The 72,089-nt window shown below is 38.2% G+C and overlaps 1 long non-coding RNA gene across 1 annotated transcript; it reads right to left on the bottom strand.

Annotated features, from left to right (window-relative positions):
• Positions 1–18,043: 18,043 nt before the first annotated feature.
• LOC131908053 (uncharacterized) lies at positions 18,044–59,606 on the bottom strand. The gene is made up of 3 exons (XR_009378529.1): positions 59,545–59,606; positions 49,397–49,484; positions 18,044–18,133 (listed from the first exon to the last, which is right to left on the bottom strand). It is a non-coding gene; the product is annotated as an uncharacterized LOC131908053 (long non-coding RNA).
• Between the last annotated feature and the right edge of the window lie 12,483 nt (positions 59,607–72,089).

Here is a 72,089-nt window from a genome sequence, read left to right as displayed (position 1 = left end):
ATTTACATTGAAAACTGTCTTTCCTTTTTTAAAGTCCATCTAATATTATTTAATAAATATATATTCATATAAATGCATAGATATATTTCATAAAACATGATAGAAAAATAATCATTTCTTATATTTGAACTCTAGAAGATAATTATTCCAACAAAGCCCCTTCCAATTGATTCATTCTGCTAAATGTTTCTTGTGAGTCCAACCAAATAAGTCATCATATTTACATACTTTCTATTTTAAATACAGTTTGTAAATGTTTACAAATCAAACATAAATATATTAGAGGATGTACGACATATACTCAGTTATCATTAGAAAAATGAATGAACCAGTAATATCATTCAAACACTAAATGAAAATACTTTAAGAATCTTTCTTCATTTGTGATTCTTTCTGAAAGTACTTATTTCACCCTGAATTCTCTGACCTTTAATGATCATTTATGCATCTGCCTTGGACTTTAATTATTAATGCAAAATTTTCACTTCCTAAACACTTCTGAACTAATTTTAAAATAGATATGGATCGGTATGCAGGTTGACATACGATGTTGAATAACTTGAACTCTAGTTCCATTTGCAACAGCGCTTAGCAAAGAAGCTGAGTGGTTCCTTTAAATGAGTCATTACATCATCACCAATGACAAGTAAACAAAAAATTGTGGAAAATGTGCTTTTACTTTTGTAAAGGTGTGGTGCAATTCACTCCATCTTAACAATAGCGACATCTAGTAAAAAGTCCTTTAATTCAGATAATGCAGATGATTTGAACGTCTACTTGGGCAAAGACTGTTGTAGGCTCTTTGACTATTCTCAGTACAAAGCAGAGGATCTTCCTGCAGTGGCTCTGTATATTTGGTGGGCAGCTGGGGCAGGAGTTAGGGCATCTCCACTTTAGAAGTTGTTGGCTTATTTAGTACTGTGAAATATAGACAGATATGACACATGTCCCTTCTGGGTGGAGGCTTTAAAGACCCGTTTGGTTTTAGCACAGCTGTGCTAAACAGTCTTTTTCATCAGCCTGGGCCCAGAGTGAAGAACGTATAGTTAAACACCAGAAGACACCCCATACACTCTAGAGTACACTAAAGTCTATTTTGGTTAATTCAAGGGCCAGACATTGAAATGTGGCAAAGGAAAATCTTAATGATACTTGGTCTGTTGTATTTCTCAGTTAATATTTTCTTCATTAATTTATTGCCTTGCTTTCACTATTCAGAAACACGAGCACCCCCTGAGTAGCTTCTGAGTGTCAAAGAGCTGTAATACGATGGAAGCCCAATTCACAGTGACTTCAGAAGTTGCCTCTACAACATCTCTTGGCCTCTAGGATTGGACTTATTAAAGTAGAAAAAAACTTATTCTCTCAGAAATATTTCACTTACAATAGTCAAATTTAAGTAATTCATATGCAAAAATGAATAAAATATAAAACATATCGACAACCATGGTTTTCCATTGTTTAAAAAGTATGCCTTTAGTTAAAGAGATACGTCTTTTTCAACAGCCACCTTCATCTGTCCTATTTGGGTTCCAGAAAAGCTAGGATTCACGCTATTCAGCACTATTCTACACAAAGCAAATGCCAACCACTTTCTCAGGAGATGCATTTGAAATGTACTCTAGCAGCTTTCTCCAATAACTGAGATTTTCTTTATAGTTCAATTTATGTTACACTGGAAAACACGAAGTTATCCCACTGTAGTAGATGAGGTAGTATCTCTTACCCCAAAAAATGTTTTATATGAGGTGAGAAATGTATTTAAAAGAATAAGAAATACAATGGAGAATAATTGAATATTATTGTACTTCTTAACCAGAAACTGGGCATTTTGAAAACTTACACTCCAAAATCTGGAGCTGTACCCAGTGCTGTGGAAGACTGCCAGCTAAACACATTGAACTTGAAATAGCTGTGAAGGGGTTACTAGATACCTAGAGCAGTGGCTCTCAACCTATGGCCATGACCCCTTTGGAGGTTGAATGGTGTTTTCACAGGGTCGCATATCAGATATTTACATTATGATTCACAACAGTAGCAAAATTATAGTTATGAAATAGCAATGGAAATAATTATATGGTTGTGGGTTACCACAATATGAGGAATTGTGATAAAGGGTATAGCATTAGGAAGGTAGAGAACCACTGAGCTAGAGTTTGATTAACTCAATTGTTTCATTCCTTTTCTTTCTCATCAATTCTTTCTATTGAATCTAACCTGATATAAATTCAAAAATATAAACTCAATGTAATTTTAAAGTTTAATTTAGCTGAAAAAAATGGGAAAAAAGTTAAATCCCAGAGTTAACAAGCCTAAAATTTAAACATGAATATTTTTGGTTTAAGTGGAAATAAAAAGATCTCTAAAGGGGAACAAATAAATTAAACCTCCATATTCACATATTTTTGGGGAAAGAAAATGTTAACAATACATTAAGATAGTCCTATTTATGAATTGCATGTTCACTTTACACAAGTATCCAGCCTGGAAAAAAATCTCCGAAAACCTTTAAAAATAATAAAAATGGCAATTTCCAGATATACATTCTCAAAATCAAGAATTGTTACAATATTAAATCCCAAAAGTAACATTGCCTTCATAACTATTCTTAACTAATGACTTTTAACATGTAAGATCATTTTCAACTTTTGAAAAACAAACAGGAAAATACCATTTGAAATGAAAATATGAGAAATTTAATTTTCTCAGGCCATTTGCAAGCTTTCCCATCAACTGCACAGAAATCAAATTTCTTTTCTTTCCCCTGGAAAGTCCTGAAATGCCAAAACTTTTGGGCTATGTTTAGATTTTTCCAACTGTACTTCTATCTTCTCTTAGTCTTACAGCCCAGCTTGCGGGTTAGAACCTCTAAAGTTGTTGGCTTAACAATGATCTGTGACAACCCTGGATTCTGTTGGTCCGCGTTGTTTTTTAAAAATAGCAAGATATACAGTTTTCTCTTATTTTTCGAGAGGCCAAGAAAGATACTATCTTGAAGCCTCTGAACACAGTGTTCCCTGAGCGTTCTCTGTCGTTTTTTCCCTTAGAACTTTCCAAGCCTGATTATGTTGCTTCCACCTAATGCTGCAAACATTTTGGGTGAAAGCCCAATGTGATTCTGAGACTTGGGTATGATTCCTTGTAACCTGGCATCCTTCCTGGAAGTTAACTTTGTTAGGCAGTTATTTCTATAAACATACTGAGTAATAGGAAAGCTACATGGCCAGATGAAGTCTACTACCTGCCTTTTCTCTACAGCCTTGTAGCATGGAACTTGGCTATTAATTATTAAAGCTGGCACAATGAATTGAGGTCCCATGAACTCTTTAAAAGGTTAAATCGTATTTTCATATCTGTTATTATTTCTCATAAAAATTAAACCTTTGGATTATGTTTGTAGATGCATAATTTGGATCAGCTAGCTATTTATTCTGTTATGAATGAGCCCAAGGTTCAGAGGCTTACAACAATTACTTATTTGATTAAAGTCACAAATCTCAGTTTTACTCAGATATTCTCATACAGTTACGTGACTGTAACTAGCCTCTAATGCTATATGCACATTGTATATTGAGCAATAACAGCATTTCTGGAAGCCATTGATACAGCAGAGTGGCTATTCCACAATCAACCAATGTCTTTAGCATGTCCAAGCTATGATATTTGAGCTTTGACTCTCAGAACATAAGATTGAAAAAGTTCAAAGAAAAACTGGAGTATAATATCACTGTAAGTTTTGTGGTAGGTTATGCTAAAAGTTTCATGCACATACACACACACACATACATACACACACATACACACTCATATTTTTAAAGCTTATGAGATGATGGAGGAAGACTTTGTTTTCTGAAGCAACAAAAACCTCAGCATTTCCTAGAGATCACACCATTGAACCAGATGACTTAGACCTTTGATGGTCTCCATCTCCTCTCCTTAGCCATTTAGATCTTGTAAAAATGAATCCGTGATTATAGTCATGGTGTCAGGCATAGTGACTCTACATTGACCTAACACCATTACTTCCTCCCAACAAAGTCAATATAGCTTTGTTTACTGAAGACCTTTTATTCTAGAGAGACAAACATTCATAACTTGAAACATCAGTCAGGTGCTGCCTAGCAAATTGGACCCCTTCTGTTCTTGAGATCTTGATTCAGCCTCCCTTGGACTTGAGATCAACTCTAAATATGGGTTTGTATTTTCTGATTGGCGCCACTGTCTCTGATCTTTAAGTATGCAGAACCAGTAACACTAGTTATTCAAAGCACTGCCTCAATGCCTCAATGCCTCAATGCAAAGAAGTAAAGGAAACAGAAGCCTGGACACCTAGCTCCAGGGCAAACTGTTCTTCTAAGTGCCACATCACTTGGGAACAATTGACCTTGCAATGGTATGGTATCTTAAAATAAATCCTAAATAAAGTGGTACTTTAGAGGAAAAAGGTCTGCCATACTACAGTCCAAGTGCATACACTCACCAAACTGGTCCATAGCACAGGATTCATGGTGACATATGACACAACATTCCCCAAAGCTAGACCATAGCTGTCTAAGAACCAAAGTAGAAAAGAATAGCCACCATAGAACACACCCGTAATATTTATACTTCTATGTTTTCAAGTCTGGCCTTTGCTGCATTGGAAACCATTGTTATTAGGATAGGGTGAGGTTTGCTTCTAAAAGTGTCAGTAATGTAGTAATTAAAACTATGTCCAATGGCTGGTAGCTGTGCATCCTAAAGATATAGACTAATAATCCAATAAAATAGCTGATATGTTTATGAGGAAACCTGACCTTTCTAACAATAGGGTACCGCTGTTTCTGTATATTGACACCAAGAATGGTTTTGGCATGTAAGTAATTGAGGGAGTTGCCTCTTGTTGCCTCCATACCTGGTAAATGCAGTGGGTTATTAACTACATCAAACAGAGCTTGGAAATGTCAAGAACACCAGGTCCCACAGCCCTTGGACATGACAATATCACAGCAGGAAAACAGACCATAACAATGGGTAAAGAAAATCCAGAATCCCTGGGAATGAAATATAGAATGAATATCAAATACAGCCTCATACACAGTTACAGGAAAATTGTAAAAAATTTCCCTGAAACTTTTTATTAGCTCTTCTATAGTCATGAGATCAGCCACAGGCTCTGGGTAGTGAGATATATGGACATTTGGATGTTACTAGGACATACTGCATCATACATTGCTGCTCTCCTTTCTCACATCTCTCTACATCTGTGTCTGCACTTGCTGGTGCACATAGCTGCCTATTGGTTTCAACCTTCTTCAGACAGCATACATCTTGCCTCAAGTTGCATCATATATATTTTGCTTTCTGCTGTGGATATTTACAGATCCTCTAAGGGAATGCCTGGAAGAGCCTTCTTGTACCCACAGTCACCAAGTATGACCAGAAAGTTGGAAAGAGCTAAAGATGCCATTCCAGAGGGGGCATCTAGAAGCTAAAAAAATATTTTGTTTAATCGTTTATGGAACTTTGGTTGGAAAGTTCTAGTTAACATCATGCTGCCCTGTGACCAGCTTTATAAGTCCTTTGTATCTGCTGTTTTTTTCCTGCTATTTCACTCTTGCTGATTCTTAAAATCTGTTTTCTGAGATCTGCCCACCAATAAGCTAAGAGCAGACCACCTTCTAGTTTCTTGGACTTTGTGACAGAGACAGAGAACCCAACTTAAGCCAGAGCCTCCTATGACAAAACCATAGGCTTGAAGGGATTTTAAAAAACTTTCTTAATAAAGAAAACAAGCCTTTTTTCACTGAGAAAAGACTGTCTTGTTACCATTTGGCAGAAACCAACACACCAGCAAATACCTCACTATGCAGTAACATCGAGCAATTGTATATTAAAATGCTTAAGGTAACATCATTTATTACAGTATATGAATAATCCTCTTGACTAAAAAGGAATGCACTGTTAAAAAGCTGTAGAAGGTGCCGAAAAACAAATATTACTGAGACAATCATTAGCAACTTATGACTAATACCTGGGTACCCTGACCATGCAACTGTACTCAAGCATACTGGGAAACAGTTCTCCTTTAAAATGTACACTTACAGATGAAAGAGACAGATAGATAAGTGACATGGCGTTTAGTTTCCTAACAGAGCCTTGTTGTATTGTTGTTTCCATCATCTTCCTGAGGAGAATATGGGAAGAAGAGAGAATGGAGGACATAAGGAAATTTAGCCTTCTTCCTGGGAAGATGGGACATGAATTTTTGATGTGCCAAATTAAATGTATTGAAGAAGGAAATATTTTCAGTATCAATAGTAGCTAGTAACAGAGGTAATAGCAAATGTATATACATAGATCCAAAGCCTTCCCAAGAATTTTAAAATAAAATCCAAATGTCTTTTTTTTAAAAATAGTCACTTGCAACTTCTATGGTAAAGAATAACATTCATTCAATATTATAATTCTTCCAGCATAGTGCAATGCCTCTTTGTTGGTGATTTTTACTAAGTCGCAAGGCAGTTTAATGGCAGGGAAACATACACTGGAATGTGAACATTAACTATTAAATACCATCTCTGAGAATTCAAGGAACTCCAACCTCCCTCCTGGGGCAATTTTAACTCATTATATCTTATGTACTTCAAAGACATCTGATCTACATAAATATCCATTCTCAGGATCAGATTTTACCACATACAATGAGCCATTCTATGATTTTAGAAAGTTTTAGAATGTCCAGGGCACAAAGATGTCCTCATCTGAGTGAGAATGAATTATGAGTCCTCAGCTGCTTAAAGTGCAATGTGACCTGAGTATTTGTCATTAAATTTCCAAATCCTCCAAGATATATTATTACTCTATAGGTTTCTGAGTCGTGTACAATTGATCAGATTTCTTTATACAACCCTTCAGTGACTGAGATAGAATCTCAGGTTTTATGAATTGCTGTTCATTTTTCTTTTTTGATATTATAAATTGTATTAATTCCAAAAGCAGACTCAGTGAATGATAACTTAAGAAAATTCATGCTTAGATCCAAATGAGGGATTACAGCATCTCACATATATTCTTATTTACACAAAATAACATATCTTTAGATTCAATACATCTTCCTAATATTTGAGTACATATTTATTTGCCAATAGAACTGAATGTCAATAAAATTTGTCAGTCAACAACAGCCAAGAGGAACTTCCTTAGATAAGCCTTGTAAAATATAAATTCACATTAAGGCCAAAAATATGTAAGTATCTCACTACCTCCTTGAGTCTTTCATTCTACCACAGTGTGGAGAGCAAGGACAGTAACCAAGTGAGTGACGTCTAAGCCTGATTGTTCCCACTTCCTTTTTTCATCACCCAGGGCCTTGTCATGCATCCCTCACACGAGACCCAGTCAAATGGAATTAGCAGTCTGTGCTGAACTTCCAGGCGGCCACCAGATGGCAGCAATGCTTTTATGAATAATGCAGCAGTCTGTGCTGCCCATCTAAGATTTCCCGTGTTAATAATAGAACAATCCTTACTTTAGTAAAAGGACAAATTTGTCTGCAATGAAGCCAGTCACTTTTTCATGCATTACTTGTACTTTGTGGGACACATTTGCTTTCTAGTACTTGGTCTTCCAAATATTTATTATGCTGATTAAACATGACGTGCTGCTGAATTTCATTTGATACTGTGCTGAAGACAGCCAGGGGCTTGTGCCTTCCTTTCAGGTGGACAGTTACATCTGTGATGGTGTGTGTTCCAGTGTATCTATCAAAGAAGAAATGTCCCACATATTTCCCATCATATTTATCGCCACACCCTGTATATACAAAGATTGCATTCATAATCCCTCTGTCATGATTTGAGTTCAAATCCATCGTAGAACCAGGCATTAGAAGTCTGTCTTTGACTTGATCATGGGAGTGGGACTCTTAAAAATTAAGCATCGTTTAAGTAGCAGATAAAACACAAGAGAACTACCAAGGTCTGTCTAAGGTACTAAAGGAAGTTCAGTGTTAGCAGCTCACGCTCCTTGGAGTCACTTCTGCAGTGTGTTAACGCTGTCACTGTAAACAGCTAAGGTTGAACATACACCCTACAATGAGTTAGAAAACCTCCATCCATGCTGGAGATGAAATGTTCTATAAAATGGTGAGGCTGTCCCCCCCCCCCGGGGGGGGGCGGTGTTTCTACCAAGAAGAAATGCATTTACATACTCTGTGAGAACGCCAACACCAGACACAAACAGCAGCCCCATCTGTTGCTGGCTTCAGTTTCCTCCCCCAACATCATCACTTCATCCCATTGTTAAATTTTCAATAGCCTGTCCTCTACAAATACCAAGAAATCTTAACTGTCCGACAGTGTTTTATATCCGTGTGTGTATATGCATGCATGCGTGTGCCTCTGTGTGTGTGTGTGTGTGCGTGTGTGTTTACATGGTGTATGTACGTCTTAGTCATGTTTCTATTGCTGTTATAAAGACCATGAAACCATTGCCAACAGCCACTGGGGAGAAAAGGGTTAATTGATTAACAGATCAAAGTCCATCATGAGTGGAAGCAGAGGAGGAACCTGGAGGCAGGAACTAAAGCAGAGGCCATAGAAAAACTCTGCTGACTGGCTTACTCCTTCATGGCTTGTTCACTGCCTGTCTTACACCACCCAGACACACCTGCCCAAGAGTGGCGCCACCTACAGGGACCTGGGACCTCCTGCTTCAATAATTAATCAAGAAAATACCCCACAGACTTGCCTACAGACTATCAGACTGTGACGGATTTTCTCAATTAAGGCTCTTCTTCCAAGATAACTCTTAGCTTGTGTCAAATTGAAGACAATAAATAAGCAAACAAACAAACAAACAAACAAACCTGTGCCTTATGAGTATTTACAGGGAAGACAGAGGGGGGTGTTGAAGTTCTGCTCTTTCTGTCTCTCTCCACCTTATTCCCTTGAAACACCATCCCCCACTGAAGCTAGAGCTAGTCCGAATCTGAAAGCCGTGGAAACCCTCTTGTTTCTACCTCCTGCAAAGCTGCAGTCGGAGGCACACAGGGCCCCCACCAACAGTGCCTTGCGAGGGTGGAGGGGATCTGAACTCAGGTCCTCATTCTTGCACAGCAAGTGCTCTTTCCCACTGAGCCATCTTCCTAGATTCTATTTCCTTGCCTTATGAAAAAATTGAGATTATGATTTCATTACAAAAGTTCTCCCTTCCCTTTCCTCCCCTCCAGACTCTCCCGTATACCCCTTCTCACTCTCCTGCAAATTCATGGCCTCTTTTTCAACTATTGATTATATGCATATCTGTATTTGCTTATACATATATATTTCTAAATTATATCCTTGCTTTGAAATCTGTACTTTGCGCTAACTTTTTAGTGTCATGGTCCACTCATATATTGAAAGATTCGGCACAGATCCCAGGCCTCGCTAGTGAGTGAATGCTGGCATTAGTCTGCATCATAAACTGACTGTTTGTTTCTTTGAGTTCATTTCAAGCCTTTGTTTATGATGCTTGCTTGTTATTTTCTCATCCTGCTTTAAACATTGCTCTGAGGTTTCATAGTTCTGCTTACCACTGCCCAGATTTTTCTCCTTGTGGCTAGTGGCATATAAACATTGAGTGTGTCTGTGTCTGTGTGTATGTTTGTGTGTGTGTGTGTGTGTGTGTGTGTGTGTGTGTGTTTCTTGACTTCAGATACAGCCTCATCACCTTGGGCTTCTAAAAACTGAATGGCACTGGCTATTTATTTGAAGGTGATTTTATGCTTTGCTAAGGTACTTGACTTTATTTTACTCTGTCTTCCTCATGGACAGGCTGTAAACTGTGTTACCATTTATTGGCTCCATATATTATATACCAGCTTTAGGGATTAAACTACTCCTTTTTCTGGAATACATCTGTTTGTTATTAAAAAGGAAAGAAAACCAGACTCAGCATGAAGTAAACATGGCTACTTTGTTTTACAAATATAAAATAAGAATTCTGAAACAGATATGCAAAAGAGATCCCTTGGTTGGAAAGTTGTCATGCCAGAATCAAAGTCATGCTTTCTGCACTTTATAGAAGATGAAAATTCACAAGTAGAAAAATTCTAGTACTTGGTAATTTCACTTCAATCCCACGAAACCTTTCTTAAGGCCCAGGATTTGTTTGCTTGGGTTGTTTTATATAGTCTGAAGACCTAGGTTTTGTTACCCAGTACCTGGAAGCCTCATCCCGTGGACACAACCAGGAAACTGCAGTTAGCCACAGACAGCCATGAATAGCCAGGAGACCAGCACACTTGCTCTACCAAAGCATGACGAGATGAAGAAGTTTCATGAGAGGTGGGAGTCCCAGCATGAGGCCGAGGAGTGAAGGGCAGCTTACTTCTGACAGCCTGAGATCAGACTGAAACCCAGACTGTCTAAATAAAAGGCTCTTATCTCCACCCGGTACCCCAGCTGTGTCAGAAGTCAAAGGGAGCAAAGCAGTGGCTGTACCCCATTAGGATACATCCATCTATTCTTCTAAGAAAAATGCACATAACAAGTTCATTCCTTTCAGTTCAAAAGTTTGATCTAATTTAGGTCATTTTGGAAAGCTTACATCTTAGTTCTTTGGACCGATTTGGTTCTAGAAATCTATCAACATGGTCAGTGTAATGTCTACTGCCATCCGGTTTCATTCTGTTCTGACTCCAGCCGGAACAGGGAAAATCATAGTGCATCAGCGTGGTCCTCCAGCAGCTTCAGATAGTGAGTGAAATGTGCAAAGGAAAATATACGTAGTCTAGGATGTACACTCCAGAGCTTCATAGGATCAGCCAGGTAAGACAAATTTGATATTGTTTTCTCTAACAACATAGTTGATTTCTGTATCTTAATTCCAAGAATTTAAGAGGCCTTTATTATTTTCCTCAAAATTAAATCAGTAAAAGTGCCAGTGTTTCCCCGTAATTTGGTCTGAAGGGATGGGTGTGGTCCTCATCTTATTGGTGTGCTTGGACCTGTCTCCCTGTGTCTACTCTTCCTTTATTAGTCAGAGCTAATGTGCTTTGGCTTCATCAAAATTTGAATACATTCATTTTTCTATTGTGTTCAGGATCTCTTTTTCACAGCCAGTAATATAGATGTATGTCTCTCTCTCTCTCTCTCTCTCTCTCTCTCTCTCTCTCTCTCTCTCTCTCTCTCTCTCTCTCTGTGTGTGTGTGTGTGTGTGTGTGCAAAGCCCTAATTCCAAAATTCAGTCTTTCAAAGCGTAATCTCACTGACACACTGAAGCCAACATTCATAAAATAATCGTATTGTTTCCTTCTAAACAAGAGAAAAGTGTTTCTTTGACACCTTGAAGGGGAGCAGAAAGTGTCCTTTCTCTTTTACTTGGGGACATTGTTACTGAAGGCGTCTCTACAAGTTGCAGTTCAGGGACTGTTAGAGAATCCCAGGGTAATATGCTTCTGTTAACATATTAACTTGCATATTCCATTCATTAACTAGTTTACACCAACTAGACATTGCAGCAGTGACACTTTCAAAAAGGACTAGATATTAAAATCTAAACAAGGCAGAAAGACACATACCCTGTGAACAGTAAATGGATATTTTTTTTCTTTTGGCATATTAAATCTTTAGCAACGAGGGCAGTGCATAAAAGTTGAAGTATCCCAAAGTTAGTTGCATTTTACAATATGTATCACCCTCATCCAGATTCTCCTGAAATTCACAACTGGAATTTCAAGCTTAAAGTTATGAGACGACTTGGTTAATGAGCAAATAAGTAACAATGACCGTCTGTATTTGTATTAACATTACTCCTTTGTAGTTGCTTTCAAACATACCCAAGGACATCTTCATTTTAACACAGACAGGAGGCTGGTAGGGGAGGGCCCATCATCTCCTTTCTCAGTGTGATACACTGGCAGTTGGAGAAGGAATCCTGCCCTCAGTCTCTGTAAAGATCAACTGAAAACATGCAGGTTCCCAGATGCAAATGTCTCTCCACTCTGCCTCTGCAGGATGGATAAGTCTTTAGTGGGCAGATGAAATGGTGGAGGGCGAGCCATCGAGGAAACCAAAGCTGTGTTAGATGTTGATGCTTCTCTTTACCCTGGTTTATTTTTTACGCTATGCCTTTTAGGACACTGTGAGCAATTCTGCCAACCGAAACCAGTCTTACTTCAAATTAATGCATGTATAAATGTGAAGAATTTCCCCTTTGCATTTAGTCTAACTATATGCATTGCAAAATAGGAGAGAAAAATCGGTAAAAGCTCAGATTTATTCTAAACTACCCCCTCTTGATACAAGAAATGTATAAAAGTGAAATATCAGTAGTTTTCCTTTTGGCTTAAAGTAGCATTTTCCAGGATGTTATTAAATTATCTCCACATTAATAAACTTAAGTAGTACTAAAATACATTAAGCTAAGACATGTCAGATCAGAACGAGCAATCAAATTATGTTTAGTTGTAATGCATATCCATGAAAGATATTACATGAATATATTTAATATACGGTATAGCCAGAGGAGTTTACCCACAGTCAGAAAAGTAACATGAGTAATTAAATGGTAAACCTACTTTAACTTTACTTTGCTTGTAGGGAACAGGGTCCGTCTCTGCAGATGTGCTTTTATATTAAAGAGACAATGTCAAATCCTAGACATTTGAACACAGTATTTATGTTCTGAACTGCTGATGGAGGTAAAGTGAACATTTATCTCCTTAAGTCATCTCCATGATTTCTGCCTTACAGATAGGCAATTGACATAGATCCACTCATTATTTATTAACTGGTAGAATTTTACAGCTTAACACATGTAATCTATAGAAAGCCAACAAATTCAACAGCAAATTTTTATAAAATTTATTTATAAAACACCAAGACCTATTCAGCCACACTAGGTCTGAGGAAAATAGGTCTTCAGAGGACAGATGATTCAGTATCTTAAATAATTAGTTGCTATCTTACCCCCTACTGAGAACGAAGGAAACAAACTGTATCTCCTAGGTCTTTATTTCAGTTACTCTTTGGGAATCTTGTAACACAAGGCTAATGTTGTAGATAGAATTTCCTAATTGTTTTCTTTGTTGTTTGTTATACTAAATGTATTCGGGTCTAGCCTCAGCAGTAATAATCTGATCAGCAAGAGCATGCCCAGTCTCCTGGCTCAATACATACAGTAGCTGAAATAATTTCTAGTCTTACATCTAAAATTGTTTTACATGACAGAAAAGAGTATCATGTGATAACTTAATGGAATAGAATTAATTACCTTGTTTTGTTTTTAGTCTTGTTTCTGTTTTTATTTATTTATTTATTTATTTATTTATTTATTTATTTATTTGGGACAGGGTTTCTATGTTGCTCCAGCTGTCCTTGAACTCACTATGCAGACCACGTTGGCCTCAGACTCACAGAGATCACATGCATCTGCCTCAGAAAGACTGGAATTAAAGGCTTGCACCACCATGCTGAGCTCCTTCTCCTTTTTAACAAGTGGCATCCCTAGGAACCTGGAAGTTTGTCTGACAGCATGTCATGAATTCCCCACCCTAGACTTCCAAAAACATCATTCAGAAAGCCTCAAACTCAAAGAAAGGAAAGGAACCTTACTGAAAACTTCCCTTCAACTTCAAAACAGTAAGATTTTTTAAAGCTTCGCCCAAATTTTGTGTTTCTGTAGCTAACTTCACAACTATATTATCAGTTAAACTTCCAGATGCAAGGCTGTGTAAGCACCTAATGTAGCCAGTGAGAAAAGAGAAGATAGTCGCTCCCCTGATGTCTTGGACGCTGTCCTACAGTCCTGCCACCCTTTAGTGGAGTTTTGTTTAGTTATTACAACTATCTCTCTGTAAATGACATTTGGGATTATTTAAGATTATGTTGTAATCCTTTTAATCCTTGGTGCTTTAAATTTCAGGCTAAACACAAAAGAGCAAACCAGCACTTAGCAGAAATGTTTAAAACATGTGATTTGTGCATAAATCTTTTTGCCCAGGCTCTCGCCGATGAAGACCTGGCATTGCTTTTAGTTAACTAAGAAAACTTGTCCAAAGTTCATCCCAAATTACTCACTGGCTAAATGCTTTCTCAAGCTCCATCAAAATTGTGATGGTCCATGATTTCACCCTTTCTGCAGAATTAAACAAAAGTTAGAGGGATGGACATTGACTAATTTAGTTTAGAATTTGTATGGCTCTTTCATAAGTGCAAAGTTTTGTGTGTGTGTGTGTGTGTGTGTGTGTGTATGTGTGCAAATGTTCACTGCATTTTCCAAGATCAAGTAATTCAATATAAATATACACCTAATTATATTCTTTAAAGATGTGTTTATACATTCTTTGACACCTGTGATTACAAGTCATATATAATATACTATAGAAGAGAACAGCACTTTATAAAATGTTACTTGTTATTGAACAATGCCTATCAGACAGAAGTAGCACAAATATTCTGGTTCCAAAATAGGCAGAGGTTCAGAAAGTGAATATCATTTTGATTTACCAAGAGTTACTACATACTAAAGCTATAATTTTGTCACTATGCTATTAGCACGTACTATTAGAAGAAGCCTGGATCCACACTGAGTTTGATGGAAATTTGACTGTAAATAAAACTTGGATTTTGTTAAATACAGAAAATGAGCAAGTCAGATGTCTAAAAAGTACAAACAGTGAATGAAATATATTCCATTTTTCTGTATCAAAAAATGTGTGCTCCCAGCATATCTCAGGCACTCACAATTTTGTGTTTGTTTTCCCATTCATTTCAAGTTTGACTTCTCTACAGACATGGTAATTATGTGGTATATAATTGCCAATCCATCAACTTTTTAAAGACAGATTTCAAATTTTAAATTATTTCTAATTTTGCTCTTCTTTGATTCTTCTGGAACTAAAAATCTCAATAGTCATTTGCTGTCTGTAATCTATAATTCATAGGCTGAGATTGAATATCAAGCCTAATTCAAACTTGGAATCCTAAAACTATTTTTGATGTGATACCTCAGCTAAAGTTAGAAGGGTCTCTTTCAGTCAGGAAGAAACGTTTCATTATTCAGTAGGTAAGGAGACCCTTACATGCACTCAAACACCCACTCATGCCTCAATACCATGTTTTTGAGATAGAGTCCTGTTTATTCTGATCAGCTGAGAGTTAGCCCAGCTAATGTAGCTAATCAAATATTGATGCACATCATCTGGACTTAGTTGTCTGGCAAATTCTTCCCAATGCTTTTTTGTTAACAGAACTAGAAAAATAATTTGTTATTCTGCTCAAACAGCTGACTGTTCTGATCTACTCTATGGATGTATATTAGTAAATTTTACCTAAGCTCATGGCAAGTCAGATGCTTTACCCAAAATGAATGAACAGAAAATGATACCAGAATTTTTCTTTAACTTTGTTATTCATAATAGCTTTATAATAACTGTGGTGATGTATTGTTTACCCTAATAAACTAGCATGAGGATCAGAGGACAGAGCCAGCCATTAGATTAGACATAGAGGTCAGGTGGTGGAGGCACACACCCTTAATCCTATCACTTGGCGAGCAGAGATCCATCTGGTTCTCTGTGAGTTCAAGGTCACAATGGAAACAGAGCCAGGCATGGTGGCACACACCTTTAATCTCAGTACTGGGAAGCACACATGCCTTTGATCCCGGGAAGTGATGTTTGGGTAGAGAAAGGTATGTAATTCATGAGGAAACAGGAGCTCACTTTCTTTAGACAGGATTTCACAGAGGTAAGAACTAGTGGCTGGTTGCATCTGATCTTTCAGCTTTCACCCCAATATCTGACTCCAGGTTTTTTATTAAAAGACCATCTAAGATTCAAACAACAAATAACCTTTTATTTCTATATACAAAACTATCAAGAATTTATTCACGGGCAATCTATATATCATCTATCTATCTATCTATCTATCTATCTATCTATCTATCTATCTATCTTTTTATGTACCCACCTACCAATCATCTGTCTAAATATTGACAGCCCAAGGCCCCATGAATTATTAAGTTATATTACAAACAAAAACAGATAACAAGAATTTTCAAGCCACTAAATTTGTAAAAGGTGAAATAGACTACAATGTCATTGGAAGAACCTGCGTTCAGAAGTACATATAAAAATAAAGTAGAAATTATAAAAGAATGAACGTTAACAGTATTTCAAAATGCTAAGGACGGCATACATCATCTTTTGTATATCAGAGTTGACAGCAGCCTCATTTTTGGTCTAGTGAAACTTTATAGAGATAGATGCAGAAAGACTGGCCTCAAAGATCTAAGAATTGTTCCATTGTACAAACATTATGTTCTTAAAATAGAACTTAATCTTTTTATTTTACAACTTTATTAATTGGGGGACCCACAAAGATGTAAGCCTACAACATTTAGCTTATCTGATCATGTCCTAGAGCAATGTTTCCCAACCATAAAATTATTTTTGTTGTTACTTCATAACTGTAGTTTGCTACTGTTATGAACCATAGTGTAAATATTATTTGGAGATAGAGGTTTCCCAAGGGGTCGTGACTCACAGGTTGAGAATCACTGTCTTGGATGGTCAGAGACTAGAATCGTGACCTTTACATTTTATTATTAGTGTCAGAATAACACCAAGAGAAAGAGATCAGAGGAGAGGATTATTTTTACTGATCCTTACCTTCAATCTCAAACAAAGTTCATTTTATTATGTATACCTTGATTCTCTAAATTCTCTGCCATTTGGTTTGAGATCACCACCCTCTCCATGTGCCTGCCTGCCTGCCTGCCTCCTTCCTTCCTTCCTCTTTCTTTTTTAAAATTTTATTTTTAGTTGACAGATGATAATTATATCTATCCTTTCACTTAATTTTTGGTTAAAAACATCTCTATTTTTAAGTAGAGTAAAACTAGAAACAGAAAGATAATTTCTTCTAGGACATGTGTAGTTTTTTTTTCTTTTTAAATCTGAATAGACCTGAATTATTTTAATACATCTGAATAAGTTCCTGTAGGAAATAACCCATACTGGACGTACTGGAAGTGAACTATTTCCCCTCATAATAGTAGAAGCGGAAAAGGCCACCCACCTACGCCACTGTAAGATCCTTATACTGAGTACATCAATATTTTTTGTTACATAATAACTGACTTTTTTCTTAAAAAGTAGAATTACTGCAGAAAATGTTTAATATTAATAAATATTATTCCACTTCCTTCACTCCTAAATGGAATAATTCTAAAATAAAACAAAATTGAAAATGTAAACATTGTATATCACCTAAAATGGAAAAACTTATAATCTTAAATAACTGCTAAAGAATTGTTAAAAATCATGTCAAATAATGATTGCCAAGTGGTAACATCCCATATGAAATACCAAAGTTTCTGATTTCCAGTCATTCCATTTTGTGGTTTATTTTACACTCAGTGGAATATGATTATGACTGTTAATCAATCATAGCAATTTTTCTTCCCAAAGTGAAAATATTCAATATTAAAGAATCTGATTTGAATTTTATTATTAATTAAATTGTGCCTTGACAACTTCTTACTTGTATGTAATGCACTCTGATTTCTCTCCCACTTCCCTTTCATATCTCTTTGCCATCCCTACCAGGCTGCTCTGCTTTCCCTTGTTCCTTACTTCCACTGGTAAATGTTTTCAATGACTGGAAGGCAGGAAGGGCAATGAATGAGAATAGCTTATAATTAGTGAATCTTAATTTGTGTGTGTTTGAAAGTGCCATGTCACATTTATTTAAGCAAAGCATTCTAGGTTGGTACCCCAAACAGCTATCAAATACATCGCAAAATTCAATGACATTGTTGTAAAATAATCGACACAGAGCATCTATTTTTTGTTTGTTTGTTTGTTTAGATAGTAACCAATCATCAGGGGAAAACACAAAATAAACCCATGGTTCCAAAGGAAGAGGAGTCAGAGTCAGTCTTTCATAATGACCTTCAGATAAGTAGTTCATGCACATGAAAACATCCCAGGAAGGTATTCTTATTCTGATTACCCAAGAGAGCTCCGGTTCAGAGGAAACAGGAATAAATTGAGTACATGTGGCATTCCTACCTGAAAGACACTCTTTCTGCTTGATTTTTCCTTGGCCCATTCTATCTGTGCACCACACAAATCCACACTTTCTGCTTTGTGCCTGGCTTTCTGTAAACAAAAATAAAACAAGAATAAAGATCACAGAGCATCAGAGAAGCATGTCAGAGAAAATGGGTTCATTGAGTTAGAGGTTATACACATGTAAGACATAAAGCCTCTCTTTTGTGCTTCCCGGGGGAAACCTAATCCGCGGGACTTTTACTTGGGGTTTTATAATTTTAGTACTCTAAAATTAGAAGCATAGTTTCTATGTGAAAAACACATTTCATTACAGACAATAAAAGGATCAATACTTATATCAATGATTTGGCATAATGTTAAAGAAACTTGAAGATCTCCTTTTCCATCCTGTATAATATTGTTAGTCAGTGATGGACAAGAAAAAAAATTAAGTCATATACTTTTTAGACCTACAGTTAAAAGAAAAATCATAATGTAATGGAAGACGTTCTAGTTTTACTTTTGTGGCATCAGTGAAGTTACTTAGAACCTAGCTACATCATCTTGAAATCAGAGCAAATGGATTTGGTTTAATCTCAAACTCTCCTCAAATGTTTGTATTTTGCATGTTAACAAATTTAAAAAGCACATCCAAAACATGTCAGCAATGTTCTTTTTAGAAAGTCACATTTTTAGTTGGACATGGTAGCACATATCTTTAATGCCAGCACTCACAAGGCAGAAGCAGGCTGATCTCTGTGAATCAAAGGCCAGTCTGGTCTACATAGTGAGACATTGTCTTATAATAATAATAAGAAGAAAAAGATCCATGTTTTAGACTTTAGGAGTACATATGTAAATTTTATGTAATAAAGTTAATTTACTTAATAAACAGATCATAGTATTTGCTTTCTTTTATACAAATACATGATAAATGAAAGTCATTTCATTTCAGAAATTTCTAATAATCAGCTAATAATGAACATTAACCACAGTTGCCTAATAGTTTCACTTGACTCGTAGTAAATAACATCTACATAAGTTTAAATTCACACTACTTCAAGTGTTACATAAAGCCTTTTTTTGGACATTTCTTTACTATTTTCCAAGGAGGTACTGTATAGAAATACTTTTCAACAATTTTCATGTGCTTTAGGCTACTCTCAGTTTCTTTAATAAGAAATTCAATAATTTCCTCATTTTTTTCCTACAGAACGTCCTGTACATTTAGTATAGAGATATTCTAGGCAACTTTCAATGTCAAGAACTTTAAGTCAAAGCTTGAAATTAGAAATGTAAAAATGTTAAAAGATATTTTCTGTTCATACTTGTTGCCTCATAACCACTATTTCCAATTTTATTGGATTTAAAAAAATCTAACTTAGGAGTAAGCAGAAGATTTTGTATGTTTTTTTACTCCTATGGTAAAATAGGAGATGTTTGCATCTCAGCAACTAAAGTAAGTGTGTGAACTTGTGTGTGTGTGTCTGTGTGTCTGTATGTCTGTGTGTCTGTGTGTGTGCACCCACATGAGCATAATTTTTCTGCGGGGGGGAAAAATTCATCTGATTGGGTAGCAGTCCACTGTGTGTCTTTCACTTATATTCAGCAGGAGCTCTGCAGGAAACCCTTTAAAATCAGCCATGCCCCTTAAAACTACTGCAGGTTCACATCACATCAACACCCAGGCTGTCACTACTCTAGATCTCGTGAAGAAAAACCAACAAGTTGCTTTCTGTAGAATTGGTTACATTATATCATACTCAGAACCAACAACAATAATTAAGGGAATAAAACTAAAGGGTTTTATTTCCCCCAAATAATGCAATGGGGTGGGAGAGGTGGTAATAGAATTACATTTTATAAGAAGCACTTTGCATATATTAAGCATTTCTTTAACTAGCATCTCCCTATGACTAAGCTATCTTTTAATCCTTATAATAGTATGAGGCAGTTATCATTAATACTACTGTGTTATAGGTTATAAGGTATGTCAGAATGATTCTGGTGCGTGGAAGTTTACCAAGGCAAACAACTTAAAGGGGTCTGAATTAACTTATTTATTTTAAACTATTTCATTTTATTTTATGTGTTTGAGTTTTTTGCCTGCATGTATGCTTCTGCCCCACTTGCACTCCTGTGGCAAAAGAGAGTATCAGATCCCCTAGAACTAGAGTTATAGACGGTTCTGAGCCACCTTAGGAGGGACTTGAACTCTGGTCCTTTGGAATATCAGCAAATGCACTTAACTGCTAAGCCATCTCTCTGGCACCAAAGGTCAGAATTGAAATGCAACTAGACTCACTATCTTCTTTGTGCAGTGCCAGAGATCAAACATGGAGCTTTGCTCATGCATAGGCAAGTACTCTACCACAGAGATGTACGCTGTGGGATGGTCTTTCTGTATGCTGTGAATATGTGTTGCTACCATTGGTTAATAAAGAAGCTGTTTTGGCCTATGACAAGACAGGTTATAGCCAGGCAGGAAATCCAAACAAATACAAGGGAGAAGAAAGGCAGAGTCAGGGAAGACACTAGGAACCGCAGGGGGAGCAAGATTTAATAGAACACAGGTAAAGCCATGAGACATGTGGCGATACATAGATTAATAGAAATAGATTAATTTAAGATGTAACAGCTAGATAACAATAAGCCTGAGCCGTTGTCCAAATAGTCTGTAGTTAATATTAAGCCTCTGAATTATTATTTTATAAGCCGCTGCGGGGCCAGGTAGGACACAGAAAAGCTTCCAGTTACAGATGTACGTGTAACTCCCAAAGTCTGTTGTTAACCACCATGTAGTCCTTGAAAGTGGAATTATCACTGGGGTGATACTCATGATAAAATACATTAGAATTTGGGGAGTGAGCTGTGCCTCACTCATGCAGGATAGGCATTGATTTTGTTTTCAGCCCCTCTACTAAATTGGTCTTGCTGGAGATTATTCATCCCTTCATCATCTTTATTTATACTACCTACACTGCCTCCAGATCTTCAGAGAGCTGGCTCTTTTACATCAGCTCCCTGCTAAAGGCATCTTGTCCCCAGTGGTTTTTGAACCCAATGGAAAGCGGCTGTCTCCCAGCACCCCTGGAGACTTCTATCCTAATTCTCACTTCACTTCACTTCCACCTGGAAGTAACATGCATTATTTTTATCTGTGTTTCTCCCTTAGAACTGAGCTCCCTCAACGTGGGGCTTGTTTTCCTTCTCCTTCACTGTTTTTCCCAGTGTATGGAACAATGCCTGGCATGCACTTGCTGTTCAGTGAATATTTACTGAATTCTGAATGAAGAAAAATATCAACACGCAACTAACTTTTCTGCTTTGGAAGGAAGTCTTGAGTATCTTAAAATTTTGTTTTACATAAATTCAGATTTCTAAAGTTTTTAAGAGTTAAGCAGTCATTTGTGATCTGGGAACATGATTATAATAGTTTAATGGATTCATGAAAACTGAGAATGAATTTCATGGCATCATTCTAAACCGTTCCTTGTACAGCCTCAGTATCAGTTCGTGAGTTACGTAACTCCAGGGTTATGGAAAGTATTGACTGTTCCTTTTTAAGAATTTTATAGCTGGGGCTGAACATATGGATCACTGGGTCACTAGCATATACAAGGCACTGAGTTCAATCCCCAGTAACACACACACATACACACACACACACACACACACACACACACACACACACACACACACACACACACACGGAGTGAGAGCAGAGGCAGAGACAGAGACAGAAATGTCCACATTAGGAGCCTTTGAAGACTGATGTTGAAATAGAGGACCACAATGGGTAAAGATCAATGCAGGCTTTTATATTCTTTACATCATTTAGCAATGCTAGTCTCTAAATGCCATCAGCATCACGCGCTAAACCCCATGACTGTGTCATCTGGTTCATGATTATCCCAATCCAAATTTCTGTCACTCCCAATCACCTCCCTTTGCTCCTCATGCCAACATACCTTTCTTGATCACGCCCTCTTTGTGTCCAGACTCCTCATGTTCTCACTTTTCCATCTCTTCTCCAGTCCATGACTTCACTGTGCTTCTCATCTATAGACTCGACTCTGAGTTCTGCACAATTCCTTCCTGCTCCTGACATTCTTTTTTTTTTTTTTTTTTTTTTTTTTTTTTGGTTTTTACGAGACAGGGTTTCTCTGTGTAGCTTTGCGCCTTTCCTGGATCTCGCTCAGTAGACCAGGCTGGCCTCGAACTCACAGAGATCCGCCTGGCTCTGCCTCCGGAGTGCTGGGATTAAAGGCGTGCGCCACCACCGCCCGGCTGCTCCTGACATACTTTCTGGTATTCTTGAAATAGTCTTAGCATAGTCTTCCAGTCTTCTAAGACCTTTTTGGTTTCATGTCTTTCCATGTGTAAGCCCTCATTCCTGATTCAATAGTCACTTTAACTACCCCATCAAACACCCTGTTTCCCACCAGTCCTCTGTTCATTATCTATCAGTCCAGAAATCTGGAAAAATAATCTTGTGGACTCCTCAGGAGAGCAGTATCACAGATAGTGCTTGCCCTTCTCCATGTGCTGCTGACTCTGCTTAGCAATATTTTTCTGTGCCTACTTATCATTTTCTTTTTTTTCTTGAGACAGGTAACCTACAAAGTGTTTATCCTTTCCAACTCTGCTCCACAACATGGCTTGTTCCTACTGCCCAAAGGTTGTGGAGCTAACACACAGGTCCCCTAATTCCCATCCTTCCCAAGAACAAATTAAAGTTTTGCACTAAATTTTTCTGCATTCTTTACAATATTTTTGTGAAGCTAGTATCAGTTACTTCAACACACACGTGAAGAAACTCAAGCAGCAAGTGGCCAAGTACCTCACCCAAGGCCACACACTTAGCAAGTGCCTACGCTGAGATATGAATTCACTTTTATCCAGTTGCATGCAGCATGCTCTTGACAACACAGTACACAGCCTCCCGTGTGTAGCCATTCTTTCTTCCTCCCAGCCCACTGCTTCAAAGCAGTGTACCCAATTCCTGTTTTCTATTGGTTCCTTGTAAGAGCTGACATTTTCTTATTCCTTGTCTATCCACAGAATTCTAGCTCCGGCTCTGTGATCTGTTTCTACCTACCTATAGCCCTATTCCTTGTCATGAGACTGGCCTGTATGTAAGTCAGAAGTTCCCGGGAATACAGGTGTCCTGCAGGACACCGATGACTCAGCCTGTGGCCTGCTTGACCTTTAGAGCAAGAGACACATCTACCATGGTGTATTCCCCACAACTCCTGGTTCCATCCAGAGAATTCAAACCCTGCTTTATCCCTTCACTCTTCCGTTTCCTCACTCTCTGATAGAATCTATCCTTCTACAGCTTCAGTCATGAAAGACAATGGAAGAATGTTTTTTAAAGTTATCAACTCAAAAACTTCACTCTCAGCCGCCTTTATTATTATTCTATTACTTCCAGAACCACCAGGTTCCTGAATTCATGGTTTCCTGTGGCTCATGTCCCATGCTCCTTTAACCCCCTATAGCTTTGCTTTTACACGCTTTTTTTGGTTAGTGTAAAATGTTTTAACTATTAAGGTTGACATAAAGCACCTGACACCTAGTGTCTGCTCCTTGGACCGTTAGAACTTACACTACTCAGTTCTGCTGCCATTTTCCAAGAAACGCTCTTGTTCCTCAGTGGTAGAAGTATGCTTGCTCCTACTATTTTGTCTTTTTTTATGTGACTCCTTGTTTCTTTCACCTACTTCTCTTTCTCTCCAGTTTCTAAATAGTCCATGGTTAATATCTAACTAATCTCTGGCTTACTCTCTTCATCTCTCACTTTTTCTCACTCAACAGCATACTTGGATTTTAATCTCTCCTCTAATCTGGTCCCATCATTTGTAATATGTTGACTCCTCAATCAATTCCTCTGCCTTGCCCCCTCCAGCTTCCAACAATGGTCCAGAAATGTATTTTTAAGACTACTAATATTAGAATATACTGTAGGAATCTCAGGCTCTTTTCTCTCTATTGCTAATTGTGTTTAATTACCTATTTACCAGTCTACATGAAATTGTCTTGACTTCTTCTACCATCTCCCTCATCACTGATAATCAAAAGATTCAAAAATTCCCAAACTAGCTTTGCTCTTTCCATCTTGGGATGATAACCCTTTGAACTCTTTTGTTTTCTTTTACCTGAATTCTTCTAGCTCTTTCTTTTGTGGCCAATCAATCAATCAATCAAACAAACAAACAAAAAACCCTCTTCTACTCATTTCCTACATTTTGGCTTTTCTGCCCCTTCAGACTTCACATTATTTCATCTATGGAATCTTATGTCTTTAAGATAATGGCCAAATCCCTCAATAAGTTCTATCTATAGGCTCAACTTCCTAACTGACAGCCCTTTTCAGATCTGTTTGCTTTCCTTTTCTCTGCACATCAGCCATGCTACCTACACCCATGGGAGTTTTCAAAATGCAACATGTTTTCACAACATTTGAACTACTTAAATCATTTATGAACTAGATGGAGAGTTATAATAGAAAATATCCAGATTCTGTCCCATGCCTTAATGATTATAAATAAAGAGCTCATCTAGAAAAATCGTTTATGAAAGCATAAACAGGCAGGACCTCAGTAAAGGCTATCATACACCAAGTCAGAGCAAAAAATAAAACATGCAGAACATTCTAGTTCACTTTCTGTTGCTGTGATAAAACACAGACCAAAGTTACAATCCATCATCTAGGGAAGTCAAGGCAGGAACCTGGAGGCAAGATCTGAGGCAGAGGTCACAGTGCGACACTGGCTTGCTTCCCTCAGTTTGTTCTAGTATCTTTCTTATATAGCCGAGGTCCATCTGCCCAGTGAGCTACCACTCCCCATGGACTGCGCCTCCCACAGACATGCTCACAGCCCAGTCTGTTGGAGACAATTTCTCAAGTTAGGTTCCTTCTTCCTAGGTATGTCTAGTTTTGCATCATGTTATAAAACAAAACAAACAAACAAAAAAGCTATTAGATTAGTAATGTGGTAAATTTAGAAATAAAACAGAAAACTGGTTATTTGAGTAATATTATAGGATCAAAGATACATGCTTCATGACAAGAACACTAAAGTAAAGAGATGGAGGATCGTGTGAACAATTGTTCTAACCTGTACTTTATTTTCCCCCAATTAAGAAAAGACCCAGGCTGGAAGAACAATGTTGGGCACTAGAGAGCATCAGAAAAGAAAGCCTTAGTATTCAGGTCTTAAACATCAGAATACACAGTTCAGAAAAAGTCGTAAAATGTATTTGGAAGAGAACAAGATTTTACTCAAGAAGCCTGAAATTAAAGAATCCTTTAATACAAAATGTATTTCTGATCCTACAGCATTGAAACACAAGCAAAACACAGCTAATGAACTACATGAAGTCCATGGATGAGAGAATATTCTGTTATAAAAACAAAGGGTTTTTTTAAAAATTTATACCAATTTATAATGTTTATAAATTGATCAAATATGGATTTAAATCTGGGGATGTGGATGTCATACCTTCTGTGGGGATAAATTTAAAATAGAAATGACTGATTTTAAAAACTATTTTGATAGCTCTATTGAAGAGTTACTGCCTCTGGACAGGAAAGCATGCAAGCCCCTCAGTTGGAAAAATGTGAAGTCATTAAAAATTGATCCTGTGCCTTAGCCACTTTATGTTTTTATTATTCTTGTAGTCCATCTTCATGGTTTCTCAATAATCACTGACAGTATTCTCTACATAGTATGTTTTTCTTTGTGTTAGATTAAGCCTTTGGGTTTAGTTTTCTATTTTACGAGCTATTTGGGGCACATAGTTTTCAACATGTATTAGAAAGAGTCTCAGTGTGGACAGTCTTTTGCTTTATGGTGTTTTCCATGATGGACATTAGGCACATATGTAACAAATCACTGGGCTTCTCCTCCGCTCTGCCTAAGTCCTAGATGTGTTTTTAAACAAGATAAAGCTCAGACTTTCTGAAGTAGGTTATTAGCTACCATTTTTTATTTTGGATTAATTGCTGTTTTTGGAATATCAGCTGAGATTCTCCTCACAATTTTGAAACACAGAACACAAAATAGGTTTAGAGGAATTAAGTTTAACCACATAACTTGTTTTGATTCTGGGAAATCATTCATGGAGGAGGACAAAACTCACTTATCAATTCTCATCTGAGTAAAACGATTTAGAAAATAGTGCAGAACTGATACCTGATCTTCTTAATATCTAAAGTATGGCCTCTGTCAACCCAGAAGGGGAGACTGATTATAACATGTGGGTTTTCTGTATATGAATATAAATGATGTTAATAATAACTGAAATTGCTATTACAGTGAAATTTCTCAGTATGTTATAGGACAAATCAAACTGGCTTTTCAGAGAAGTAAACCTTCATTAGTAATTATAGTGCTAAAATTTGTGTTTTATTACTTTTTAGTAGAAAGAATGTTTTCTCCTTTTAAATAAATAATAGACCTCTCTTGGACTTATTTCTTAACCAAAATCTCTCTAGAGTTTAATTCTTTTTCTAGCTCATCCAGATCTTTCCCAGTGAACAGATTTTCATCAACAGAAGCAGCATCTACAGATCCATTTTCTTGTCCCCCAGCCCACTCCATTGTCCTCGTCCAAATCACTTCTTTCACCATTTTCAGCCTGACCTCCAGAAGCTTCTCTTAATTTGTTCTCATCTTTATCTGAAGCACATGTGTTGAATCTTTCAAGACTGGTTACAGTGTTACCTGTCCTTTTCACATCTCTTGGGATGTACAGGCTTACATCTATGTCATTTACACCTGTAGAATCATCAATCTCATCACCACCCTGAATGTAATGGTTATGATCAGCTTCCTTATCATCATCATTGACCAACTTAGGATGAAATTCAAACACACACTTGATCTAGAAGAATGACACCAAACAAGTCAATGAAGAAAATCAGGTCAGCTCAACATGACCAACATGAATTGAAATTGACTATGTTAATTGTTTTCTGCCACGTAGAATCAACAGGATGTTTTTTTCCCCATGATGATTCTGGAGGGATATTGTCCTCCAAAAAAGGAATACTCTCCATATGTCTTCTCTTTGGACTTTGACTACATCCCCTAGTAAGTTTAGAGTAGTTGATAACAAATTGAAAATGGTCATTACAGAAGATGATTGTTGTTGTAACTGTCCACTCCCATAGGAAGTGTAACTGCTTCTCCAGCTTTTGGTTTTCAATGGGCATATGTTATTTCCAGGAACAACAAATTCATACTTAAAATACTTTCCATTTGATGCAGTTTTTAATGAGTGGTTTCCTTTCCTTTGTATTCATGTGTTTTAAAAACTGCATGAAAGGTGAGCACTGTACTTGATAAAGGAAACTGCATATGCAGGTTCAGTATTGTACATCTGGACAATTAGGTAGACACTGAGAATGAACTTGTTCAACCTAACAGAATCAGCTACAATGCCCTATATTAAAGGGCTGTTTAAACTTCTCCCCTTTTTTCCAATAAAGTTGTAAATAAAAACCATCATATGTTAGAAAAAGATCTTTCTAGAATAATTCTAACAGCTTCTCCATAGATTACTTGTACTGTATGCTGATTCTCACATTTATATTACATATATTATATTATATTATATTATATTATATTATATTATATTATATTAAGCTAACGGAATTCTCCCAAAGTTGTTTTTTAGACTTCCATTCACTCCATTGGCTATCATAGGTGATCAATCCTAACTGAGCTATATGGCCTTTCATCTCAGAATACCTTCCTAGGATTTCAGTTCTTCCCTCCACATGGCCAGAGTGTCGGTGGGTTCTAAATTCCTTCTTTTACTTCCAGTGCAGATAAATTGCCGTTTCTACAAGGACTGGAACCAGGTTTTCTGAGGAGCCATTAAGGATGGGGACAGAATCTTACTGGGACAAGCATGTAAAGGCTCTGGCTGATAAATTTAAACCAAGGAGAAGCAGGAAACACAGAAGAAATAGGACAGAAAACTATTGGTCCTTCCCCTATGTCCTCTGTCCCTTGAGTTTCTTCCTGTGTTCTTCAGGATGTCTCTCTGCCCAGCATACCTGTCCAGTGAGCTTCCTGCCTTCTTGGACTGTGCAATGTCAGTCAGCATGCAGTGAGTCCACTGTAACACTTCCTATATTTTCATGTCACTTTTGTTTGTCACTTCTGTATGTCTCAGATGTATACCTTCCAAATAAAGCATGACGCTTAACTACTCATTATTAAAACAAACAAACCATATACACACAGAGCTGCAATAACTGACATTGCTTTTCTTGTGGCAAAGATAGATAGTTCTAAACCAATACAGCTGCTATTTAGTTGAGGGTCTATAGTTACTCCATTTTAATTCAGTCCCTATGGATCAAAACGTAGTCAGTTCCTTCTTCTTATCAATGGAATGGAAAAAATGATGGAAGACCTTTCAAGGCTTTTAAGAGGCTGAACATCTTGCACACTGCTGTCAGTATGTGCCTTCATCTGCTACTACTCTTAACAACTATGCTCTGTTGTCTCCTAGTAGTAGACACCAATAATGAATGCAATTAAGAGTTACTGTGCTAGTTATGTGTCAGGCACATTGCATCAGTTTTGCCACATACAGTTCTATGAGGTGAGATTCACCTATTAAAATCATGTTGCAGTTATTGAAATAACCAAAAGCCATACAGCAAATAAAATGTGAGCCTAATAGTTGTAGCCTAGGTAGTATAACTTGAAAACTTTACATCTACCCTGAATGATATACCACTTCTCTGAAACTTCTGGTTCAAAATGGCTTTTTAAAAGTCTAAATACATTTATTGCACAGTGTTTTTTTAAATGTACTGTAGAGGAAAATGTTCACTTTATTCGAGAGAAACACAAGCTCTGAAATATGCATTATGCTGACCAAAGTGATAAAACACAAAGTCAAGCTTCATAATTAAAATAGTTTTCTGAGAGAGCCTAAGGTGAGGTTTATTGAGGGAGAGAAAACTATTATCCATTTATAAGGCTTCTTATCAATTTAATTGATTTTTATAGCTATTAAAAATTATGTAAGATACAGAATTTATTGTGGTTAATGGCCAAATCTTAAGAAAATGATAACCAGAGAACACAGCTTCATTTAAAGTAATATTGATCATTGGATTTTTTTTCTTACAAAATTTATGTTAATAATACAATGAAAACTACTTTCCTCTTTTTTCTTCCTTTATCCCTATTTTTACCTGTCATCTCCAGATTTTCTAGTTATTAAATCTATAATAAGTCCACATGATGGTATACTTTGCAGTTGTCATAGTGAAGCCCAGCAGGGATGACTGTCCTGACCTCAAGAACAGGATCATAAGATTAAAATACTAAGCAGAGACTTAAGATGCCTTTGCCAGGCTAAGATTGTTAGATCTACTATTGCCTTTCCATTCTTCCAGGTCTGATTGAGCAGGAGTCTGTGTGAGGGCTCAATACTCCCTCCATAGTGATAAAATTATTCTGTATTCATTTTGCATAGATACTCAATAATTCATGAATAGTGTTTTAATTGAAACTATTTTCATCTTTTTGCTCACTCCCATACTTTATATCCATAAGTTCATGTTGTTGTTGAGTTCACACTACAGTGAATCAGCCTTAGATCTGGTGCTTATCTAATTAATGCTTAACACATATTTCACATTGAAAGTAAACAATATTAAAGAAAGCAAACAATTTAAATGGGGCCTTTTACACTTCTCTTCTATTGTTGTTGTTTTCAAGAATACAGCTGAATGGGTGGTTTGAAAAAAGTTAATAGTTTATTAAGTGTCCTCAAATGCTTCTGTAATTAGACATAAACTTTTTAAAAGACATGTATCTCACAGAAGTGGAGAGTAGAATGGTGGTTACCAGGTGTCTAAGGGAGCTGGTCAAATTTTAGTTAGATAAATTAATGCCTCCAATTGAGACACAAATCCCCACTGGTGAACAGATTGAAAATTAGATCTCTAGATCATTGTGGTAAAAACATGTCCTATGTTTTCCTCAGTTTCAGATTATCTCCTGAAAAAATTCACTTACTGGTTTAGACCAGGGAATGTTACAGTAAAGATCTGAATCCACCTCCAGGTGTAGACATAATATTATCTCTTCCTTTAAAAGTCAATTCAGTTGGACATGTCCACCATGAGAGCAAGGTCAACCATAAACTATGTTAAAGAGGTAGGAGAAACACTTAACCTTGTGATAATGTGCATTTCTTTCCCTAGATTCTTCTTTAAGATGATAGCAATATCTAAGAATGCTTTCTGGGGTACTCTGGGTTTCCTTAGTCTTTCTCTGACACTCCCCCACCTCTGTCCATTACAGGCAGCCCTTCATGCCTAATAAATAGCATGGCTTTCTATCTTTCTCTCTTCCTCTTATCTCTTTCCCTTTTCCAGCAGGTGTGGAAATTTACAACTTGCCTGCCTTGTAGATTTTCTTTAAAAAGATAATAAAATTATCTTCAGGCTTCCTTTTGAATCTGTTCTTAGATTTTATTATCAGTGAGACTAAGAACCCCAGAGGGAAGCCCAGTTTTCCCAGTAACATGTGGCAACTCTGCCAACACTCACTATCATTTCCCTTGACACACATGCAAGGAGGCACTAGTACAGATCTCATGTACAAGATGGGAGTTTACCTTTCCCTTGTTGGCTCTGGAGTTCTTCCCTGAAGATTCATTCAGTATTGTAGAACTGAAGGTTACAATGTTAGTTTCATTTAAAGGAAAAAAAAACATTTTGCACTGCTGGGGTTCAAACTCAGGGCCTGGTGCATGCTAAACAAATGTTTTATTGCTAATCCACACCACTAGCCCTAATTTTGAGTGTTGAGAGCTGGGGCCACATTGTTCCATGCACTTCCCTCCCTTTGAAACTGCAGAAATTTGCGTTTTAAAGAAGTAAATGATTCCCCACCTAAATTCTAGCCATCCCCAGCCCAGAGAGTGCTAGTCAAGGCTCTACCCTGTTGATCTCCAGTACAGAAGTACAACAAACAAACTTAGAGATTACCAAACATTCTTTTACTCACCACTCCCTGGTCACTCCTAGCAATAGCCTTCAGCTAGCCCAAAGAGGAAGTCTTTAGACCTTCCTTTCCTTCCTCCTCCAGATACAGTCTTTGAGCAGAACGTAAGCTCTCAGCTTTCTGGAAGAAGTGATATCTTTTCTTCAGCTATTTTTAGTTGTTGTCTGTTTGCTTTATTTTTATTGGATTGAGCCTGTTCTTCTGTGCAAAAACAAACAAACAAAAGCTAAAAGGAGAAATGTAAGTTCTTTGGGCTTCTTGTGCAGCATGGGAACTGTACTCAATAATCTACTGTGTACATGAATATTGCAGAGAATAAGTTTTTAATTTTTTGTTTGTTTGTATGTTTTTCAAGACAGAGTTTCTCTGGCTTTGAGCTTTTCCTGGAACTTGCTTTGTAGACCAGGCTGGCCTTGAACTCACAGAGATCTGCCTGCCTCTGCCTCCTGAGTGCTGGGATTAAAGGTATGTGTCACCACCATCCAGCAAGTTTTTAATTTATGAATTAAATTAATTTTATTAATTTAAGTTACTTACTATGAATAAAGTATGGGAGGTGATATGTTCATTATGTGATATAATATTCCCTAGTATACATATATCAAACATCGCTCTCTACAACCGTAAACACTTAATTAAAGGTTAAGTTTGAGAGCTAGGAGGTCAGTGGTAGAGTACTTACCTACCATGTGTGAGAACCTGAAGTGAATTCCCAACAAAGTAACAAACAAAGAACCCAGAGCATAAATTTATAGTTGTTAGTTCTGATTGACACACTAGAATAATATGAAATGTAAACTCTTAAAGTTGTATAGCTGAGCCAGAAACACCTTCAATATTGAAGTCTTGTATTGACTTCAGAAATTTTGAGGCAGAAATATTACTGAAAATACATACAAGGCTCTTGAGTTTGTGCCTAAAATGACACTAAGTTTTCTGAGTAGTATGTGAGGGTTAAAATAGACTAACTCACCTAATTGATAAGGGAGATCCACCTGCTCTCATCTGTGTACATATGGAACAACAGAAATTACTCAGTTCAGACAACCATAAAACATTCTATTTAGCGGTCCTAAGCTTTCTAGGTATGCAATTGGTGCTGGCTGATACGTCTATGAGCTCATGTTCTTGTAACAGTCATTTAAAATTCTTAGATAAGTTGCCCTCCTTTTCTCTTTGCACTGAGATGTCTGTAACACTGGCCATACTGCCAAAGGTCAAACACAGGAGGGAATATCAAAATACCCTTGTCAGTGAGAGATGGCCTATGGTTTATTAAAGTTACAAAGACAACCAGTGGGCAATTTTCTCTCTCAGTAAGAGAAAAGCCTTTTTGTTCTCCTCTGCTTGAACAGTTTTAGAACATGTCTGTAAGATCATATAAGCTCTAAGTTTCTTTACAATTAAAAATACAGAAGAAATGCTATTTCACCAATCGTGTCCTGACTGCTACTGAGGCTGTCCTAATCTGAGAATGTGTAACACTGGATATGAAAAGCTCCATGTGGCCAGCAGATGAAGTGATGTCCTTGCAGCTCAGGTCTTCCCTAAGCCACTTCTACACTGACTTTCTAGTCAGGGCAGTGGCTTCCAATTTCAGAAACCAGCTGAAGCATGTATGATGCAGTCCCAAATGGGAATTGTCCCCAGGTGTTTTGTAGAAGCAGCACACAGCTGGGACTGCAGCACACTTACTCTGCCTGCAAGGCTTGATCAAAATAGCTAAATCAGCCTAAACAGTGCATGGAGCAAGAGAGAAGAAAGGAGATCAATAGCTTTGTGAAATAATTCAATTAAGGAATTAAATTGCCATAGTTTACCATTTCTTATACCAACATAAAGTATTTTCCCCTACCGTGCCTGCATCAAAATCCCATTTGTCTTTCAAAGGCAAGCTCAATGAGTCACTTCTTCTGAATATATTTAGAATCCTCACTAGCTGGAAGCAATCTCTTTCCCTTCAAGTTACCATAAAACGAGCCCAGGTCATTGTCATGCCCTTTAGGGGCACTATCAATGTCCAACTTTACAGTGTAAATCAATTTATGGGCATATTTTCTTTCAATTTGGTTTTAGATTCCAGGGAAAGGTTTCAATATCTACCTTTCTTCCTTTTAAAAATAATATTTTAATTAATTCTTTGAGAATGTCATACAATGTATTTTAATTATATTCATCAGCTCCCCCATCTCCTTCCAGATGCACCTCACCTTCCTAATGCATTCAACTTCATGTTCTCTCTCTCTCTCTCTCTCTCTCTCTCTCTCTCTCTCTCTCTCTCCCCCCATCCAATCCAGTTTGTGCTGCCCAAATACTCTTGGGTGTGGGGCCTGCTTTGGATCATGGACCTACCAGGGATAACACCTTCAATGAAAACTAGTGCCTCTCCCAGCAACTATCAGTTGACAATAGCTCCCAAGCTAGAGGCAAGACATTTTCATCTGGCTAGAGCTTACTCAGGTCTTGTGATGGTGTCATAATCGCTGTGAGGTCCTATGTGCAACTGACCTGCTGTGTCCAGAAAACACTGTTTCCTTTCCACCTGCTATCTCTGGCCCTCACAATCTTTCATCCCCCTCTTTCACAACTGTCTCTGAGCCTTGGGGAAATTGGTTGTTCCACTTGGGGCTGAGTATGCCATAGTTTCTTATTCCCTGCATGTTGACCACTTGTGTAGTAGTTGCCAACTACTACAAGAAGCAGCTTCTCTGATGAGGGTTGACAAGTGCACTCACTAATCAATGGATATAGTGATAAGTCATTAGAAGTCAATTACATACTATGTCCTATTAGTAGAATAATGGTGGTAGGTTCTACCCAAAGGCTATGACGTATCTAACCTCAAATTCTTGGCTCCAGTACCTATGGCAGGTATGGGTTTCATCTTGTGAAGCTGACCTTAAATCCAATTAGAAAGTGTTTGATTATGTCCATAATATTTGTGCCACTACTGTACCAGTGGAGTCATTTTCTTAGCTCACTCACTGGATTTACAGCTGGGTAAGACTGATGATTAATTTTATCCTCCTGTATAGCATATTGCATCTTCTAGCACTATCAAACTAGATAGCAGGGATGAAGCTCCTGGGTCAGTGCCAACTTGATTTCTCCATGTGTTATGATTCATGAATGAGGTTGCTTCAACAATAGGGCCTTATTGTCAACTTCTGGAGGGTGAGCAAAAGCAATAGAAATAGCCAGTAATGTTTGTTTTTTATGAGACCCCAACTGGCCATCAACTCTAAAAGAGATAACCCATTTCTTTTTTTTCTTTTTTTTTTTTTTTTGGTTTTTTGAGACAGGGTTTCTCTGTGTAGCTTTGTGCCTTTCCTGGAACTCACTTGGTAGCCCAGGCTGGCCTCGAACTCACAGAGATCTGCCTGGCTCTGCCTCCCGAGTGCTGGGATTAAAGGCGTGCGCCACCACTGCCCGGCTGAGAGATAACCCATTTCTAATACTGAGGTTTTTATTTGCTAGCATGTAGTATGTAGTTGTGGTCTTGCCCCCACCCCCTTTATAAAGAAACCCCATTTAAACTATTTTACATGTGTATACATATATATATTTTAGAAAGCTTCTACAATAGTAAGTGTCCATATGACATTTTCAATTGGCCTTTAGTATCAGTTACCCCTCTCCATATTCCCTCCCATCCCCTACCCCATTTAATCCTTTTAGTTTAATTATCATTCTTGCCCCCTTTATATCACTCTCTCTCTCTTCCTTTGAAAGATTTCCTCATCCACTATGATCCCTTACTAGTTTCCTAACATTTATGGGTGGTCAAAATGAAATACACATTTCTAAAGATCAATGATCACATCCATATATGAGAGAAAAAAAATATACTTGTTTGCTCCTTACGGTCTAGATCACCTCACTCAGAATGATTACTCTTTCTCAACAGGTGAATATTATTGCATTGTGTAAATGTACCACATTTTCATTATAAATTCATCAGCTGGTAGACACGTAGGCTGTTTCTATTTCCTGGCATTAGAGCAACAACAAACATAGATAAACAATTATCTCTGTAGTAAGATGTAAATTTTGTGTATATGCCCAAGAACTGGTTTTGGTGGTTTGAAAGAAAATGGCCCCCAAAGGGAGTAGCACTGTTAGGAGGTGTGGCCTTGTTGGAGGAAGTGTGTCACTGTGGGAGTGGGCTTTGAGATCTCTTTTCCTCAAGCTTCTCTCAGTGTGTCAGTCAACTTTCTGTTGCCTGCAAGATGTAGCACTCTCAGCTCCAGCACCATGTCTGCCTGCACACTGCCATATTCCCCTTCACTTTGATAATGGACTAAACCTCTGAAACCGTAACAGAGTCACCCCAATTAAATGTTTTCTTTATAAGAGTTGCCCTGGTCATGGTGTCTCTTCACAGCAATAAAATCTAACTAAGACAGAAGTTGGTACTGGGAGTGGGATATTGCTGTAAATGGCCTGACCATGCTTTCATTTGGAGAAATATGGATTTTGGTACTTTGGGTTAGGACAGCAATGAAATGCTGTAAGCACTGTTTAATAGAGAATACTAGTAGGAACATGTTAGACAATGATTTAAAATGTTGGGAGCTGGCTCAAGAGGTTTCAGAGAAGAGATTTAGTATGCTGCCTAGAAATCATTCTTGTGATGTTTTGGTGAAGGAAGTGACTGCCTTTTTTCCTTGTTTGAAGAGTCTACCGAAGGCTAGTATGAAAAGTTTTGGATTAATTCCATTAGCAGAAGGGATCTCAAAACAGTCTAGTATAGTCTCTGTCCTTTGGATATTAATGATAACCATAATGAAGATTTATAATGAAAAGGAGCAAGCCGAGCAGGGTAAATTACAAAAAGTAAATGCTGAGGAGAAAAAAAGAGTACCAGGAAGTGGATTAAAGCTAAATTCTGTGTTGAAGGGGATAAACAGATTAAGAAATGGAATAAAGGGAGTGGTAACCTCAGAGCAAGATCCCACCCAGCTAAATTTCCAATTTGTGAAAAGAAACTAAAGAAAAGCTTAGAGCCACATGTGGTCTGGTGGGGCACACCTTTAATCCCAGTACTGGGAAGGCAGAGGCTGGCAGATCTCTCAAGTTTGAGGCCAGCCTGGTCTACAGAGCAAGTTTCAGGACAGCCAAGCTGTGAAAGACAGAAAGTTGATGAAGATGTAACTGAATGAGGGAGCCATGTTCTAGCCCCAGCAAGCAGCAGAACTTGTCAGCTTTAGCCACATGGTTCTGGCTTTAAAGTTAAGGGTAGAAGAAAGGAGTTATGGAATAAAGCCACTGAGGACAGGCATGTGTGAGAGGTGTCCCTGAATGGAAGCCTAGTAGAAAGGTCATTGTGTGAAGCTGTGAAGTTGAAGCCTGGATTGCCTTAAAGAACCCAAGATGTTAGAGATGTTAGTCTTGGGATATCTGCCAAGAAGAGCTGCTAATAGGGAGTGGACTCAGCCCAAGAGAAAGAAGTGTGTTGCAGTCAACAAAGCTGAATGGAGTTGGAGATGTGTCGAGTGTTTTGATATCAGACATAGAGATGCAGAGTTTAGAGTTTGCCCTGCTGGTTTTTGGTCTTGCTTTGGCCCAGTATTTCCTTGCTATGCTCCCTTTCTTATGTTTTGGAATGGTAATATATATCCTGTGCCATTATATATTAGAAGTATGTGATCTGCTTTTTGGTTTTGATTTTTACAGAGGGTAACAATTGAGAGATTGCCATGCTTCTCAGAAGAGACTTTGGACTTTGAAACAAGTTTGAGACTGTTATAGATTACGGGGATTTTTGAAGTTAGAGTGAATACTTTTTTTTTTTTCATTTTGACATGGCTATAAGCCTTTGAGGGTCAGGGAGCAGAATGTTTGAAAGAAAATGGCCCCCAAAGGGAGTGTCCCTATTAGGAAGTGTGACCTCTTTGGAGGAAGTGTGTCACTGTGGGGGTGGGCTTTGAGATCTCTTTTGCTCAAGCTTCCCTCAGTGTGTCAGTCAGTCAACTTCCTATTGCCTGCAAGATGTAGTATTCTTGGTGCCTGCACCATGTCTGCCTGCATGCTACCATGCCCCGCTTTATGTTGATAATCGATTCAACCTCTAAAACTGTAAGTGAGCCACCCCATTGAAATGTTTTCTTTATGAGAGTTGCCATGGTCATGGTGTCTCTTCACAGCAACAAAAAACGTGTGTAAGACACTGGTATAACTTAATCATGTGATCTATCTATTTTCAGCTTTTTGAGGAATCTCCACAACAATTTCCATAGTGAATGCACTGGTTTGTACTCCCAATGATCATGAATACATTCCCTTCATTCTCATCTCCATGCCAGCATTTGTACTTTAGCTATTGTTGTTGTTTGTTTGTTTGTATGCTTTTTGACTTTAACCATTCTGATTATGCTAAGATGAACTCTCAAAGTAGTTTTAATTTGCATTTCTCTGATGGCTAAAGATGCCAAATATGCTAAAAGTGTTTCTTAGCCAGTAATGTTTCATCGTTTGAAAAGTCTCTGTTGAGTTCCTTGCCCCAATTTATCTGGACCTTTATTTATTTATTTTTATGTTTAGTTTTTTTCTGTTGAGTTCTTTGTATATTCTGGATATTAATCCTGTGTCAGATGTATGGCTGGGAAAGATAGTTGCCCACTCTGTAGGCTGTCTCTTCACTTGAATGATGGTGTATTTTGCTGTAGAAAAAAAGCATTTTACTTCCATGGGTCCCATTTGTCAATTGTTGGTGTTAATGCCTATGCTACCTGGATATTGTCTGTTCCCTTGTTATAAGTTCCACTGTATTAGTAATTCCTCCATTGTCTGATTGAGAGTGTCAGGCTTTACGCCGAGGTCCTTGATACATCTGGGATTTTGTGTATGGTGACAGTTAAGGATCTAGTTTCCTTCTTCCATACCCAGCTATCCAGTTTGATCAGCACCTTTTATTGAAAATGCTATTTTTCTCCACTGTGTATTTTCTTGCCTCTTTGAAAAGAGGGTGGGGGGGCTGTAGGAGTGTGGAGTTAGATGTGGGTCCTCAGTTCTGTTCCATTGTTCAATATTTCTGATTTTTTTTTCTTTTTAAAGATTTATTTATTTATTATGTATACAGTATGTATGACTGCAGGCCAGAAGAGGGCACCAGATCTCATACAGATGGTTGTGAGCCACCATGTGGTTGCTGGGAATTGAACTCAGGACGTCTGGAAGAGCAGTCAGTGCTCTTAAACTCTTAGCCATCTCTCTAGCCCCCATGTTTCTGTTTTTATGCCAAGTATCATGCTATTTTTCTTACTATATCACTTTGGTATAAAGCAGTATAAAATCAGAGTGGTTGTATCTCCATAGTGCTTTTATTGTTTAGGATTATGTTGGTTATTCTGGAGATTTTTGTTTTGTTTTATTTATTGTTCTGTGCATGTTTCCACATGAAATTAAGGATTTTTTTCAATTTATGTAAAGAATATCATTGGGATTTTTATGAATATTGTGATTCTGTAGATTGCTTTTGACCATTTTCACAATATTACTCATACAAATCCATGAGCATGAAAGGTCCTTCCTTCCATCTTCTGGTGCCTTTCTGATACAAGTCTTTCACTTCCTTGGTTAGATTTATTTCAAGATATGTATTTCTAGGCCATTGTGGATGGAATTGTTTCTCCAATTTCTTTCTTGGTATACTTGTCCTGTGTATATAGGAAGATTACTGATTTTTATGTGTTAACTTTTTATCCTACTACTTTGCTGAATATATTTATCAGCTATTAAGGTTTGGGGAGTTTTAGGGTCTTTTATGTGTAGAATCATATCATTTTTCTTTTCTTTTTTTATTTAATGTCGAATGCTGTTTATTGAAGGAGGGAGGAGGTCTTAAATACAGGCTTACAGCACAATGGGAGAGCCCCGGTTCTCTACCGATGTTTTACAAGCTTGCATCTTAGGTGTTAACGCCCATTATGCAGGATACACAGACAAGGAATTTCCCTTAAGCATTCAGGAGGGTGGAACCCGGCAGGGAATTAGCATAGGGAGGATATCAAGGTCAAGGTCAGCAAGCAAGGCAACGGTTACATATCATTTTTCTTGTGGTGTCTGCTGATAAGATATGCTGAAGATCCAGCTGGGATCTCCCACTCACCCAAGCTCTCTTTCCCTCGACCCTCGCCCTTCACTACCCCCACTCATGTCCAGGCTGTTCATGTAGATCTCATTCCATTTCTCTGTCATTGGGGGATCCCTGTGTCTTTCTTGGGGTCCTGTTTTCCAGGTAGCCTGCCTGGTGATGTGAGTAGCAGTCCAGTCATCCTTGTTCCACATCTAGTATCCTGTTATGAGTGAGTACATACCATGTTTGTCTTTCTGAGTCTGGGATACCTCACTCAGAATGATTTTTTCTAGATCCATCCATTTGTCTGCAAACCTCATGATGTCATTGTTTTTCTCTGCTGAGTAGTATTCCATTGTGTATATGTACCACATTTTGTTTATCCATTCTTCAGTTGAAGGGCATCTAGGTTGTTTCCATGTTCTGGCTATTACAAACAATGCTGATATGAACATAGCTGAACAAGTGCTCTTGTGGTGTGGTTGAGCATTCCTTGGGTATATGCCCAAGAGTGGTATAGCTGGATCTTGGGGGAGATGGATTCCCAATTTTCTAAGAAATCGCCATATTGATTTCCAAAGTGGTTGTACAAGCTTGCATTCCCACCAGCAGTGGAGGAGAGTTCCCCTAGCTCCACATCCTCTCCAGCATAAGGTGTCTTGAAGACCACATGAGAATAGGAAGAAACAAAGTGCTAGAGAGGCCCACAGAAATCCACAAAGATACCCCCACAACAGACTGCTGGCAATGGTCGAGAGACAGTCCGAACTGACCTACTCTGGTGATGGGATGGCCAAACACCCTAATTGTCGTGCTAGAAACCTCATCCAACTACTGAGGGATCTGGATGCAGAGATCCATGACTAGGCCCCAGGTGGATCTCTGGGAGTCCAATTAGTGAGAATGAGGAGGGTTTATATGAGCAAGAATTGTTGAGACCAAGGTCCGATAAAGCACAGAGACAAATAGCCAAACAAACGGAAACACATGAAATATGAACCAATGGCTGAGGGGTCACCAACTGGATTAGGCCCTCTGAGTGGGTGAGACAGTTGATTGGCCTGATCTGTTTGGGAGGCATCCAGGCAGTGGGACCGGGTCCTGTGCTCATTGCATGAGTCGGCTGTTTGAAACCTGGGGCCTATGCAGGGTCCCTTGGCTCGGCCTGGGAGGAAGGGACTGGACCTACCTGGACTGAGTCCACCAGGTTGATCTCAGTCTGTGGGGAAGGCTTTGCCCTGGAGGAGATTGGAATGGGGGGCGGGCTGGGGGGAAGGTGAGGGGGGGCGGAAGGGGGGAGAACAAGGGAATCTGTGGCTGATATGTAGAACTGAATTGTATTGCAAAATAAAAATTAAAAAAAAAAAAAGAAAACACACACACAAAAAAAAAGTTATGCTGAAGAAGCAGAGGCAGGAAGATCATGAGTTGATTCTTCCTTTCCTCCTCCTCCTCCTCCTCTTTTTCCTCCTACTCTCCCACCTCTTCTTCCTTCCTTTTAGCAATTGGGGTAGAATTTAGGACCTTGAGCATAGAAATCAAATTCTGTACCACTGAACTACATTGCCAGCAGAACAAAAACAAAAACAAACAAACAAAAAAACCACACACACACACACACAAAAACATGCTAAGTTGAGCAAGGTTTGCACCCCAGGCAAGGTTTCAATTTGTGATGCTCTTGTCTCTGGCTTCTGGGGAGAGTATACTGCTGTCCTGTGTACCCAGCATGGCTGCTTCACTTCTGTACTTTTCAGAACATTTGACACAAAGGTACAAAGTTGAGCTTGCAGAATATTGCTTGTAGAATGATCAAATGAGGAGATACATAGAATGAGCATTAACTTGCAAGGCCATCATCTCTGAGAAAGGACTATATATACCAAACTGTCTTAGTCAGTGTCCAATGGCTGCAAAGAGACACAATGACCTCGGCAACTCTTATGAAGGAAACTGTTTAATTGGGGCTTGCTTTCAGTTTCAGAGATTTAGTCCGTTGTCATCATGCCAGGGAGAATGGTAGTAGGCAGGCCAAGGTGGTACTGGATAAGTTGAGAGTTCTCCATACAGATCCGAAAGCGGCAGAAAGCTTTGGGCTTGTTTTGGGTTTCTGAAGGCCCAAAGCCCACCCCAAGTGACGCACTTCTTCCAGCAAGGCCACACCTCCTAATCCCTCTCAAGCAGCAACACACCCTAATGACAAAACATTAAAAAATATAAGCCTATGGGGCCAGTTGCTATGCAAAAATCCACATAAACCTATGGTTTTAGAGCTGGGCTTCTTAAATGGCCAGGTAACTGATTGTGGAGTGTGGTAGTTTAAATGTCACTGGCCTTCATATGCTCATAGGGAGTGGCGCTATTAGGAGGTGTGGTATTGTTGGAGAAGGTATAGCCTTGTTGGAGGAAGTGCGTCACTGTAGGGGTGGACTTTGAGCTTTCCTATGCTTAAGCTTCACTCAGTGTCAGGGTCTTTCCTATTGCCTTCTGATCTGGATGTAGCCAGCACATGTCTCCCTTCATGCTACCATGCTCCTCACTATGATGATAATGGACTAAACCTCTGAAACTGTAAGCTGCCACCTCAATTAAATGTTTTCTTTGTAAGAGTTGCCATGGTCATGGTGACTCTTCACAGCAATAGAAACCCTAAGGCACAAGGGTCATGAAAATTGGCTACTTTTTCTTCTGGATATGCAAGGAGAAAAGGTTATTTCAAAATAAAATTGCAAAGAAGATGTGTCTGGCAATGCTTGCCTGTGCTGTGTCACAGGACTTCACTTCAGCCTTGCTTCTGAGCTTGGAGCATGCACAAACACTTTGCATTGCACATGTGTTTGTATCCTCAGAGCCAGCAAAGGCTGCCTGAGAGACCTCAGCTCACATTTGAGACTGTGTGATGAGTGGTAGTGTCCTCACTGTACATACTGAAGGTTCTGTCCTCACAGAAGTACAGTGGGGGGATTTATGAAAACAGACTATCTGTACTTTCCCGTCATCGTTCTTCAGAATGTCAGTGTAAAATTAACATACCCTTGAGCTGCCTTTTTTGTTCAGTGTTTGATTTTCGTAAAATTTAACATTTTATTTGCTTATTTGAATTCCACTTAAAAAAATTACCAAATGGATTTTGGCCATAAGAGTGGAGCAAAATTTCTACCTATTTCTAAAATGTCTCTAAATAGTACTCCTGCTATTTTGAACTACCTATTTATACAAACTAGCATTCTCAGAATTGATGATTACAGAATCAAAGCATCAATCAACTCTGACAAAATGCTCTAGGTCCTATAGTATCAAATGCTCAGCAAAGATTTAGTTCTTTATGTTGAAAAAAATAAGCACATACATCTTATTATGTAAATTTGCTTCCATTTTAATAAACAGTAAAATTATATGCATACCGAAAAATTGTGACAAAATAAATTTCTCTGATTTATTATCAGTAAATGTTTGATTTGTATGCCTATTTTACGTTCCTGTATACCTGGGAAGCCCTGGTCTGTTGCTGGCTTTCTTACAGTTATATCACAGTCATAGTTTATTATAATAAGCTTATTTATGGTTCTGTCAGCTCTACCATATCACAACACCGTGAGAGCAAGGGTCATATATTATTCATTTGGATTTCTCTTTGATTAAAATGATCATGTGATGCCTGGTAGGACTTATTGATTATTCATAGAATAAATAAGTGAGCTGGGGTCTCTACATTTAAAAAAAGTTGTTCTGACATTTGTCAGTTGTTGGTCTTATTTCTGGAGAAACCAGGAGTCCTTTTCCGAAATCCTCACCTGAGGAGAGGCTCATATGACTCTACCTCTCCCTAAGAGATCTAGACATTTAATGGTTACTAAGAGAAGGAGTCAAATTCTTAGTGGTGTAGCCACTGGTGCATTGCCCTTATTCAAGTAAGTAACCCCCACTCATACTCATGTAGGCAACCACAATTAAGCACAGTTGGTCACATAAGGAAAATGACACAAAAGTGTAAGAAGGCCTTATTGGGGTTATTATATTCTATAATAGAATCAATGGGAGAGAGAAGGGGGTGAGAGACCATGATGGTGGAATCATGATCAAAGTACGTTATAGGTATGTGGAAACTGTGAAAGAATAAACACATTGTGAAAAGTCCACTTCACAAGGCCATCCATCCACAGGTTTTGATTAATCAAGCATGTGCATCTGTAGTGTCCCATAGATGCTATTGGTTATCTTCACACACATCAAACAGAAACTCTAAAGCCACAAAACACAGCAAGTGCCTAGGTGTTACTTGGAAATGGGATACAAGAGTCAACTGAAATTGTCCAGGCAAAAAAATATATAGCTGCACCCAAAAAATAGAGTTTGTTTGAGTCAACACCTCAGAGGAAAACCCAACTGACAGCAGGAGATGTGACAATTACTGTGCGTGCATCTACTGGGAAGCAAAGATTCTGGTCCTGTATTGAGGGTAACTGATGATCCCAAGAAAATCAGTTTCTCTCTTGTTTGGGTCCCTCTCTAAGTTCAGCTCCTTCCAGAAACACCACATGTGTCATACTCATTCTCAGTAAAAGCCATTTAGATTATTCTGCAATGCAGATGCCTGAATTATATATCAGTATCACATTGAAGAGCCCTGCCCTGGTAGCACATTCATAAACTCACAGCCTCTCCTTAAGGCTTATTTTATCCTGTATTTCAACTGGACCAAAGAAACCATTTATATTTTAGTTCTCATATTCTATCCATTCTTAGTCATTGTTCATGTTTTTCATTGCCCAGTGTTTTCTGCCTGCCAATCTCCACATGCAGAAGTGACAAGTATCTCTTAAGGCCCAATTCAAATCCTTCACAGATGTGAGCACTCCCTTCTTTAAGTCCTGAAGGAGAAAATAAAAAGACAGGAAGAAAAACAAAAACAAACATCTATTCTGTTTCCTATTTCATCTCATCGTTATTGGCAGAGATCTGTTAAGGCAACGTCTCTATCTTGGTTGTATATCTATGTCTTATATGCAGCCTTAACGAGCAAGCTGTTCATTGTGGGATTTCAATACATATTCCGATGAAGTCTTTTCCCACCAAGGCTGATATAAATAGCACAAACCTGATTAACTGAATGCATACTCACATTAAAGTGAAGTAGATTATAATGAGTAGAGATGTTATTTGGATCAACTCTCCCACTGAAAACAATGAAAAATTTTGGGTAAAAAACATATCTTTTAAAGATTACTTCAGAATTGAAAGTCTGAAATGACAGAGGAGAAAGCCATGCTGAAGTTTTTATTTGTATGTGTGGGGTGGGGCTCTAAAATAGACAGGAAAACTGAGTCTCAAAGCAACCTAACTTCATGTTGTTCTGAGGTCGTTTATTTATACTACACATTGGAGCTTTGTTCCACCTTACAATGTAATAGAACAAGGTCCTGCCTAAGATCTTATGGAAAGATAAACAAATACTGGTGTTGAAACTGTTTTATTTCTCTGATTCCAAAAGGACACTGAAAGGAGGTGTTGGGTAGGCTAAAATGTTAAAGGAGCAGAGAAGCACCTTGTCTCCAAGAAGTTAGTGTTTCTGTACTTCTGCCATTTCAGATACATTTCAAAGAGACTCTAATACCACCATCTGAGACAAGAAGTCACTGTCTCACACCCCTTTTGAAAATACAAACACTCCAGTAAGTAGGACACATTTATTCCAAGCCACAGGGACCTCCCCCACCCCCACCCCACATGGTCATATTTCAATCTTAATGATTAGTGCACAGCCAAAGATGAGCAATGACAATCAGGAACCCGAGGAGCATGAGTGACAGGCAGCAAAAACACATGAATACAGTGAGGCCCTGGACCACTGATGTTAGAATCACAAGAACAGTCATAAAACAACTATTCCTCCTGGTTTTACCAAAATTAAATCGTCGTCTGGAAAATACCTGTGGGAAACAAGTAGCAATGCCAGCTGATAGAATAAATTAAAAGAAACAAACTCCTAGAAGTGAAAAATTATACTATTTAAAATTAGAGAAAAAATGTTTATCACATGAAGAGACTTAACTAAAGAACTGAAAGACACACAGAGAAAAAGTACTCCCAACTCAGCTCAAAAAGACAAAAATACAGGGAAAAAAAAAGAGAGAAGACTGTTAAGACATTTGGAGAATACAGTAAGACACTTTAACATACTTTGGCTGAGACTTAGAATAAAAATGAGAGACTATAAAGGGGGCTACATCTGAAAACATGGAAAACTTGTAGACTGTATTCAGGACCATAGTAAGCGCAGCATCCAGCACTGTCCACGCTCTGGTCTGAGGTGAGGTGCGTAAGCAGGAACAGGATGCAGGTAGATAGCAAACCTCCTTCTTTCTCTGTAGAGACCGACTTTAGTTCTGCACTGGTTCCCTCCTAGGTGTTTAGATGGCGGCATTTTATAGTGTCCTGTTAGGAAATCCTGACACTAGATGATCAGTTACTGTTTGACCTTCTGATTCAAACACTGAAAGGGATAAAAGTCCTCCACTTCCTTTAAAAGGAGGACTGAGGACCCAAAACTACATGATCCTGTGCATGTTTTCAGGATAAAAGTGTCACTAGGATGTTGTTGTGGCATCAACATGTTCGTACACTGAATCCTAAACCCTTGCCATGCTGTTGGAAGCTGGGTTTGGGGGTGGGATCTGCTATGAAGGACAAAGCCTTAATGTTCTTCTTGCTATTCGTGGGATTACAAGGAGATGGGACTCACAGGGAAAGGGCATTTTCACTGAACACTAGATCTACCAGTGCCTGTATCTTGGAGTTGGCAGACTCCAAAATCATGAGAACTTAGTGTTTGTTGTTTGAGATGTGCCACCAGTGGCACACTGTTCTAACGGCTCTAAGTTGGGGAAAGACAGACATTGAAAACACCCCAGTGAGAAAAAGATTTGTCAGATGTGGGCTATGCAATCAGTCACAGCATTATGTGAGATGCTACATCAAATAGCAGTAATGAGAATCCACAGAAGAACATGGGGTCTGGAAACACTCTTGGGTATTTAGGAAGGTATAAGTGAGTCCCAGATGAACTGCTGCTTCATTTGAATAGATATCTCTTGCTGCCTTTGGATACAGATTATTATCTCTTTATAAAAGCCTTGTGTAACACTATTTTTTTTAAATTTGTACAAGTTTGACAGACAGGCATGGTGGTACAACCAGCACTTGGGAGGCAGAGGCAGATTGGTCTCTGTAAGTTCAAGATAGCCTGGTCCATGTAGTAAGATGGTCCAGGCACTCCAGGGTTACACAGTGAGAACCTGCCTCTCTCTCTCTCTCTCTCTCTCTCTCTCTCTCTCTCTCTCTATATATATATATATATATATATATATATATATATATATATATATATATATATATATAAATGTGTGAAACAACTCATAAAAAATTAATATGATACAATAATGTCTTGACTATACTGCTGTCAGTATTATATATGATATAAAGTGTTTACATAATAAATTATTTTTTAAATACTTATTTACTTTTAATTTATATATAAGAGTCTTTTGCCTGCATGTATGTGAATCATATGTGTGCCTGGTGTCACAGTGAAGAACAGGGGCATTAGACTCTCTGAAATTAGAATTACAGATGGTTGTGAGTTGCCTTATGGTTACTGGGAACTGAACCTGGGTCCTGTGAGAGAGCAGAAAATACTCTTAACCACAGAGCCACATCTTCAGCCTCAAATATTTAAGCATGTTATTGGCAAATATGAGAGCAGGTGATTAATAATTATAGCTGTTGTGACTCTTTGGTTCTACTTCATTATTTTCATTCTTTACCATTTTTGTTGACAAAACTACCATGTCCTTCTGTGAGAATTCCCATCTCAAAGAAGTTGAGTAATTTTGTCAGCTACTTAGTGGCAAGATTACTGGTCCTCTGGGTGTTACTTTAGCGTGCTCTGAGCTACCCTAAACTTTGTCTCGTCACTCATAACATTCGAAGATGGCTCAGAAAGCTTACGATGCAGTTTTCTCTTTAGACCACAGTCTGCACTTACGACAGCTTCTCCAGGCCTAGTGGAGGAAAAGCCTCTCCTTGGGAGCAGAGTGAACACCCGGGCTCTGCTAAAGGGTGTAAGGAAAATTTAGAAATTTGAGCATGAATCTCTTCCCGAGTAAAACCACAGCATCTTTAATCAAGGCCTGGCAATGACTGTATCATTTCTCTAAGGCTGGAGTTGATAAATGCAGCTATCCCACTAGGCCTTTAATACTCAGTTAGAAATGAATCCAAGTTGACTAGCAAGACAATTCATGCGGTACAAACAGAGATCTGTAATTCTCTTTCCCTTTACCACAGAACAGTTAGCTCCTACCCAGAATTTGCTTTGAAGACAACGGGTGCCTGGGAGAAACAGAAAGCACTGAAAATGGGGCCAGAAGTAATAAATAAGGACTGCCAAAAAACAAAACAAAACAGGAAGTCAATGAGTTCCTCCTACAAGTCAAATCCATTGTCACTTTGTCACAATTCTGAAGGTTGAGTTGGTGACATACAATTAGTGAGCTAACCTGCAAGGTTTGCCTGCGATGGATAAGAGAGTTTTCTTTCCCCTTTATACAATTAAACAGCTGAGAAAATTGTATCTCCTGGTATGAGGAGATTAAAAATAATGAAATAAATGCTATAATATGGAATTAATCCATCCCATTATCTCCATCTGACTCAGCTCCAATGGGATTCTTCTCCCTCAGCAGGACAAGGATCATCTTCTTAGCATCATGCCCAGGCAGGCTGGCACATTCCAACTTCCTACCTTCCCCACAGAACTCATTCAAAGAAAAGAACCAAGGCCCTGCGAGGGGGTGGGGGTTCTTTTGTGCCCAGCCTTAGGTGGTATTTTATGTCCCTTCAAATACTATCCCAACCTTACTGTAGCCAACAAGAAAAACAAAACAAAGCCCTAAGACAAATTTTTGAAGTAAATTAAAATGCAGAGGACTAAGATATTTTTAATTTATTCATTATTAGTTTGTAAATTGGACTTTACTGAGTCTCCAAAATCAGTAAGTCATTTGCAGACAAAGGTGATTGAAATGATGAGGAGCAAGCCAGATGTGATTCTTTGTTCTTACTATTTTTTTCTTCTTTAAAAGACATCTTTTAGCCAGAGTTCCTATTTCCTATTTAAAGAGGATTATATAGCAAACATAACTAGTGGCTGTAGAGCAAAGAACTTGCCATTATTTTATCATCTGCCAAATATAAATTAGTTCATTATGGTTCCCTCCCACCAGGCCACCACTTTCTTTACTACCTATCAAACCAATGGGCTATGGCAGGTTAGTTCCTTGTGGCCTAGAGTCCTTCCTAATCAGGGCCTGACAGACCATCTGCTCACCCTTTCTTGCACTGCATGGTAGCTGTTGTGTTTGGGCAGCGAGGTTTTGAGGTCCAGGTTTCACCATTAAGTAACTCCCAATAGCTCCTGCTGTCACTGCCACATCTCTGCGGCCTGTGGTGCCTCCTTCCCTCAGGTACAGTGAAGCAATTCTGCAAATCTTACTTTGCAATAACCACAAGATACAGAAATTGCATTAGGCTGATTAGGTGTCATCATAAGGAGTATTCAGAAAAGTTAGCTGGATATAGTGAATGTCATAGTTAGGTTAAGATAAAAAATCACTTCGTTAACTTAGAGTGTTTTTTCATTGGTAACACCCTATATTAAGGTGCCATTTATAAACAGTTTATTATTATTTATTAATGTGTGAGGCACTTTATAGAATGCAAGATAACAACTTAAATCCATGTATTAAAGATGCACATACATGGTTTAATACGATTTACGTCTTATAATATTCTTTAAAGCAGCCTCCCATAGTCTCATCCGTTAAACATTTATTACTAATGCATTTTATAACATGCTTTATAATACATTATTTGGGAAAGTAGCAGCATTTAGTGATTATTTCATAAATAAGAATAAAGCACTTACAAATGGCACCTTAATTTAAAGTGTTACCTTCACATTACCAAATAGCCGCTCACCATCCATCTCATTTCTGCATCTTCTCCAAATGCAGCACTTAATAAAACAGACACTACGTTCTATTTTCCCCTCATCTGATTAAGAGGCTTCTGTGTCCTTTCCTCCATCTGCTTTCAGAGGTTGGTAGCTCAGAGGCTTCAGTGTGATAGCTGATGAAACCACACTTTGGATTCAATGCTATTTGAAAAAACCAGAGAACAACCTACCGTGTTTGGAAGAGCTTGCTGCTTGGAGTCTTTGTAAAATTCAATTTTTTGACCAGAAAGAACAATCCAGGAAGTAGACCAGTTTTTCCTTAGGGGAAAAAATAGATAAATGCATCATAAGAGAAAAGAACATTTATGAACCATATCAGAGAATTCGTTGTGAGTGCAGACTGTTTTTTAATGAGTTTTCCTAAAAGTCTTCTATTTATTTATATCTGTTAAGTAGTAGAAAATTCATATAATAATAAAAAAACTCTAGAATTTTAAATTTTTGGCACATAAATAAAAGTTTCTTAGTTTGTCAATCTTCCCAGATGCTCTTTAACTAATCAGTGACCATATTTTGTATATCTACCCATGCGCCTCCTCACAGTACTGGAGCATTAAAGTAAATATGTTGGAGGCCATTCCGTCTCTGCTCTTTCTCATTGATGTAGCACGTCTCAGAATTGAAAAGACTGACCAGTTCACACGCCATTCTTTAAATAAAAATGCTTTTGATACTCACTAGCAGTCAAAGAACTACAAATGGGAGCAGTGGTGTGCTTTCTCCTCTTTCCCATGAAATTGCCAAGGATTTAAAGAACCAATGATAAATACATTCTCTCACACTTCTAGAGTATAATTTAACAATGTATTTTTTCATAAATTTCCAAAAAATTTATACCTAGTTTTTGACTAGGCATGTTTATTCCCACAAATTTAAATTTGTCCCTAAGAAATAGGTCCAGGTTTTCGAGGTTCTGCCCATTAAGATGAATTGCACATTCCTTGATAATTCTGCTCCTAATGCATAAAAACAAAACAAACAAAAACCATCAAAAAACAGAGATTGCTTAAGAAAATTGCTCATAATAGAATAGTACATTGGAAGAATGACTCCTGTGTTTGAGAATACTGATGTGGGAAGATTTCAATGTAGCCCATAATATATACTTTGCTCCATGCTATGCAATTTACCTAGGACCATTTTCCTCAGCTCAGCCCCTTCTGATTATTAATTCCATCCATCAGAAGTCCAAATATTGCTTCCCTCAAAGTACATTCATGACATGTAACATGATGAATTAAAAAAAATACTTCAAAATTTTTCACTTTCATTGCCTTCATTAAAATACAAGCCCCAGGCAACAGAAATCATTTCAACATTATTGGGTATTTTCAGAGCCTAGCACAGAGTCCTGGAGAGTCTAGGAGCTAAATGGACGTTTATTTAATCAATGATCACTTTGGCCTGGAAAAAAGTCTCCATTGTAGCCATAGTTAAATAAGATGGTGAGATTACAGTTCTCTCCTTCCCTTTGTATTTATTTCTTAGTTTTCCTTGTTTCTTCAACTGAACACATGAAAGCTTCTGCAGTTGGAGTATGTGTGTATTAGTGCTGTGAAAGGTTTTATTTCTTAGATGGCAAAACTATCAATAAGACTGGGATGCACAAGTTTCTACCCTTCAATTATATTGTTACTGTTTTCTCTAGTTTAACCTTTATTTCAACATAATTGTATTGATTTTACAAAAAGCAATGCAGAAAAAGTTTACAAAGAAGCTTTCATTAAGATAAATAGAAAACCATACAAAATGCATGAATATGACATTTTTTGTGTTCCATGTACATAGATTTTGTGTGATTTTTTTCTACTTTCCGTTTAAAATCTAGAGCCTTAATTATGATGATAGTTTTTATTTAGTATGACTAATGTTGACAAAAAGAATGTGGTTGCTATTACATGCCTGAAGCTTTCCTTTTTAAAAGGTATTTATTTTTATCTTTATGTGTATTCATGTTCTGCCTGTATGTATGTGTACATGACTTGTGCCTGCAGAACCAGAAAGGGGTGTCAGATCCCAGGGAACTGGAGTTAAGGACAGTGTGAGCCACTAAAGTGCTGAGAACCAAACTTGGGTCCTCAGGAAGAGCTGTCAGTGTTCCTAACCACTGAGCAATCTTTCCAGCCTCCTGCAGTTTTCTTAATGTTGAACTATTGCATTAAAAAAGAACAGAATAAACATACACACAAGAAACACATTCAAAATTTCATCATACAACACCATGCTGTTGGACTCCCTTGTCTTCAGATCGGTAGTCAGTGCTTCAATCAAATCATAAAAAGTCAGAAAGCAAGAGAAAAATCAACACTTTCTGTCTGGATTAGTGTCAGTTTCTTTTTATAGATAGCAACAGTACTAAGGTGAATTGAATCAGTAATAGCCTTCCCTTTAAGCAGTTCACTTTATTAAATGACTCCAAAAAGAAGAGTGAGAAACGTTGAGCCACTGGTCAAGGCTGGCCATCTCTATCAGTCCTTTTGACCATGTGTGATCAGAGTGCAAACCATCCTAGCAGGTGACGGACCCATATTTAATCCACCTGCTGTGCTTCTCACTATAGTTCCTATCTCCTGGCAGCATGCTCATGCACCGTATTTGCTTCCTATCTATAGAAGTTCCTAGAGAAATGGTTCTGGTTTGAATCTGTTTCAGATGTTGATCATTTATAGAACTTGCTGGAAAAACTCTTCTGTTCCTTAAACTTCTAACTGGAGCGGGTTACACAGGAAGTCCATGAAATTCCAGTTACGTCACCATTCTGTCTTAGGGCTTTGAACTATCTCTGCCAGGTTAACTGGAAGGACAAACGCTAATGCATGAGAAGGAAGAGCTGGGAAGCTTAGTCATGTGACCATCTGTAATACCTATGTCTGGGGCTATTATATCTTAGCTTCGTTGGTCTCAAACATCATCTTTATTGTATCCAAATGAAGAGGAAAGATGCCCCAACAGCTGAGTCCTACAGCTTGAAAATCATTTCTTGTCATAATAAATAATAAAATGCAGCAGATAAATTTAAGACCTCTTTTCACCTCAATTTCTCCCACTGTTTCTTTTAAAAATATCAGTGACATAATTATTTTGAGCAACTAGTAAAAGTTTAATTTTCTGGCTAATGTTTGTACTCTTAAGCCAAAAACGAGGAAACTACTAATGTCCCCATGTACTAAGATAGAAAACTAGGCTCAGAGAGTTTAGAGGTCTTACTTAATACCACATGAGCATTAAAGGTCAAGTCCAGTTTCTCTGAAAATGCATCTTGTAATCTATGTAATCTATGACCTTACACTGGATTTTTAAAAGATGTAAGCAATGTGAACTTGACTAAGAATATCATCAATGTAAGTTAAATAGCCTTGGCTGACTTCCTCAATTTATCAAAACCATTTGTCATCTGTGAGAATGAGTCATCCATCTGGGCTGTCTTACTAACTACTTTACCCAGTTCTTTTAAAGAAGATTAGTAGTCTGACCAATCCCCAGCTAGATCATCTCTTCATCTCAAACCTTTCAATAACGGGAGCTATGCTGTTGCTTTGCCTCCAACTTGGGGCACAGTTTGCCACCTGGTATTTTACACACATCATGTACTTGAACCACTAAGCCAGTCACAAGTGTCTGTTCACACACACTCTGTGCCAAACAATTCCCACGGCAGACTAGAAAAGTAAAGATAGTAAGTAGAAGATAAAAGTAAAGTAAAGTAGGATGGACCTTTAGGATTTTTATCACTGATTAGAAGACAGACCCTAAAACATAGAAAGGCACCAGTTCTCTGAGCAACCCTTGCAGGTGGGTGAGGAGCCAGTGCAACTGAGGAGAAAACTGAAGCTTACTGAGACTGTGTCCTACCTAAGGGCACACAGTCATACAGAAGACATTGAAGGATTTGACCCTGAACCCTACACTCATTCTGAAGGATCAGCTATTTCTGGGGCATGGCCATATACTCTCCTATTATGACTGCTCTATGCAGAGCCTCATGGCAGGAGTTAGGAGGAGAGGACATGCTCTTAGAGAAGCATTAGAACTCTTCCTCCTAGGAGTGGAGCTGCCTGTCTTGCTGGTTCCAGTGTTCTGTGCCACCTCCTGCTGAGCAAGTGTGTTCCTACACCAGTGGGAGGCAGCTAAAGCCCCCACATTCGTCCTAACATTGGGACATTGAGAGAATGGTTAACTGTTGCTGACACGCTTGCTCTGCCTTCCTTCCTTCCTTCCTTCCTTCCTTCCTTCCTTCCTTCCTTCCTTCCTTCCTCCCTCCCTCCCTCCCTCCCTCCTCCCTCTCTCCTTTCCTTCCTTTCTTCTTTCCTTCCTTCCCTCCTCCTCCTCCTCCTCCTCCTCCTCCTTCTTCTCTCTCTCTCTCTCTCTCTCTCTCTCTCTCTCTCTCTCTCTCTCTCTCTCTCTCTCTCTCTCTCTCTCTCTCTCTTAAAATACATGTAACTTAGGGAGTCAAGAGTCAGTACCCCCCCGGAATGAGCAAGATTCCAAGTCCCCTCACAGACTTCCAGGTATTCAGTTCGAAATTACAGCTAGTCTTTAGTGCTGAAAATAGATCCAGAAACAAGAAATAAAAACATGTTTTGCAGTTTGACAGACAAAATACATGATATCTGATAGACTAAAAGATCCTTTAATTACAAAGCCAGAAGAACTAAATTCACATCAGAACAACTGATTTTGATATGAGCAATTGCCAGGGTATTTTAGGCAAGTGGAATACTTCTTACAACTTACTAAAACAAATTGTGAGTTATAAAGTGGAAAAAATGGAAGAAGGTGAAACAAAGTAAAACTAAAACAATGAAAAGCCCCTGCCACAGACATCAGCTTGACATTCTACCAAATGGACACCGGATGGCAGCACATAGTAACAGCAGCATGTACCTGCTCGGCTGCACATGGAAATGGCCCTTAAAATACTCATCAGCATTCTAGCGATTTAGGGCCTACAACATGTTCATCTCTCTTAACCTCAAAGCTTTATGCTCTTCACTCTTCCTCATGTTCTTTACTTACACAGCAACAAGCCAAAAGAAAAAAGAAAAAAGAAAAAAACCTAAAACAAAATCAAAACAAAAAGAAAAAATGGAGGAAAGTATGTGTGGGATGATGTCATCAATTTCAGACTCTCTTTGGGTCACCTGCTGCTGTTACCCAACTTGGTTATTCTGGAGTTGATTTGAGTCTGTGCTGTAATAGTAATGAGGGATTTATCCAAGTGCCTCTGAATGATTTACCATAAAACCCTGCAGACTCTCAGACCAGAGGAACTGAAAACTTATGTGTTCTCTCTCATATTCTAAACTTCTGTAATGTATCTGTACTAAAAGTTGAGCCAAGGAGACAGTAAGTATACAACAGATTTCTTTCAGTGTTCTAAGAAGAGAGAGGGAGGGAGGAAGGGAGGGAGGGAGGGAGGGAAGGAATGAGGGAGGGAAGGAGGGAGGCAGAAAGAGAAAGAGATTGGGTTTGTGTTAATTTATTGACAATCTGAGCAGAAAGCACCAAGGAAAATTAAGTTCACTTTGGAGAGGACTTTAGTATCATATCCGGAAAAAAAAAAATCATGCTGATGATAATAAGCACCGTGCGTGTGCACATGCACACACACACACACACACACACACACACACACACACACAATCACAGTCTAAGTACCCAGCCTGTGATGAATACAGACACTAGTAAAGGCGAACATTGCTACCTCTTTCAGGTTTGTTTTCCTGCTCATTTTCTGTCCGTATTCACACAAAGTGTTGTCATGCCCTTCTGAAGGGGAGAGCAAAGTGAGAAAATCTAAATGTGGTGAGATGTACGGAGAGACACATGAGATACTGAACTCATATATAAGCACATTGTCAGGTGCCTTTTGTAAAGGTAAGCCCTAGGAACTAGAAAAACAAAACAAAACAAATGAACAAAAATAATCCAAAAGAACTATTTTTAAGTCATCATGGAGTTTCAGACAAGCCAGGGCTACTTACTGCTTTGAGGAGGAAATTCCCCAAATGAAAAGGGTCCCGGGATTCATCAGAAAAGCTGAGGCATAATTTCAAGGTTCATAATTAAAAATTAAAGTCGAATGCTGAATGAATTCTGCTTTCAAGCCTGTCAGTATATCACAAGGGAAATGCGTATAACCTCATTTCAAAATAAGGCTAAGTTTGGGGCCTTTTATGAATGTTAGATGAAGCCAGCAACTTGTCTTTCCTGCCACCTTCTCTTAGTCACATGAGTAATTTTTTTTTCCTAATGGAAAAAAGACATAGGACAGAGAGAAATAGAGACAAATAAAAATGATAACAAGGAAAGACAAGATAAAAATAAGGAACAAGGTAAAATGTAGATGACATAGCATGGATTTAGAGATAGAAAACTTTGCAGAAGTTTCAAAAGTTCTATTTATTAAATGGCAGTGAAAGCTCTTGGGACCAACAGCAGCAGGAAAGAAAAGGACAGGTCTTGCTTCTTGGCCTCATGCAGCTTAAATCAAGAACAGGCAAACAAGTGTGTTTCAAGCAGGCCAGGGTCACATGCTTGGTACAACTACATCTGTAAGACCCTGGCGAAAGGAGCAGTTAAGAGGACCACAATTTTACATTTGAAAACCAAGAAATCACCATGAAGCCTATAACCCAATATGACTTAAATACTTAAGTCATGTCACTACTATCACAATGAACCATGTGCTTGACCGAATAAGCATTTATTAATAGTGCTTATTAGCTCATTAAACTTGACTAAAGTGATATAAGATCCTTGATGAATGGGAAACAGCCCATAGAAAATCTCACATAAGCAATATAAATTACTGTAACTAGATGAAATCATTTAATAATCATTGAATGACCCGTGTGATAAAACCTCTATAATTTTTCAAGGTTATGACCAAACTGACCCTTTGGTTACTGCTTATAAAACTATAGACTTTGGGTAAGCAATAGCAATATATAGTAAGAATAGTGAGGTTCTTTTTTTTAGTGTGTGGATATGGGAGAGGGTTCACATCTGTGCTTTCACTCATGTGTATTGTAAGCATGTGCATACGTGTGTGTGTGGTGTGTGTGTGTGTGTGTGTGTGTGTGTGTGTGTGTGTGTAGATGCCTGCTCCTGTATGCACCTGCATGGAGGACAGAAGAGGACATTAGATGTCTGTCCTCTGTCACTGTTTTGTTTTGGCCTAGTTGATTGGAAGTGCTCTCCTCATATACATTTGTCTCTAACTCTTCTAGGCATTTTCCTGTGGGATTTGGGTATTGGAACCCAAGGTCCTGTGGAAAACACTATTACCCATTCCATTACTTCCCCAGCCCCTAAGATTCATTAGTGGTCATGCAATTTGATCAGGTAATCCAGGCTTATAACTGGTCTTTAAAAAAATAAAGAAAAAATGATAATAATTAGGAAGTGTTTTGCAGTTATAAACACTTCTAGCATAAAACTTGACAATTAAATTTTAAAAAAATTAGAGTAGAAATTATTTGGCATAATGCAGCTCATGAATAGGGCAGGATATCAAGTATATGAAAAATGGTGACTATAACATTTAAAATATTCAGTTTTAAAAGCATGTATATTAAATGTAAAAATAAACTCCACACATCATTTAGAGGAGATATTGATAATGTCTAAACCTAACAAAGTATTGTTACCAATGATATATTATGCATTCTCTCAAACAATAAGAAGACAAGACACTCAACAGATAGTAGTCAAAGCTCATGAATAAACAGTTCTTGAGATGCAGAATCTGAGTGGCTCTAGATGAACAATTCAAGTTCCACTCAATTGCAATACCAGTCAGTGAAACAGGAATGAAAGCAGCATCAAGGGAACATTCTTGTGGCCATATTTCTGACAATATTAAAAGTAGAATGTTAGATTGGATTGGATTATGGAGAAATAGGATCCCTTCTGCAATACAGGATAAACTTGTGTGAGTTTCTGCAGTCATTCAATAGAGCCTGGCAGTGGCACATAGCAGATGCCCAAGCAGTCTTAATTCCTGAGTACAGTTCCCTGAGAGAACATCTAACAGGTTCCAAGGAAACAATTATGTGTGATTTATCACAATATTTTAGATTCGGGAAGAGTTAGCGAAAACTTGGGTGTTTGTGCCTGGGGGACTGGTGAAAATAAGATTTTTGTACAAATGCATAATGGCAAGTGGGTAACAATAGGAAGGAAATGGTCTTAATAGATCACTACAACAGTTATCTTTGCACTAATATTGAATGAACACAGAAAAAAACCCATGAGATTCTCAATATAAAACTGTTTACATGACATAGAATACATTAAAGCACACATTACTATAAACAACGATTTTTTTGATTTGTTTTGAATACCACACAGAAAACCAAATAGATGTATAGATCGGAGATTTGAAGACCAGTTAGAGTGTATGTGCACAGGAGATTGATGTGAGAGTAGAAGAAAATATGGAATAAAACCACCTAGGGGTCGTGCCCCAGATACAGTATCATAGGGCTGCAAATGAAGGGTATAATCAATTCAGTTCACTGCACCTGGGAGTTCTAAAACAATAAAAACTAAAATTTGTGGAACTTTAAATGAAAAAATCTGAAAGAATGCTTGATGGCATGCAGACTGATTGAGAAACCAATGGAATAGAGTATACACTGATGCTTATATGTATTGAAACTTCTATCCAGACACTGTACACAAGTTCATTAAGTTTTTATGTAAATAAAGCAAATACACAGTGCTATATACATTGAAACAATGTGCATTGTGTCCATGAGAGTTTGCAGGGCAAGGAGCTACTCGCTGTCTCTGATGCTTCAGACCCCTACTTCTAGGAGTGTGACAATGTTGGCTAATGGGGCACAGATGAGGGTGCTCCACAGAGCCACCACAGAAGGCCATCGCCTTGCTTTCATGGCCCTCCTGTTTTGTGTGACGCTAGGCAGTAACACTGACCAGCGTTCTTATCATTTCTGGATGCCCACAAATCATGGAAGAATGAGCTGATTGAGTTGGAGTTTCTTGGTTGGGTTAGGTGTGGGGACTCATATGGTCTGTCAGGTAAGAAAGAGTTTTGGCCTACTTGCATAGCTACACCCCCAACACACACACACACGCACGCACGCATGCACGCATGCACGCACGCCTGTATTGATGATTGAGGGTTGAGATCTCTGAAAAAGAAGGGTACACTGGTTATGCTAGTCAGTCAATGATTGTCACCTGTTGCTCCTTTAAAATTTGACTGGCATTTCTCCAGGGACGGAGAAGGCCAGGCTGAAAGCTGCTTTACATTTGATCTGTGTCTCTGGTACTTTTGAGGCAAGGTGGCTGCCAGGCTAGAGACAAGAAACATCTTTGGGAAAGATTCAGCCCTATTTCCCATTTAAAATTTGAATAACTATCGGAGGCACTGAAATTATGAGTGACACTTCCACTTTACTTCTTTCAAATAAATATAAACACTGTCCACTCTAGCCATTAAACTAAAGCATTTTTCATTCTCCAGTGTTAGCCAAAGCGTCTTTCTAGTAACATATTGTGTAATGCAATTAACTATTGTCCCATTGTATAGCTAATTAGAATATTTGTCCTACTTAGTTATAACAGTAATATACTCACAAGTAAATGTCTCTTACTTTGAGTCCCTCCATGAACCTTTATTACTTGCATATTCCTTACTATAAAGCTAAATATAGAATACATAATGTAAGAAACAGAAAAAAAATTCTAAAATGAAGAGGACTATTTTAAATCCCCCATATAAATAATATAACAAATGTCTTTCTTAACACAACAACCACCTTGTTCTTTTTCTTGAATATTTTTGTTGTTCTGCCCCTCACCCCAGGGAGTTCTTTATTATTTTTAAATTTCCCTCACCTACTTTCTGTTCATGGTTTCCTTTTTCTTTTCCTTTTTTCTAAATGATTGTTTTATTTTGAACTACAAATATGGTTCAAATCTTCTATCCTTCATAAAACTTCTCTGGGTATTGCATAGAGATCTTTACATGCTGCAAATGAATTCATTCAACAACCCAATCTGTTAATCCAGAAACCATGTTTCCCTTTTTATGTTTTAAAGATTTCTAGTCCCAAGAGAAGACAAGACATCAGCCACTTTTACATTCTGGGCAACACTCTACAATGCAATGCCTTTCTTTGAAAAGTATAATCATTTTAACAATAAGGGTGTCAACAATGGTAACAGAAGGGACTCTTCTAGCTAGGTGTGGGTGGCCTTGCTTCTCAAACAATATCAGTGATACAAGCTAAGGGTACAGGAGACTGTGTGGTTATGTAACAGAGAGTTGAAGAACTTTCATTACCTTAGTTTCTTTCCTCCATCTGCAATTTTGGCTTTTTGAAGATACCCTTCTTTTTCAACCATCTGCAAGAAGAATGCATATGTTAACACTGTGACAAACTCCTATGCACTTTAGTATGAATGAACCCCAGCTTTCGAAGCAAGAGTCATTGCAGAGATGGAAGCTTCCAGTCACAGAACTTTATTAATAATACATACAAGACTTATGGGGAGTGCATACAAGATCCAAGTCTTTCCAAGCTTTGCATATCAGATGATAGATTGTGAGGATGTATGTGAATGGATTGTTTGATAGTGATACAGCATCATTCACCTTCCTTTCTGTATCAAGAAGTCACTTGCTTAAAACACTGACTTCGATGATAGAACAAAGACAATGCAAACTCTCCTTAATCTTACCAGAGAAGCTCTTGATTTATGCCCTCCCCATATACCTGCCAAGGCCAGAAAAAAAACGAAAGAATTCAATGGAACAAGAGATTGAGCCTGAAGAATCATGGGAAAATATTTCAATGGCAGCATTTTGACCAGTTAGCCAGAGACAATGTAGCAGAGCTCTCATTGAAATCTGAGCTGTATAACTGCTTTCCTTTTCCCCACTTCTACTATTGGCTTTCATCCTAACACAGCTGCAAACTCCCTAAAGGGCATGCAACAATTCACTAGGACACAACAGAGGTGTTCAATAAGTTCCAGGCAAAGTACATACAAGTGAAGATTATAATATGTTTATTCCCAGCAAAGTCAACAAACTGTTTCAGTTTCTTGGTGGTCTATTTATGCCCTCCTGACTGCCTTGTGCATCTTATTCCAGTTCTTGGCCTGTGCTCCCTGTAAAGGACTAGTGTACAATGCTCATGCTCCATGTCTAACAGCCAAGGGTCATATTTCCTTAGTGCCACCGGTGGGATCCATATCCTTAAGTATAACATTTCACCCACCATATCTTCATCTCAGAAATTCCTATATATACAAAACAAAATTTCAACCCATTTTAAAATTCTACCTATATAGCTTTTGTCAGATGGTCTTTCCATCGTTTGTTGAATTCTTTTAGGCATCCCACTCCCAGTTTCCATTTCCACTCTTTTCTTATCACTCTACTAACACCTATGAGATAATGTTGTAATGACTGGCTTATTTACTTATATCTACATCCATGCTATGAGCCCATTAAAAGCAAAGGACTGTCCCTTTTATATTCTGTGGGAATCCAGTTACACTAAGGGATTGTGTGAACAACTACATGAATGAATACATATGTGAATGCTATTTACATTTTTAGAGAAAATTGTAAAAATCAAAACCATTCATTGGTGAATGGAAAAGACAATTTGAGTAGTGAGTTGTCTCAAAGACTAACATGGTACCAAATAAAGAATTGTCTGCTGTAAGACTTGCTCTGCTATAGATAATATATATGTGATCTTTCCTTGATTCCTACATTGTTATATTCCTAATACTTATCTTTCAAATACATTTGGTAAGTGCACTTTTAGTGAATAAACTGTAGGAAATTATTGTAACAATTCCAATTGTGGCAAAATAATTTTCACATAGGTTTAGAAAATGTCTCTTCCTTCAGTATGTTTTCCACAAGTCTAAAACAGTCTGATGATGTTTTCAGAGTTGTTTTTCAGAACCACGGTGTTCACAGTGTTATCACCCTATGTTTAGATGTATCTCACCATGTGTTTTGACCACCTCCTTATTCTGTGTATACTGTCCATTTCTTTGATAACAGAGAATTTTGTTACCATCTAAATCCCATACAAGTTTAACTCTAGGCATCACTGGTCTCTATAAATGTTAGAAACAAAGACACTTTCAGTAGCTATTAGCATCACAGAGGAAGTCCCTTCCTTAATTCACTGCTTTGTTTAAACTTCTTAGGAAGATTAAAAGTTACAAAAAAACTGAAATGTTTTATATTAAAAGCTACAAAACATTCTCAATCCATTCATAAATTCTCATCTAAGATTATTGCCTTCTCAGAAATATTCCATGAAAGACCCACAATTGAACACTTAGAATTCAAAGAACCATATTGATGATGACTATTCTCTATAAAGAGAAAGGTAAAAAGACAACATTAATGTCCTTATAGGAAGAGATCAATGAATCATGTTTGAGGTGGGGTATATAAAGGCATCTCCCCAGCTGGACCTTCCTCAGGCCACTTGAAATGGAGCCAAAGGCTTTTCATGTTGGGATTCAATAATCATGGTATCTCTGCCATTAATGGCAGAAAAATTTTCCAAGGGCACTGGTCAATATTACGAAGTCTTCAGGAATGACCTTTTAGTAGTCCTGGGAGATCAATGAAGGAAAGCTGAACAGCTAGTGAGGTATTAACTTTCAAATTCTCACATGCCTTCCAGGCCATAAGAAGACCCTAAGAACTGTAACTTTGCAGTATTTTCTGCTTTTAAGTCACTTAGTACTACCATGAACAGTTATACATATTTAAATGTATGGTCCATACACATTACATATCTAAATGTGTGATGTGTATGTATTTGAGCTTTACACTCATGTCTTACCATCTCTCAAACACACACTCCTGCTTCCAGGATCAGCAGTTCCTCTCTATACATTGTTTCTCTTCTATTCTTGATGCACATTTAGGCCCTCAGCAAAGTTTCAATTAGTGGTCTTCCATTCTCTTAAATAGCCACTACTCATGAACAAAAGTTGCTAGATTCACAAGACCAGCCTGATCTTACTGCAGCTTAACCTCCTATGGGCTCCCATTAAGACATCCCTTCTTTTTTTGTGGACTGATAACACTCTTCTGCTCCTCTAAGACTCTGGTCAACCTTCAACCTGGACCAATAAATTCCAATTGACTTCTTACACTGTTCATGTGCCACACTGGCAAGAAAGACTTCCATAGGTAAACTTAATTATGTGAATATCTATGGTATTGCCATTGTACATTGGAACTTCCCATGTTCTACATACCAAGAAGAAGCCATTCTGAGAGGCTTAGACTGAATGGAAGGAGGTATTAGGGTAAAAGGAAGATTGCTATAGATTGTACATCTGGGTTTATGTATGGTACTTTATTAATTGTTTTCATAGTCACATGGTCTGAAAGAGCAATGATCTATAAATTTCAGTTTATAGTTCAGACATCTGGAGCTCAGATTGTCTTGTCTTTAGTGATTTACAAAGTTATATACAGGCTTTAGATTTAAGTTTAGGATTCCTCCCATGCCAGATTCTAGGCCAAACTGAAATTCATTAAGGGAATCACAGCACCCAAACGATGTATACTTAAGAAATATCAGCCAGTCTTTAGATGCTAAATGCGGCTGTTGGAGCTATTTTTTCAATGCCGGCTAGAATCCCTATTTAAAATTGCGTGGCAGGAAAGATCAGCAATTTGTCCAGGCTGGATGCCAGCCAGTCTGCCAGCACTGAGGAAACGCTTCAGCAGCATCCTGTGTGCTGAGACACAGCTGAGGAGAATGAATGGCAGTGGAATTTCAAGATGGTACCTGTTTATAAACCTAGGTTGGACATGACAGACAGGGCAGGAGAGAAGAGAACTTTTGAGTAATGGTTGGTTACAAGTGTAACAAATTTGAGTCTATAATCTCTCAAGCAGACAATGAAGGTGTTTTGTTTTGTTTTGTTTTCACTTGAATGTCTCATGTGACCAGACACAAATGCAAACAATAGGTTCATCGGTCTATAATGGTACACTGAACAGTTTTGCTTAAAAAAAACTGAACTAAATTAGAAACTTCCAAGCAATTTGATTGAGAACTTGGCTTTTGACCACATAGCTGCTTTTTTTTTTTTTTTTTTGCTTTATAGCTCTGGTGATGGTTTCATGTTTTATTCTCTCTCCTTTGTTCTTAGTCTATGTTTGTTGACAACCACTGACACCATTTTCAGCTTCTTAGGTCATCTGGTATAGAAATCGAGTGTCTTACATAGTGAGAGTCAGAATAGCTCCTGCCCCCCCATATTTTATGAGGAAGCACTGATGGGTCTCTATCAACATTGATGCTATTAGCAAATAGGATTTTCTTCTGGTCCCATAAATCTGAGACAGAACTCAGATTGAAGCTGGGATGGTCTCTCTGAAAGGAGGTTTCACGATGTGAATCATGTAAGGCTGACTGACCTGAGGAAAGTTTGCATCATTACTCCACGACCACAACCCTGGACCACTGTAATTCTCAGACATCTAGCATTCATTTATTTTCCTACTTGATAATAAGGTGGCTAATAAAGTTTTAATAGTTCACAGTATTTTGCTGATAATCCTGTTTACTGATTTCTATTAAAAAATCAAATGAGGACATGTTTTGTCACATCATTTTATACCATCCTGTGCTTCACTTTCCTTTTGTAATCACCTTGTACTTTTCTCCTATACTCAGAAAGAGACATTTTTTTGTTTTTTTTGTGTGTATGTGTGTGTGTGTGTGTGTTATTATACAATATATTCTAGTCATAGTCTTTACCCTCCTCCAAGTACTCCAAGATCCTTCCACATCCCTATCCACCAAGCTTCATGTTCTTTCTCTCTCATGAAAAAAAAAAAAACACAGCAAAAATGAAACCAAACAAACAAAAGTGCATGCACGCATGCATGCATGTACACTTGTGCTTGTGTGCATACACATGCGTACACAACACACACACACACACACACACACACACACACACACACTCAAATAAATGCAAATACACACAGACACCCAAAGCAAGCAAAAGCATAGAGTTCATTTTGTTGTGGCCAAATAATCCTGAGCATAGGCCTGCCCTCGAGTGTGTTTAATATACCTACTGTCACTCCATTGATGGAAACTGATTTTCCCTTCCTCAACAATTATCAATTGCAAACAGTTTCTTGGGTAGTGGTGCAGCTTTGTGTCTACTTAGCCTTCTCCATGTTTGAGATGTTGTATGGTTTGAACTTGTGAAGGTCTTGGATGTGATGTCACAGTCTCTGTGAGTTCATGCATGCATCTGTTCTGTTATATATGGAAAATGCTATTTCCTTAAAGTCACAAATTACCTCTGGCTCTTACAGTGTTTCCACCTGTTTTTTCTGTATAGACGCCTGATTTGATTTAGAGCTCACTCTATGGGAGGAAGTTCATGCCTGTTACTATAATTCTGGCCAGAAACCTGTGGCTGTGTCAGTTGCTTTTTTGATGCTGTAATAAAGTATCATGACCTAGGCAACTTATGCAAAGAAGAGCTTGGCTTATTGTTCCAAAAGGAGAGCCAATAATGGTGAGGAGGTGTGGGAGCAGTTGTCCAGAGTGGAAATCGACAGATCTTCAACCACAAACACAAAGCAGAGAGAGAGCAAACTCAAAGTGGGATGACACTATGAACTTTCAGCATCTACCTCCAATGTTGTACCTTGTCCCCATTCAGTACCTCCAACTAGGGACCAAGTGTTCAAATGTCTGACTCTATGTAGACATTTTCATTCAAACCACCAGAGGAGCTTGTATGCCCTAAGGTGAGCCTATCATTATTGTTTTGCTAAATAGACAAATGCCTTATGTATACATAAATGTTTGACATCCATAGATTAGTAAAGCTCTAAGTTGCCATCAGAGAAGTGTCTGTGCAGAGGAGAGCAGTCAATGCAAAGACTCACGTCTGAGCAAACAGCAGAGAATATGTAAATCAGCATTATATCATGGAGTGAGGATGGGCACAGGAGCTCCTCCCCCCTAGCTGGGGAGCAATTGACAGTTGATTGTTGTCAAGTTGGGGAGAGACCCTTTTCCTTAGGAGTGTAGTCCACGGTAGGGTGACCATGCTCTACTGGCCCTACATCTGTGCATATGAGGGCAGCATAACTGGATCTGGTGAATTATACATAAAGGAGAGAGATAACATGATATGGAAAGGACCCATGAGGGTTTCTCTGAAGGATGATGCTTTCAGATACAAGTGCTTACCTCATGTAAATACGTAATACATTGTACGTTCGTTCACACATGTAAACTCTCCAGTTGGATGCAATGATTACATTAAAAAAAAGAGTCAAACAAAAGCAGTTCTGTGCATCACACATTTGCAAAGCTCAGAGAACAGCTATGCATTCCTAAAGGAATTCCTGAAGCACGATGTGGTGGCTAATGCCTATAACCCCGCAGCACTCAGAGACACAGGCAGGAAGAACAACCCACAAGTTTCAAGGCGAGCCTGGTACATAGGGATATGTAGCCCAGGTAAGCCAGGGCTGCATTACTGTAGGAGCTTGACTCATATAAACAATAACAAAGCAACAAAAGACAAGCAACAACCAACCAGAAATGAAAAAATAGAAACCCAGAACTCTTGAGAAGCTGATCTAGCTTCATGGTCTGGCCTGGGGTGATTCTTAATGTCACAACTTCCTTGCTCTTTTTAGTTCCTGTGTGGAACGTGCCTTCGTGCAGTTACCCTGTCCTGTTTGTCTCACTTGAGGGTAAGGTATCATGTCTGCCTTTAGGGTTCTTGAACTGTTTTCTAAACACTGGGCTTGGTGAACCACATGTTATGTTTTGCCGAGCTATCCTCCCCCCTCTTACTGAACCACTGTGTATTTCAAGGGCAATGCTACCCTTGTGTTCCTGATTTATTTACCATTAACTCACCAAAAGGTCATTTTGAAAATGACATTATAGCATCCCATGGTTCAGCTCTCCCCTGAACTTTATTCCTGAGCCTTTCTTCCTGAAGCCAACATGTCTCATTTATTCGCCACCACCAAGAAATCCAGTTTCTGTGTAGAAAACGGGCTTAGTGGGGACCACACTGTATCTGAAGAACTTCAGTCTTCAGGGGGCTCTTCTTGTAATTCAACTCTCAATAGACTCCCTTGGGAATTTCTGTTGCTCCGTCTTTGCTTCCAGTGTTACTTGTTTTGTGACCATCATTGAAGTTCACAGAGGATGATCTTTCTTCCCCATTGCTGTGTGAGCCACTTATTACTATAATTCATTTGTGTTATAACCTAATTTCACTCTGGGCAGCTGTGAAGAGAGAATTGCTCAATCCTTGTGGTCTTTGTTGATGCGTGTGCACTTTCCTCTAGAATTAAATAAATGACAAGTGGGGACATGGCTGGGAGATACGATTTAACTAGTATCCATTTTCATGGCTTCTAGAATTCTTCCTATCACCTCATGCTTCTTCACCCGATGACTGCTCCCTCTAATCATGCCCCGTGGCTCTTTTCTTTTGATGATTATAGTCTAGCCAGTGTGGGATTTTTTTTTTTTTTGAGACACAGGGTATATGATCCTGGTTGGCTGCTAATCTGGAACTCTCTATGTAGACTAGGCTGGCCTTGAACTTGCAGACCTCCTGTTTCTACCTCCTGAGTGTTTGTATTACAGGCATGTACCACCACGGCTGCCTCATAGTATTCTTGCAGGTTTTCAAATGCAGTTGAAATAAATGTGTTCTAACTCTAGGCCATTGCATGTACTGTTTTTTTATTTCCTTCCTTCCTTTTCCCTCCCTCTCTCTCTCCCTCCCTCCCTCCTTCTCTCTCCTCCCCCCTCTTTCTTTCTTTCTTTCTTCTTCCTGTTCTCATTCTTTGTTTCTGCAGTTCTACTCATGGTGCAAATTTCATTTTAAGTGACATTTTCAAAGTGTGATTGATTGTGTGCCTACTGACTTCAGAATAGGTCTTTCCTCTCCCACAGATATGAGTGCAGAATGATGCCTTTCTTCGATCATTGGTGCTTCTGCTTATCCGTAGTCTGAACATTTCTCCAGGAAAGGCCATGACTTGCTAATCTCTTATCAGATTCCCAGAGCCTAACACACTTCCTGAATGAGCATGGCCTAGACAAATACATGAATCAATAAGCAGACTCCTGCTTAAGAAAATGAAAGAAATATTTAATTTGAAATGGTTTCTAATAGGTGGATTCAATTATATAATTTACTATTATCGCCTTGAATATTGAGGGGATATTCTTTTAAAAATCTAACTCTAACTTAGCAAAATATTCTGAAAGATTGAAGAGGTGGTTTTTGTTTGTTTTGTTTTTTGGGGTTTTTGTTTGTTTGTTTTGTTTTGTTTTCAACTTAGAGAAACCCTAGCCTGGTCAATAGAATTATTCCCATGTAGTGACTATGCTTTTTTCTTTAAAATAAGGAAGTACAATATCTTTATATTGCCTTTCATCCTCAAAGCCCCCACAAGAATTAATTAATCCACAAAATGATATCGTGCTTGAAAAGGAAGAATCTGTGGCTTAGGTTTATCTACAAAAGCCTGCTTTGCCCTGAGCCAGGACAACTTCCTGAGCTCTGCCCTCAAAATCCTCCTTGCTCAGGAGAAAGTAAATGATTCTCTAAAGCCCGCCATAGGCTTTTGACTCCTGCAGGGTTATCCAGACATGCCTTACAATGTTTCAATAAAAATAAAGAAGATAAAGATTTAACACACTATAATCAGGGTTATTTTTCTTGAATCTTTAGGGAAAAAGGAAAAATGTCTTGAAAATAATTGGGTCTCATGAACAGCTGTAATGTGGAATATATTAATAGGAGGTCAAGAAATGAACGCATAGGAGTGCATTAGACGTTTGTGTCATGATGTCCCATGTTTGAAGCTGCTGCTTCATAGCTGTGTTGAGCAATCACACACTTCTCTGCTGTGATCCCAGCCTCTTCCATGGAAGCCCTGTGATCTGCATCTGTGTGGCATTAATGCTACACTTCTTCCTGAACTGGGGCCACTGTGAGCATTTTTAGACTCCAATTAGCAATGTTTCAAAGGTAACAGTCAAAACAAATGTGTTGTTCTTTTAATTATTCATGTTGATCACAATCAGCTTTATCAAAGGGAACTGTAAAAAAAAATAATTCATGGTTCATGGTTCCCAAAAAGAAAACCCACTCAATGGAGCATCTGCAATAGCAGTTTCATTTTTATAAATAAAACATTTTACTCCAAAAAGGAGTAGACCTAATACACAATTTGAAAAGCTGTAACCAAAACTATAGTCTCATGATTTTTAAAAATATTAGGGGAATTTTTAATATGAGATAAAAGAAGTGAGATTTGCATTACAGCCATTTTTTAAAATAAACACGCATGAGCTAATCATATGATTAAAACAATAAACATAAGTAGTAGTATCAACTCAAGGGATTTAAATAATTACTCCAAACTCTTTTGGTCCATTGTTTCATACATGACATCTTGTCTCGATAGATGCTGACAACAGATAGCTGTGGATGACTTGGCTGCCATCCTGAGGCGTGGAGGCAGGAGGGAGGCAGGGAGAGATGAAAGCAGAGGCAGGTTGTGGGAAAAGAGTCTGCGGGTGGATGAAGGGAATGTAAGTTCAAGTTAGTCAGATTTAAAGCAAACTCTGTGGGTCCTGTAGAAGAATGTCTTCATGGATGGTCATGGAGAGTTGAAGATTTACAGATTTGCCTTTTGAAAAAGCCAGTGGCTCTTTCATCATTACTCTTCCTAACAGCCAAGTCACCAGATGAAGACCCCATGACTGATGGCATTGCTGCCTTTAAATAAAAGTAAGAAACTCCATTCAGTAGAAGCCAGAAAGAAAAAGGTGAATGTCTCCTGAGATCAGAAGACTGAGCAAGTGAAGTGTATACTAAGAGAGAGAACTGGGGGTGGGGGGGGGGCGGAGAGGGGGATCAGTACCAGGAAGCAATTTAATTGATAATTTAAAAAGTTTGTGGAAGTAGTGGCTATGTGTAGTTGTGTGTATGTTGAGATTACAGGGTAGGGGGACCATAGATTTCGAGTGATTACAAACTAAAATTTACTTTTAAGAGTATTTGTTTTGCACCCAGTGGTGGTGGCGCTCGCCTTTAATCCCAACACTCAGGAGGCAGAGGCTGGAGGATCTCTGTGAGTTCGAGGCCAGCCTGGGCTATAGAGTGAGTTCCAGGCAAGGCTCCAAAGCTACACAGAGAAATCCTGTCTCAAAAAAAAAAGTATTGGTTTTACTTAGATTTACTATTTCTCTTCAATGTCACCTTCAAAGATAACTTATTTTCTTTCTTTTTAAATTGAAACTGCAGAGATCACACAGTTCACCATGTTAGTTAATAAAAATATAACATTAATATAAGGAAGGTAAACTATAAAAACTATTTCTGAATATTCTAATGGTTTATTTAAACTTGGGTTATGCTTGATATGCAGGCATGACTGTGGAGTTGAAAATTGGGTAATAGTTATTGATTAAATTTGAAAATAATCATAATTTGAATTTTTAAGTTTCATAATTCACAGACATATTATATGTAAAAATTTGGGACATTTCAGTGGGAGAATTAGGACACTCAAACAATTTCACAAACATTTGTGTATTTATATGTGTGTATATATATATAAACATATATGTATTGTATATATATATATATGCACATACATGCACACATAAATAATTTTTGTATATATTTATTTTCCTATTCATCATGTGGCTACAATGTGACAAATTCTATACTAGGTCTTAATAGTGAAATAGTAAATCATGCATAACCCTCTCTTCATATAAGTTATAAATCAGTAAGAGAGATGGAAAAGGAAGTAGGCAATTTTAGTGATATACATCTGGGACAGAGACAAGTCCCAGTTGCTCTTGGAAAGCAGATTACACAAGGGCAAACTACTTCAAATTTGAGAAATCATAGAAATGGTTTCCATAGAAAACGCAAAGCTCGGAACTGAAAATTTTGAAAACAAAATATGTAAATACATCAAATTACAATATTGAAAAGATTGAGCTCCATTTGAATAAGGAGCATATATTTATTACTATTTTCAACCATTGCTTTCATCATCCCTTAATATCTTGTTATGTGAGTTGGCAAATATGTCTTTCCAGAACAAACAATAATGCCAAAAGTAATGTAAGTGGGAGCATGACATAAAAAAGAGAACACAAGTCATGGTCTCTCACTTCCAGGCATTTACAGTCCAACTACAGCACAAGTCTATTAGCCATGAAATAAGAGTGGACAGCGTAACAGTATTTGAACATGTGATAGCATGAAAACACCATGATTACCACAGAAAAGTCAATCTCCTTCAGGCTAAAAGCCATGTCTCAATCATACTTCTATTGCTGGCTTGAGGGTCTGTATTTTGGAGTGGATTATATATAGCATAAATCAGGGGCCATAGGAGAATTCTATAAACTTGATACCATAGGTAAAAGGAAGCCAGTTTGTTTGGATAAAGAAAACAAAATATTGAAGGTACTGCCTTAAGGGAAGTTGTTCTGGTGTCACTGCCCATGATCTGTGTGAAAGACATAAAGGAATATTAGAGGTGGGAGCCAAAGCATTTGAAAGTTAAGGTGATGGAATGAGTGTTTACAAAGAGGATTGAGTAGTCACATGCCAGCTGAGGAGAGGCTACTTCAGAAGATTGCTGGCTAGGTTGGAGCTGAAGAGATGTCTCAGTTGGTCATATTGCATACCTATATACGTGTATATACACTCAATACATGTGTGTACAGTAACATGTGTGTATAGTAACATGTGCATATGCATGCACGCTTGCATGCACGCTTGCACACACACAGTTGTATATCAATGATGGTAGGTAAAATAAACAGCAGAAGGAAAGTCATTTGAAACCTAGCAATATTTGTTGCTGCTGCAGCTGGTGTGATGTTGAGGGAAGTAGTTTGGGGAGATACTTATGACGGGTGACTTTAGTAGATTCTACTTCCTGCTTTTAGTGAGAAGGAAGTCTCAGAACAAATGACTAATTAATACTTCAAGACTTAAGAAAATGGTGAAATATAGATCTTCTTATAAGCAAAGCCTTTAGATTTTCATTATGCCATATACTCAAATAATACTTTCCAAACTCTTCCATACTCTTGCAATTATGAAATATGAACCAATGGCTGAGGGGTCACCAACTGGATCAGGCCCTCTGAGTGGGTGAGACAGTTGATTGGCCTGATCTGTTTGGGAGGCATCCAGGCAGTGGCACCGGGTCCTGTGCTCACTGCATGAGTCGGCTGTTTGAAACCTGGGGCCTATGCAGGGTCCCTTGGCTCGGCCTGGGAGGAGGGGACTGGACCTACCTGGACTGAGTCCACCAGGTTGATCTCAGTCTGTGGGGAAGGCTTTGCCCTGGAGGAGATTGGAATGGGGGGCGGGCTGGGGGGAAGGTGAGGGGGGGGGAGGGGGGAGAACAAGGGAATCTGTGGCTGATATGTAGAACTGAATTGTATTGCAAAATAAAAATTAAAAAAAAAAAAGAATCATAGGAACAGAATAGTGGACATAGGAAGTAATTTCTCTACCCTAGCAGACTAACATTTCAATGAGTGACAAATAAATAAAATGTATATGAAGTCTAAAGAGAATATTGAATAAGGGTGAAAATGAAGAACCTAAAATAGATTAAACAAGATATATTTTGAAATTTACATTTATTCTTTCTCTCTCTCATGTGTATGCCTGAGTGCACGCAAATGTGTGTGTGTGTGTATATGTATGTGTGTGCGCATGTGTGTGTGTGTGTGTGTGTGCACACATGTATGTACGTAGGCATACATA

This window comes from Peromyscus eremicus, chromosome 4 (genome assembly GCF_949786415.1).
Source record: "Peromyscus eremicus chromosome 4, PerEre_H2_v1, whole genome shotgun sequence".
NCBI lineage: Eukaryota > Metazoa > Chordata > Mammalia > Rodentia > Cricetidae > Peromyscus > Peromyscus eremicus.
This window is presented reverse-complemented; position numbering and strand designations above follow the sequence as displayed.